Source organism: Convolutriloba macropyga, chromosome 8 (assembly GCF_964194025.1).
Source record: "Convolutriloba macropyga chromosome 8, txConMacr16.3, whole genome shotgun sequence".
Lineage (NCBI taxonomy): Eukaryota > Metazoa > Xenacoelomorpha > Acoela > Convolutidae > Convolutriloba > Convolutriloba macropyga.
Window position 1 is genome coordinate 5064968 of NC_134475.1, and position 72089 is coordinate 5137056.

General features: G+C 33.2%; 3 protein-coding genes across 5 annotated transcripts; 1 reads left to right on the forward strand and 2 right to left on the reverse strand.

Annotated features, from left to right (window-relative positions):
* Positions 1–10445: 10445 nt before the first annotated feature.
* On the reverse strand, positions 10446–18342 carry LOC142343888 (calcineurin B homologous protein 1-like). Its single transcript, XM_075395265.1, has 5 exons — positions 18290–18342; positions 17803–18011; positions 16856–17018; positions 14745–14834; positions 10446–10735 (listed from the first exon to the last, which is right to left on the reverse strand). The coding sequence occupies exons 2-5, from the start codon at positions 17976–17978 to the stop codon at positions 10634–10636; spliced, it is 531 nt and encodes a 176-aa protein (XP_075251380.1). The 5' UTR covers positions 17979–18011; positions 18290–18342; the 3' UTR covers positions 10446–10633.
* Positions 18343–25127: 6785 nt separating this feature from the next.
* Positions 25128–26967, reverse strand: LOC142343889 (putative peptidylglycine alpha-hydroxylating monooxygenase 1). Its single transcript, XM_075395266.1, has 2 exons — positions 26353–26967; positions 25128–26086 (listed from the first exon to the last, which is right to left on the reverse strand). Exons 1-2 carry the CDS (start codon positions 26764–26766, stop codon positions 25271–25273), a joined length of 1230 nt encoding a protein of 409 aa, XP_075251381.1. The 5' UTR covers positions 26767–26967; the 3' UTR covers positions 25128–25270.
* A 22671-nt stretch (positions 26968–49638) lies between these two features.
* Positions 49639–65628, forward strand: LOC142343890 (beta-1,3-galactosyltransferase 5-like). 3 transcript variants are annotated; one of them, XM_075395268.1, is made up of 3 exons: positions 49639–49674; positions 53906–54679; positions 64395–65628. In XM_075395268.1, exons 2-3 carry the CDS (start codon positions 54010–54012, stop codon positions 64928–64930), a joined length of 1206 nt encoding a protein of 401 aa, XP_075251383.1. In that variant the 5' UTR covers positions 49639–49674; positions 53906–54009; the 3' UTR covers positions 64931–65628. The 3 variants fall into 3 exon arrangements, with proteins under 3 accessions (XP_075251383.1, XP_075251384.1, XP_075251382.1); XM_075395269.1 differs by lacking the exon at positions 49639–49674 and adding an exon at positions 49682–49702; XM_075395267.1 differs by lacking the exon at positions 49639–49674 and adding an exon at positions 49691–49835.
* The last annotated feature ends 6461 nt before the right edge of the window (positions 65629–72089 follow it).

The window sequence follows — 72089 nt, forward strand, 5'->3', positions numbered from 1 at the left end:
TATGACAATTAAACGTTCACCATTTCGAAATTGCAAAATTAGTAACTGAGTCGGGAAAATTTTCGGTTTCAGACTCTGCTGGTTAAGAGCTAGGAAAGTTATATTGTTGTTTTGGACAACTTTAGTTTTTATGGTTAAAGGTTTAACATTTTAAACTAAAATGAGGAAATTACAAAGCAAGCTAAAATGTAATAAGGTTCAATTTAATAAAAAGGCAAAAAAGAAAAGGCAGAAAATTAGGAAAGAATGACACAATTCAGTGACGGTTTTGAGTTATAATAATCTTAACTAATCTCAACTTGTCTGCCAGTTATAACTAAAATGCCCCGGAGGCAAGTGGTATTTGAAACACTTTTGAGTGCGAGAAAGGGAAGAAAAAGACAGGCATTATATGCTTTCATAAAAGGGTGAGGCGAGGGGGAAGGGGGGGGGGGGTGAGATAAATCCCGGATTTAGTTTCCAGATAAAATAAGGAATTAGAATTAAAGCTAACTCGACTTATATTGAGTGAGCGCTTGTTATAAGCGGTATATGCTATGCTTGTTCTTACAATGTGTTCACATGTGTTACCAATGACTCCCATCAGGGAAAAGCTGTTGTCCATTTCGTAAAGTGGGGGTAAACTAGACTTGAAATTTCCAGTTAAGAACCCCCTCCGGAGCAGGAGATTAGGCGAACTACATACTTGTAAGCTTAGGAATCGACTTTTGTTTAGAGTTCGAAATATCTTCAATCTTTCTGTTGTTCACGCACGTTTTCTAACTGTAGAAAATCTCGGCCAATGTTTTGACTTGAATTTCGTCCGTCAAAGTTATTTTATAAGGAAACCGTCAATCTTGTCCCAGGGAAATATCCATTTAGGGATTTTTGACAATGTTTCTTTGTTTATTTTGTGAGTAATAGTTTGATTTGTAACCAACTGATTAGCCTGCAAGCTAATCAATAAACATTAATACCATTATTATCATTAATGAACCTCCGTTTAATATTAAGATATTTGTCTTCTAACCCTAGCGGGGCATTAAATCAACATTGGGGGCTACGGATAACCTCATATTGACAAAACTAGTGAAGCTTCTTCGAAGTTGTTGTGGTTAACAGTACAAATCTTCTTCTATAATGTTCTCTTCTAGTAAAATGGCCCACGAAAGGACAGTGGCTTATTTTTAAATTGCGTTAATGTGCTTGAAGTCGCTGAAAACTTCTAGCGTTTTTTTATTTCAAGAATGAAGATTGCGATCCAAGACATGGATAGGATGGAAGATTTAACACAGTAATTAAACACATAAAGCTTGATATGACAAAATTTATTCTGATTAGAAAAGTTTTGTAAGTGCTTCGCATTTCAATCTAAGATTTCAAGAAAGTTTTGTCAGAAGAAAAACTATAGTTGGAGTTCAAAACTGAAGAACAAGCATAGACAAAACTAGCACAAAGGCATCTTCGAAACTATTTTTTTCTTTTCAAAAACTTCAAGCCGATTACAGTCTAGCGACCCTTCCAAATGGAATGTGAACTAGATTAACACAAAATTTAGAGGATGGCTTATTTTTTGGAAAATGGTGACAAAATCTGTCACCATATTCGACATTTGGTGTTTTGTGGAAAACGAGAGTTTAAGACTGTGGACGATGGCGACAAAATTTGTCACAACATTCGACAATTAAGCATGTTTTTGTAAACAAAATTTTTCAATTTAACATTGATTCTGCTAAAGCGGCACTAATCCATTTTCGAAACTAATTATAGTTGCCGCCCAAATCCCATAACTGTATTCCGGATAATGAAATAAATGTTTTCATATTAGCGGTGGAGAAATGCAAAAATTAATCAAATTACTTTCTCACTGACAGTTTCAAAAATGAGTGAACGATCAAAGTTGCTCATTTGACCTCTAAATGAGTTTATACCGTAAACAAACAGAAAAAGCTTTATAAAGTCAGCAAATTGATTCTGGTTAGAAAAGTTTTGTAGGTCCTACAAGAAAAAACTTAAACAGGAATTTTTTTTTAAAAAAAACCCAGACCGCGCTCACAGCTAAGAACATGTCGTGGCAAAACGGTAAATTAATTCATGCAAAATGCAAATTCAATGACTCAGAGGTATACATGACTTCAATTTGCTCACAGTCCTTGAAGAATATTTTTTGTTCCAGAGTTAGGTCGCTGACCAGAGAGAAGTTTAGAATAGACGGATTTAGGTTGCGGAAAGGTGGAGTAGGAGTTCCAGTAAGACAGGAGCTCATAGTGTGAACAAGAACAACGTTTTTAACCAGCCTTCCATCCAACTCAGTCCTTAGTTTGGTCTAATCTGGACCCTGCCCTTTCAGCATTTATAAACTGTTCAAGAATGTAGAAGTTTATATTTTGAACAATTTAAAAAAGATTCCAAATTTTACTTCAATATCTGTTGAAGTAATTTCAATTGAAATATTCAAGTCAGTACTCCAGCACCTTACAAAAGTCAAAATTTTTTTATACAGGAACGCAAGAATTCATTTTACTTTTAGCAGAAAACAGAAACATTTGACCCCCAAATTTCTGTTGTCTTTACTAATGCAACTATTTTTTTTTCAGTTGAAGAAATTCAGTTTTTATGAGTATTGGACAAGTTTAGTTGTGTACATACATTTATGCTCTTGCAAATATGTATGTTTAATAGTTGGACTTGTTATTTATGGAAATATCTGCAAAATTTTTTTGATCATGACAATTTGTCGTTATCTTTTAAATTGGAAACATACTTTCAGATCTGTTATGTTTGTTTTTGTTCTTCGGGAGGTCTTTCAAAATTCTAAAAAATGTGGTGAATGATATGCCTGGTATGCCTCATCAATTTTAGTGAAATCTTTTTAATCCATAATTTTTAACTTAAACTGTTCATGGAGTCCACTTTTCCTGAAAATTTTTTAAGCAAATGAGAAAATGTTCTAAAAATGGTTTGTAGAAACCTACAACTGTTATAATTAAGAACACTGAAATAAATGATAACGCTCTTCTTTTCAAAACGATAAAAACAAGAAAACCCATAAATTCAAAAGCTGTATAACTTCAACACTTTGTCTAAAAAAACTACAATTTTCTTCGGATTGTATGAGATTCATGCAAGCACACGACACATTTTTTTTTCAATTAAAACATTATCAAAAAATTGTTCTCTGTTTTTAGAAGAGCACAAATTTTTTCTGCAGCATAGAAAAAAATATTTTTCAACTACACCAGACAAAAAATACTATCTATATTTTTTTACCTAAATTTAAAGGGATATAATGAAAACTTTCAGGGTATGCAATAGACAATAACAAAAAACAATATTTAATTCAAAAAATAAATTTTATGTCTGACTTTGCTTACAACGTTCTCAGCTGTCTTCGAATTTTCCTCATTTCTCTTTCCAAAGAATCAGTTAACTTGCTACTAAAAACTTACGACCCCTCATAATCTATGAAAATAGAAAATTATTGCTGCTTTGAAAATCTTTGAAAAATTTTGTGACTTAAATTTTTTGCGCGGCATTTGACTACAGACTACTTCCCAATTGATACAAGTGAGGCAAGAGGGATAATCTGCAAAGCGCTAACAACTTTTTGCATTCAATTAGTTATTGATTTCTTTCAAAAAATATTGTTTTACTCTTAAAAAGCCACATAAATACCGTTTATACCCATATAGCATCATGCTGCTAACATGCAAACAAAAGTTCGGAAATAAAGAACAAATCTAAATACATGTTTAAAACTATTTTCAACTGCACATTAAATATTTTAGAACTGTAAACACAGTCGGCAGGAAAGTTCACTTCTTTGCAGGTGACAGTAAACCCTTGTGGCAGCTGGACAAAAAACTTGTCCTGATTGACCAAGTAAGAGAATGAAAACCCTCTTTGCTATGTTTTTTTTAAGTTTTCAGAGAAATCACAACAAGCATTCCATCTGCTACAAAAAATCAAGCTCAAATTAGTGAAAGGATATTATTGGGTATAACAAAGTTTGAGAGCTGGTAAACAGAGACCAGAAACCCAAAGAACTCTTCCTTATACAGACGGCACGTCTAAAATTAGTTGAGAAAGCACCAATCAATAAAATTTTTGCCTAACAAGTGGTTACATGACACGATTTGCAAAATGAAAAATGAAGACTGATAAACTCAAAATAATGAATGTTTAAAAAAATTCAAAAAAATCAGCATCACTATTTTATCATCAGATGATTGATACAGAAGAGAGAAAAAAGTTTTTAATCCAAAAACTAAATACTCTGGATTTTATGTGTCCAATATTTGACAAGGAAAACTTTTTTGGAGGGTGTTTTTTGTTTGACGTGTAAATTTTTCCAAACTATAAAGAAAATCTTTTTCAAAAGTGTTTATTCAACTTTCAACTTCACCTTGGATGTTGTTTCCACAAGCAAATAAATCAAATGAATCATTAGCTTTGATCAAGTTTTCCATAATATTTTCAAAAGTGACAATCTATCGTTTGTATCATTTGCTTCTTTTCTCTTAATTTTTTGACTTTTATCTGCAGTATCAAAAAACATTTTTTACATTTAATTTTGTAATGATTTTGATTTTGTGAAAATTATAGATTTATGTCAGTATTTTCCCCTAAAAAAAATTCTTGAAATTTTTTTTCTAAAGATAGGTTTCGAGAGCTCGACAGTTTAATTGTTAAAACATGTTTATGCACAAACGAATAACAGCGAGGCTTGTATAATGCTGTAGACGCCACACGCTGGAATAGACGCCACATGTTCCAAAAGGCGATACCCAGGTTGCTCACATTAGACGAACTTTGCAAACTTACTAAGATTTATACGGTGCCGTAGTAAACTTACAAAACTTTGTACGGCACCTTTAAAGACAGTAATAAGTTTTCTACGGCACCATAGGAAAGTGATGTAATTACCAATTTCTAAAGTCTAACTTCCTAAAAATTCTTTTATCAAAAACTGTTTTATAGGCTGTATCAAGTTTTGTGAGATTTCTAAGCTATTCTTTTCAGCTATTAATTGTTCGGAAAATACACCCGATTGTTATCGAAAAGAAGGAGGGAAAAACACAGAAATTTTACTGGAAATTTTCATAAAGTTAGTTTTTTAAACTTGACTAGAGAGTTTTCCATGCTATTTCCTTATAAAACTTGATATGAACTTAGTACAGCACCTAACTAATCTTGATACGGCCTTACTACGGGCCCTTAATAATCCTGATACCACCGTAATAGGGTAACTTAGAAATCTTAGTACGGCCTTACTACGGACCGTAGAGAACTTAACAAGATCTTAGTACGGTTTTTGTCCAAGACTTATACGGTGCCGTGCTACGACTTTACCAAATTTTCCAAGTTCGGGCAACCAGGGCAGTCGCTTAGCTTAAGCATGTTGCAAAAAAAACAAAAATGTGTCTTATTTCGATTTTTTGCTAATTATTTTCTGATGATTTTACCTGATACACATTAACTACCATTTTTAAAACCCGGCCGATCCTTGGTCCGATCTTTTATTTTTGTATCTGCCAGAGACTTTTTACCGTTTTTTTAATTTAAAATCGTTATTCCTCTATTTCAAGAATTTTTTTAAGTACCTAGTGATGATATATGTACGCAAAAGATATCAATCGGCCAAAATTGGTTCAACAAAAAGCAGTTTCGGTATAAAAAAGTAGAGTCTCAAATAAATTTTGAGGATTTGAACAAAAAGTATATCTACGAAAACTGATGATATTGTGGAGAACTTTTTGCTGTTGAGGGAGTGGGATAACTCGGTGACGGGTTTTCAGAATGAAAGAAATGGGCTAACACGAAGGCTAAGGAAAGGAAATTTCAGCCGCTAATTTGTAAATAATTTTTATCGATTGTGTTTAATTGTACTGAAACTTTTACTTTGAAAAGATTTCAATTATTCAACCGAAACTTTTTAATGATTTGTCAGAATGAAAAAAAATATTGTTTTTTTTTCAGTTTCGCGTAGTGGTAATATAACGGAAATAACCTTTTTCTAAGTTTTAAATAACAAAGAAATAACCTAATATTCGCGTTCAATCATAAATTTACTCAAAACAGGAGGTTGCAAAATATTTGCACAGAAAGTGAGACAAAATCAAAACCTTTAATAGTTATTAAAATAGGATTGAAAAACAATAAATAGATAATAAAAACCGGCTTTTTATAGTAGCCCGACTCTATAAAAGTGTCCAAGATTGTATTGCAGTGTTATTGCTTTTTGATTAAACTAGACATTTTTATTTGATTTCCGCAATTCACAACACGTGACAATTGTGTTCGGCGGGACACTTTGATTAGTTCACACTGGCAGGAAATGGCCCTTCCGTTCTCAAGTGAAGGCTCAATTTACAGCAGCGTCACAAGTCACTGAAGGGATTTAAACGGAGGTGTTTCAAATTTGTCAAATAAAGAAAAGGCGACGATTTTTGGCATATCATCTGTCTCTGATATCAGAAGGTTTGGATATTTTCCGTTTGCGCTTTTGATCAATTTTGATGAACTTTGTCGAAAAATAACTATATTAATGTTCAAAAATTTTCATAAAATGGGGGAATATATACGCCAGACAGGCCTTTTTCTTCAGTAAAGTTTTAACTTCTTGGACATATTGGCTTCCGTCTGGGACCTCAACCTGGGTTACACATCATAGAGGAAAAATAAGAAAAAATATCATTTTGTAGCCCTTAGAAGCTAGTTTTGTATTTTTAGGAAAAAAGGAAACGTGTAGGGAGCGGCGCGGGGGGGGGGGGGGGGGGGGTAGAGAGGTGAGGGGGGTAGGTTTGTGGGGGTACTTAATCATATTAACAACACAATTGCTAGAAAAAAATATAAAAATATTATTAAAATATCTATACATATAATTATAACCGATTATGCATATTTGTTTGGGATAAAATACAGAGAAAATTTCCTTATAAAACACAAGTAATCAAAAGACATAAAACTGAAAAAATATATATCCCAAGAGCTCTTTCACTCTTATTCTTCGTACTCATTCTAGGCTTTCATTTTACAAGGTCAATAAATGTTCTAAAAAAACACAAAAAAATATTTTACATGGGAATCTTATAGTAAAATAGACGCTAAGTTTTTATTTAAAAAAGGAACGAAAAGCATTCAAACTTTTCTTTTTCATTGAAATATTGCACGATTGTTTAAGACCATAAAGTACCATATAGTTTATTTTTCTAGCTCAGTAGCCAAAAAGTGGTTCCAAATGAAATACTCTGATACTCCATATGTACAAGCATTCTATGAAGACACCAAATGAAATTTAAATTCTTCGTCTATCTCTTTGGAGGCTTCTGTGGCCTCTCAAACATTTTTTTAGATAATATGTACAGTCTCTATATTAAAAAAGATTTGATTGAACGGAGAAGTATCGACAAAAATAGTATAACATTTTGAATTAGAGAAAAGAGAACAAAACTTATAAAAAGAAAAGAACAATAAATTGTAAATGTTTTTTGGCGCTATAAAAACTTCAAACCAACGCCTTTACTCCACAAAAATTACGAAAAAAGTAGATTTGGGACAAGAACAACTTAAAAAATAATTTTTGTGAGAACACAAAGAAAAATTACATTTTAGTTCATTTCTATATTCTGTTGATTATTCTTGATACTTCACGTGACCATAAAATTAAGGTTTCTCCTGGTTTTCAAGTGACTACCAATTTCAGTCAACCGAAATGTCAAATACATGAAGAGGTTGCCATTATCTATTTGCTTTAAACGAACGAAACTCAATTAAAGGAATATCATTTAGGAAAATAAAAAATATGGTTTTTCATTAAAAATTTTTGCAGGTCCATATTCTATACATGGAAAATTTACTCACAGTTTTTCAGAGTTATTTTGAAAAAGCTTAACACACTGATTTCGAAAGCAAAATCAAAAACGGGCATAAAAAGCACAAATCGGCTGGAAAGGCAATCCCTTGAAGAAAAAAGCAAAATAGTAATTTTTCTTTTACAAAGTCTTGAAATCAGAAGCAAACTGATATTGATGTTTCTTTAATATTTCTGTAATTTATATTTTTTGAAAACTCAAAAGGTGGCATAGTATTTGCTAAATGCAAGCCCTCCTGGTTAATAAGAGCCTTTAATGGATATGAATAGTTAAGTTGATCACATATTTTAGCAACATAAATATAGAAAAGCCTGATCAGAGAATTATGCACTGGAATCTTATCTTTGGCAAAACTGCGTCGACCAGTTGACACAAAACTCACTGACGTATCAAATTACAGAACTCAACTGCCTGAGATTTAAAAAATGAACAGGAAAGGCTAGTTATTCTCTGAGGAAAATGTCAAAAACCATAATTTTATCCTTTTTTTCAATTCGTCATCTAAATTTTGATAAATTGTTTGTTTTGGTCAGTTTAAATTGTACAAAATTGTGGATACCAAAGCAAACCAATAGTAATTAAATTGAAAAAAACTTCTTGCCATGGAGAGAGAACTTGCGATAATCATCAAATCTTTCTATGACGATTTTTGAAAATTGGTAAATTTTTTGAGACAATCGTCAATGACAAAAAGAAACTGACGATGCATTTAGTTTAACAGCTGTAAAACGTATACCAAGTTATTTTAAAGTTTTTATTAGGTTTATTAACTATTGATTTTTCAATAGAGAAAGTAATCAAGGCTGCCACCGAAATATTGCTTTAGTTTGAGGTCTACAAAACTGACAATCAAAAGAGTTTTTTCCTCTCAAAACAAAACCGTTTTGAAATACATTGTTTCGCAATTTTTGAAACAATTTTTTCGTCGACCTAAACTGACTTGATAATTAGCTCTAGAATCTTTTAATCAGAGGCATGAGACTAGAGTTCGAAAACTTATTTAATCAAAAAAAAATTATCATTCCATTTCTTATTTTTTACTTGGACCTCTTTATTGTGTCTTTATAATGAAATTCTTATTGTAGGCAAGCGAACTCTACTGTAAGCAATATAATTGCTATATAATCGTCTAGCAAGATTTTTCTAGGCTAATATTCTTCTTTGCAACGCAACATTTTATCATGCGAGACAAAATTTTATCGGACAAGATTTTGCGCGATAAAAATTTTCTCTCTAGTGTGACAACGGAGGCATCTGGTACTCACAGCAAAATCCTTTTGGTGATTTTTTCTCTCTCAAATTTGGTAAGATTATGGAGTGTTAGATTTTGTTTCGGTGAATTTTCTTGAACAAATTTTTCCTCAATGCTTTCACATCAATTTAAAGTGGGTAAATTGGTTTACATTTAATTGTAGTGTTGGATGAAATTGTGTAATTTCTATTTCGGTACCAAATCAAACTCCTTGATCTGCTCTTGTTTCCCAATAATCTTATAATTTTCAGGCAGAAGAGAGCGGTAAATAAAAAATTCATCGCCAAAAATTACAAGTCTTACATAAATTCACGGCTTTCACGGCATTCATCGCTAAAACATGCGGGCACTTTGCGGTGTGTACCAGGAGAGGCACGTGCTAAAAACTGTAACTTTGAACACCAAGTCATAATGTTGATTATATAGATGTAATTCAATGGTTAGGAAATGGATGACTTTTTCACGGTAGCAAAAGAAGATTTGTGAAGCAAATCTCAAGAAAGTTTTAACTGTTGAAAGGAACAACAGTGAGCAAAGGGTAGCCCAGGCAGATCGTGCCAAAGTAACTATAACTCAAGGGTCTTTTTTGAAACACCACCAACACTGGCGTCAGTGAAGCAAGCTGATTAGTTTGCTTCTCTGACGCCCGGCCGCAGCACCACCAACACTACACATTCAAAATTAACTGAAGGCGAAACGCCGCACAGTTTTTTTTCTAGTGACCCCCCCCTAACCAAACACCGCACAGTTTTTTTTAATGTGTAGTGTTGGTGGTGCTGCGGCCGGGCGTCAGAGAAGCAAACTAATCAGCTTGCTTCACTGACGCCAGTGTTGGTGGTGTTTCAAAAAAGACCCTTGAGTTATAGTTACTTTGGCACGATATGCCTGGGCTACCCTTCGCCCACTGTTGTTTCTTTTCAACAGTTAAAACTTTCTTGAGATTTGCTTCACAAATCTTCTTTTGCTACCGTGAAAAAGTCATCCATTTCCTAACCATTGAATTACATCTATATAATCAACATTATGACTTGGTGTTCAAAGTTACAGTTTTTAGCACGTGCCTCTCCTGGTACACGGTGAATATGTATTTCAGCGCTTACCGCAATTAATACATAATTTTTTTTCGACAAAACCTTGACCCGGGTTTCGGAGGTAAATATAAAAAATCATATTAGCCATCTATCCTCTACTATAGTGTAATTTGAGAATAAAAACTGACATCAGTGGTTATTATTTCTTAGAGCTTAAATTTTGCAATTGAGCCAAATATTTAATCCAATATGTATATAACAGTTTTGAGAATCAATTTCATCTCCCTGAACAAAATTTTTGCTTTCGGGGCTCGGGATGAACAAATTAATGCAGCAAAATAAATAATAATGGTAATAATAAGAAGTGAGAATACCGATACATTTTATGCACACCAATTTATAGGAGTAAGAGTATCATATACAGATGGTCGTGATTTACGTTGCTGTAGTTCCCAGAAACAGTTTCAAAAGTTGCCTCTTTTTTGTTTGTTTGTTTTTCAATCCAGAAATTTGATGCTGAGTTTTTGCTCAACGTCCACTCTCTCCATAATCTTCACATATTCCTCAAAACTCAATTCTCCATCTGCGTTTTCATCCACCTAAACAGGGCAAAATATAAATCAATAGATTTACTGCATCACAGTTACTCTTCAATACCTTTGAAGTATCGTAAAACTGAAATGAATGCGATTGCAGCGGGATATTACTTGCTCTTATTTTTTCTTTCTTAGAAACCGTTGCCTGCTTGGCCTCCAAAATTTTTTGGCGTGTTGTGAGCAACCATTTTACCTACAAAACTCAGTAATTTGAGAGAAGCATTCATTGCAATAACTTAGAGTTGACAACATTGCACTACTATTTGAAGTGCAATATGAAAACAGATCATGCATGTTGTACGGGAAAAACTGGAAAATGTTGTTCCAAATAACGACACAGTGGTTACCCCTCTCTGACTAAACTGGATTAGTTTGAAAAATTTCAACCTTTAGGTTAATTTTACGTAATTCTGTCGTATGGAAGATATTTCTAAAAGCTGTATAAAAGCAAACATCTTTGTCGCCGTTAAACGAAATTTAAAAATTCAAACGTTTTTGCATTCGTATTTCAAATTTGAATCTGAACAATAAAGGCCTCTAGAAAATACAGAAAAAACTTCCATGATGAAAATCGAATTTAATGGTAACCCAAAAAAAATTTCAATAAGTGAAAGACATTTATTGGCTACCAAATCGTTTCTTTTTCTTAAAAAAATTATGCTTATTTTTTTTGTAAAGATCGACAGATTGTGATGATTTTTAAACTATCAGTAGTTCCTTATAGACATTCTACTAATTCGAGCAAAATTTTTTAAGTTAGAAAACTTAATTATTTTACATATCTTAAAACATTTTAAAAAATGCAGCTTGGCCAGTGTTTTGAATAAAGATTGTCGCTTTTTAAAGCTGTTGGGTGACTAAATCTTTGTGTCCCCTTTTGTTAACATACCAAAAATACCCTTGCAATGAAAACTTTTGCATCGTGCTACAATAAGCGAAGAAAAACTAGCGCGTTGTATTTGTAAGCGCGTTGTAAGCGCGTTGTTTTTATTCTTTTCGTAACCCTTTTCTAAGGTTGATTTCTAAAATTCTGAGGCGTTTCTAAAATTTTGAGGTGTTGATTTAAATCTGAGATCACTTTTATGGGAAAAAATGATCGATTGCTCGCAAATAATGCAATGGCTTATATTCGTGTGCGGCACAAACAATTCGCTTTTGACCAAAAAAACTGTGTCCATTCTATGAATTGGGCAAAATAGTAAAGAACCCTGAGCAAAAATTATTAAAGATACCAATACGGTGGACTAAATTTCCGCTTTGCAGCTCTAAAAAGCTGTTGGACATAAAACATATGAATAAGAAATAATAAAAAACGATCAATAATTTACGCCAGCTAAAACTCTGCTTGAGGAGTTATTAAAGTAAAACTAAAAAATCTATTAGTAGAAACAGTAGCATTTGTAGAAGAAATTAATCACTGGATCTAAATAGGAGGAAGGAAAATGATACTAAACATTTTTTAAAAAAACTTTTTTATCGTAGTTTGGGCCAAAACTCTGACTGATTATCAGTTATTTCTTGATTATCACTGACAATTTCAGCGCGACTGGCATTTTCATTCATGCACAAAAAATATGCAAGGAAAATGGAAAAAATTGCAAGATTCTTGCTAAAAGAATTCAATTCTTGCTAGGATGCTGCAGGAAAAATGGAAGACCTACATACTACTTTGCATGATTTTTGTAGGATTTTGAATTTTTTGATCGCTTGGTCAGCCTGAAGTTTTTCGCTATTTTTCATGATGTGGTCAAACCCCACGTTTCATCATTACTCTCGTCGGGGTAACCAGGGCCGAGGTTTTTGGGTAAACTTTTGTAAGAAATGCGGTGAATGCGGTAATTTTTTGTAAGAAAGGCGGTGATTGCAGTGAATGCGTTGAAAAAAATATTTCACCGCATTTCACCACCTCATTTCTAAAATTAATTTACATATTTTATTATTTTACATATCTTAAAACATTTTATAAATTGCAGCTTGGCCAGTGTTTTGAATAAAGATTGTCGCTTTTTAAAGCTGTTGGGTGACTAAATCTTTGTGTCCCCTTTTGTTAACATACCAAAAATACCCTTGCAATGAAAACTTTTGCATCGTGCTACAATAAGCGAAGAAAAACTAGCGCGTTGTATTTGTAAGCGCGTTGTAAGCGCGTTGTTTTTATTCTTTTCGCAACCCTTTTCTAAGGTTGATTTCTAAAATTCTGAGGCGTTTCTAAAATTTTGAGGTGTTGATTTAAATCTGGGATCACTTTTATGGGAAAAAATGATCGATTGCTCGCAAATAATGCAATGGCTTATATTCGTGTGCGGCACAAACAATTCGCTTTTGACCAAAAAAACTGTGTCCATTCTATGAATTGGGCAAAATAGTAAAGAACCCTGAGCAAAAATTATTAATGATACCAATACGGTGGACTAAATTTTCGCTTTGCAGCTCTAAAAAGCTGTTGGACATAAAACATATGAATAAGAAATAATAAAAAACGATCAATAATTTATGCCAGCTAAAACTCTGCTTGAGGAGTTATTAAAGTAAAACTAAAAAATCTATTAGTAGAAACAGTAGCATTTGTAGAAGAAATTAATCACTGTCTCTAAATAGGAGGAATGAAAATCATACTAAGCATTTTTTTAAAAAAAAACTTTTTTATCGTAGTTTGGGACAAAACTCTGACTGATTATCAGTTATTTCTGTTTATCACTGACAATTTCAGCGCGACTGGCCTTTTCATTCATGCACAAAAAATATGCAAGGAAAATGGAAAAAATTGCAAGATTCTTGCTAAAAGAATTCAATTCTTGCTAGGATGCTGCAGGAAAAATGGAAGACCTACATACTACTTTGCATGATTTTTGTAGGATTTTGAATTCTTTGATCACTTGGTCAGCCTGAAGTTTTTCGCTATTTTTCATGATGTGGTCAAACCCCACGTTTCATCATTACTCTCGTCGGGGTAACCAGGGCCGAGGTTTTTGGGTAAACTTTGTAAGAAATGCGGTGAATGCGGTAATTTTTTGTAAGAAAGGCGGTGATTGCAGTGAATGCGTTGAAAAAAATATTTCACCGCATTTCACCACCTCGTTTTTTAAAAAAATTCACCGCATCCAATTTGTGGCAAATTATTGTAAGTAATGAGGTGAATGCGGTAAAAAAAGTAATTCACCGCATTTCACCGCATATCTTACAAAAATTTTACCATATATCTTACGCATTTGTTTTCTAGCGTTTATTGATTCTGATTTAAATTCGCAAGAAATGTCATTGATGTACGTGACAGATGACGCAGTGGAATAAGAAGTTGAAGACAAGCAGGAGGTGAGAGGTTCGAACCCGTTTACGTAAATTTCGTTTTTTGTAAGAATACCGAAAACGCGGTGAAAATAAATAATTCACCGCGATTCACCGCATTCACTGCAAAAAGATGAAAGAAATGAGCGGTGATTTTTTTTCACCGGATTTCTTACGAAAATTCACCGCCAGACCTCGACCCGGGACAGAAACTCACTTCAAGCAGTGTGCGTTTCTAATAGAACGATTAACTGAATTGAACTATTATCTCAATGTACCAAATACTTAATAAGGGTATCAGGACAACTAAACCAACGTCATTATACCCAACCTGCCATTTTACCCACTGCTAACTTTAGTTTACCCTATTGTTAGAATTAATAAAACAACTTGATTTCAAACTATCACAACGGAATAGGAGATTATATATGGCTATATAATTAAATGGACCGTGGGACTTGGTATGAAGCTATCACAACGAAACATCGGATATTTGAACGAAAAGATAATTGAACAAAACATCGTATAATTGAACAAAAAGATCAACGAGCATAGGGTAAGCTGACATTGGGTTAAAAGGCATCGGGAAAAATGGCGGGTTGGGTAAAATGGCATTGGGCGAAATGTCATTGGGTAAATGGCAGGTTGGGTAAGATGGAATTGGGTAAATTGTCATGTAACCCTTAATAAGATAAGTTGCAGAGGTCACCTATTATAAACTTCTAACCTCTAGAATAGCCCGCTGGGCAATGCATTGGAGTTGTTCGTCTGGGACCTCATTTCCGACCATCATCATCAACACAGCTAGGATCTCTTCCTGGTAAGTCAGTACAGGTGTGAACATGCCACAGAATTATACATTTGCATATACTCTCTGGGAAAACAACCCACAGAACCACACAAATTAATTTTTGCAACCCACCTTGGACACGCTACAGTGTTATTTTGTTCTGAATTGTCAAAAGAGGGGTTTTCCAATTAAAGTTACTTTGTTTTTGATCATCTTTACAATTATTTTTTATTTTTCATTGCCCATGTTCATTGCAGTTATCTACTATATTTTTGGATTTATTCTGTTTCTAGATCTGGAAAAAAAGGGGTCATAAAAATCGTGCTCATTTTTTGCTCGTTCTACTTTTTTATACCTATCTTATTGCGCATTAACAATTAAATTTGGGATCATCAATGGCACGGATGGTGGTGATGGGATGGGGGAGGGGTGTGATGAGGAGGTTTATCTATTTTTCAATCGTATTCCATCTCATATCACCCTGTTTAGCCCGTTCAATGGTCTTGATTGTTCTAAGATATAGTAATTTTTGGCAGAGTTCTGGACTAAAATCATAATTTTTCGGCGAATGCAAAGTAAGCCGATAGGCAAGCAAGTCGACAGAAAAGCAAGCCGAAAGTTATGTAATCTATCAGAAATAATGCATTGAAAGCCGTTACAATCAATACTGCGCGTAGTATTATAGTGCATAATGTATTCCAATGCACCAAAGAAACAAAAATGCGTCAATTTTTAGACAGTAGGTACGGGCCTAGCAGACCGCTGTCCATGGCCATGCCTCTCATCCGCTGTTGGATGTAATCCGGAAATAGCGAGCCGGTTATCGCGGCGAAGCCTCGATGCACGCGAAGCGTGCCCAACGGCCCGCCAGGGGCAACTTAAAATACGGGTATCCGAAAATTTGTCGGCTTACTTGACCTCATTTTCAAAATTCGGCTTGCTTGCCTATCGGCTTGCTTGACTGCCACCTAATTTTTCAAATAAGGCATGTTAAATTTTGTCAATCTATTGTTTTTGATTTCAGAAAATGTGTTGTTTTTGCTGAATGGGTTTTTAATCAAGAACAGGATAACAGAACTCTTCAATTGGTCAAGATAGATTAAAAATAGCTCTATTTGGTTCCAAAAACGTCAAACATTATTTGGGTAACACGCTCTAATCGTTTTTAAGGATTTCTCAAGTGTCATCGACGACCTGCTCCTAACTAAAAGTGACGTGTTGTTAATCAGTTCAAAACTATGTGTGAAAGTAAAACTGTAATTTTTTTTGCGGAAACAAGCAAAAATTTGAGTCTTTTTCACTTGATTTATCGCGTGTTTTACATGAAAAATCTTAGGGTTTTGACCGAGAAAATCGTGCAAATTAGCTAACAGTTTTATTGGGCATCTTATCAGCTCTAAGAGTTAAAAAATGAAAAAATATCATAATGAAAATTGAAAAATGGGCTCTTTTCTGTTATTGCCCCAGCCTTATATAGCCAGTCTATTTGCACCCCCCAAATATGTACTTTTTGGTCCTTAGAGATCCCTTATTTCAGTCATAATAAATTGCCGGTACCGGTAGGCGAATGGATGAATTTTTGTTTCCGGTTGTCAAAAAAATTAGTGCCATAAAGCTATTCCTGTCAAAGAAAAGCGCAAAAATATTAAAAACACGGATTATTCTTTGTGTGATTACATTATAAGCAAAGTTTAATTACCGTACATGTCTTAATTTCAAAACTTCGCGGCATAATTAAATTAAAAATGCCGTTTGCATATAATTGTATATATAAGTGTATGAAATGCAACCAATATGCTATAACATGCTATAAGTGGGGGTGCAAATGGACGTGGGGGGCAATAACAGAAAAGAGCCGAAAAATGGATAAAATGGTATTTGGAGAGTTAAATCTACATTTTCTAGCAAAAACAATAATGTTAGTTTTGGCCTGCGTGGAGCCAACTAGCACAAAATTATCAAAGATGTTTCAGTTCAAATTTCATTTCAGCTGTTATCGGCGCGTTGTCTACTTAACAAATTTCTTTGTCCACAGACACGGGAGTTACCTTAGAGATAGCGCCATCACCATTGAGATCGTACATCCTGAAAGCGAAGGCCAGTTTATTCCTTCTGCTGTTCGGGGTGGACTCCTCCAAGGAGGCGGGCAAGTTGTTCCCACAGCCTTTGTCCTTCACAGGGCGGAAGATCACTATCGCACGCAGGAAACTCCTGCAATGTTCACTCGATATTCACACACTTTTCATAGAAATTGCGTAAAAAATACTGAATGTGTATATTGGTCGGTATATAATGTTATGGGGTCTAAGCAGGCGCAACGACTGTGAACCCGGGGGGAGGTTTCACCCCTAATTAGCGGGGATTAGGGTGTAATCCGTTTTCCACTCTTATTTATCCGGGAAAACAGTGTAAGAGTGTAATTTTAAAATTGACAATGGAAGAGTGTAAAAATAATTTAAAGGTGTAATTTTAAGAGTGTAATAATAATTTAAAGGTGTAATGCGAAGAGTGTAAAAGAAAATTGAAAGTGTAGTTATTATTTAAAATTACGCTCTTATTATTTAAAGTTACACTCTTATAATTACACTCATTCACCGCTAATTAAGCGGAGAAATAGGGGGTAATTTTTTAATTTTTACTCTTTACACTCTTTTCCCCGTTATTTTCGGGGAAAATCCTCCCCTCGAGAAACTGGAAAAATACGAGATTCGAACCAGCATCTAATATTTGCAAGCCTAGTGTGCCAAGCATTACGCCAACTAGTTCTACTCTCTCGAACAGGCGGGCATATTTTAGAATCCATTCTCACCAATCATACGTTGAAATAGTGAGCTTCTGGTCAACAACTGTTGAACAAGTGAGCTATATCAAGATTATTTTATGCACAATTTATATAAAATTGTTCTCTCGCACCTTCTAACCTATAACAATTGGATTGGCAACCGTTTCTTTCCCAGAAAAAGAAATAGTTCTCTGAATGGCTACCTTTTCCTACCTGAAGGTAAGCTGCTCCCCCATTCTGTGACTATCTTCCGGTGATTGCTGAAAGAACAAATCTATAATTCTGTCACCAACAGGGTTCAAGACCAGCTCAGGTATTGCCAGAAAGTCAGATCGGTCCAGGTAGCCTTTGAATCCCCTGTCCAGAGCATCAAAACGGGTTTTTAGCATCTAGATTGGGATATTTCCAGCTGTAGTCCCAACCTAAGGACCCAAAAGATGTTTTAACTGCCTTAACAGAGAGCCATACTTTTTCGGTTAAGTCAATGTCGAAAAACCAATATTTTTGCGAAGAGATATAAATTTTGTATCATCAGAAAGCCCTTGAATCCATTGCTCAACAGATTTTTTCAATTTTTTTCTCGACAAAATGGGGCTCGCATTTTTTTAAAACTTTTTTAGTTCGTTTTTTTTTTGCTTTTTCACGCTTCGTAAATGAATTTGTAGATAATTTTATGCACGCTCTAATTGGTTATACTTACTATATTGATATGATGGCTATGCTAATGATGAGAAACACTCTTTCAAGTGGTAGATTAAGCTGCTTTTAAAACCAGAATGTGATTTCAAAAAGTAAAAAAAAAATAGTCATTCAGTTCTTTCTCCAAAAATCATATTATACACTAACAGTCGTTATGTTCGATCGCAAGAACTAAAGTAACGCTAGAATGAATAATTACCTAAAATAATTTTAGATAAATTGAGATGTTTCTCGGCACCAATTTGTTTTCCGCGTTATTTCTAGGCGTCTTTACTTAACTATTTCATTGATTATAATTTTATTAATAATTCATTTTTTTTAGTTTATCTGTATTTTTGGTGGTGGCCGACAGGGTGTTTAGCCGACAACCAAAAAATGGGAGAGGCCGGGTTGAGCGCCACTTGAATGAACACCAAAGATAATGGTCCACCGAACTACTGATTTATGGACCAATGAGACTTCTTTGACCAATAAAGATAGAACTGTCGGCTATATTTCTCATTTTTTCCTTGTCGGCTAAACGCCCTGTCGGCCAATTTTCCTAGCCTCATTTTTGGTTTTCTTTATTTTGTACAGAGAAGTTCTTGATACAATTGGCTGTAAACAACATTTCATGAAATATTGCAAATTAAACTTTACATAACATTAACCTAACTCAGAAAAAGAGACCTTATTAAAACTTTTAATATCCACTTTTTTGTAATTTGCTAACTTACAGTTGATTTTGCGTTGAAATTATTATCATCAGTGCAAAGAAAACAAGCACACAATCTTATGACAACAATAATTGCTATCTTTTTCGAATCTAAACCGTCACGGAACGGGATCGAAAGAAAACTTATTTTTTAAATATTATCTCATCTGGGGTCTGAGGACTTAGTCAAACACCTTAAAAAGTTCAGGTCAATTTACCTGAACTGTGAATCGGAAGATCAGGTGGAATTCAGGTGTAGTTCAGGTGGGAACAATTTGCCTGAACGATTCAAGGAAATTCAGGTGTTTTTTTCAGGTAATTTTACCTGAACTTTTATTTAGAGTGAACTCGATCGGACGGATATATTTTTGCCCATTACGGTTATCTTGCAAGATACTTGCAAGAAAGATGGCTATAATGCAACACTCTAGTATGATGATGTTACAGTCTTGCAAGAAGCTTGCAAGATAACAGCCAGTTTTCGACTGTTGGGGGGTATGCAAAACTGGAAATGATCCCTGGATTTTTGGCACCGAGAAGCCAGTGTCACGAATATACACTCGCATTTCCTCAGATGATATTTGAGAGTACGATATTCCCATTTTTCAATTAAATTCTTATATTTTCCGAATTCAAAATAGGTTGTATGAGTGCTTAACATGTAACAAGACTGGTTTTGATTATTTTCAGTAATAAACAAAGATGCACGTTTAACAAAACACAAAGGACTTAGAGTCGTAAACATTTATGTTATATACTAACGTTTAACAACGCTGAGATAAGTTAATTACGTTATAACTAAAACTAGCAATCCTGGCAATTAAGACAGAATTTCGTTTTTTTTTTCTGAAGAGTAATCGATGGAGTATTTAATTAAAGATACGTCTGAAGAAATTTAGATCCCCGGTACGTCCGCGAAAATCTGGAACTCAAGACGTTAACCTGCTTAAAAGGAGGTTAACGGAGGTTTCAAAAACTTTTAAAAAGGAGGTTTCAAAAACTTTTGAAAGTCGCACTGGCAGAGAGGGGTTCGGAATAATTAATTGTTCTCGACCAAAGTTTGAAGTAATTGTTTTAGTTGCCTTTTTATGCAAAATTTTAACTGGATTGTTCAGTTCTGGAATTTTCTTTTGATCGATCGAGCAATTAGACTTTTCATCAAACAAAACTAAATAAACTGGTAAATCCTGAGACCACTAATTTGTTGTGTAGCTCTCTTAGAGGCTGAATAGTTGGGTCTTCCCCATTATAGCCCCCCCCCCCCCACGAAATTATAACCCCCATTATGGTATAATTACCATTTGGGGTGGGAGGGGGGGGGGGAGGGCTATAGGTTATCTGACCTCAGGGGGGGGGGGGCTATAATGGGAAAGACCCGAATAGTCTCTAAGACTACGAATCAGCAAAATTTGCTGTTGAAGATTCAGTACTCTCCAGGTGTTAATGACCATTTCAGGAATGTTTGCCCTCTCACTATATCACCCCTTCCCATACCCAAGAGCGGATGCCCCCCCCCCAAAAAAAAATTTAAAACTAGCTGCAAAATAAGCCAGATATTTTCCTGTTGTTTGGTAGCCATTCGGTTGAATCAAAACCGTTATGATTCATCAATGCCGAAAATAAACTGCGCGTCAATACGTCCAAAAATTTGTAAAATTTGCAAATTCTATAGAGGAAAATTGAAAAGCAGAAGCAAAATTCCTGCCAAGTAAGTTTTTTGAAATACTTCTTAGACAATTCTCTAACAAAATCTTCATCGTCCATATAGAACTCGAACATATATTTGCATGAAAATCAAAATATTTTTTTCCCACAAAATAATCTTTATTAGCGCTATAAGGTAATTAGCAGATGATTACTGTCGTTTTTAAGCATAAAAGTGACAAACCAAGAAATAAACGGTTTGGAGTTTTTTGCATATTTTAGGAAGACGTCGCAACCTAGAATACTAAAATATTAAATATTACCATAAAATGCACCCTTGTTTGAAAACCTGCTCAGATCACAAGATGCTACTAAACTATAAGAAAAGGCGTGTAGTGTGTTAGTTGCGCATAAAAATCAACTTCAATGTAAATATTACTCGAGGAACATTACAAATGGAATTGCAATGAAACATTTTTAAATTACTTAACAGACAAATTTTGACATAATGCAGTTTACAAACAATTTTCTTGGTTTTTTGCACAATAAATTCATTTTGTGAAATTAGATTAAACTCTACATAATTTGTAAGGAATTTATAAGGCGATTTATAAAATTTTGGTGCAAAAATAATCAGTTTACCTTGAATGAATAGTACATAGAATAAAATGATGTCTCTCTCAGTAAGAAATTAGTAACGGCAGCGATGTTGCAGAAAGGAAAAACTTCGTACTAATTTTCCAGCTTATCACTATCCACACCAAGGGCGACTTAACGATGAAAAAATATTTGCAGTCGTTAAAAGGAATCTGGTTGAAATTTTTGCCAACTTGTTGTCATTTGTTCTATTTTATGCAGAACAAATAACAACAAGAAGGCATAAAATTGAACCAGACGATGAGATACGTCATTTGAGCAATTCAGCCATTAAGCATACAGACACTATATAACGATTAAAAGTCCTAACGATGACTTCGACCTTCGCCGAACCAGGAAACATTTTGCACAATTTGGCAATGACATAATATTTCTAAGAACATTGTGAAAACAATTACGGGACCTCTAAATAGCGCAATCTTCCAACGTTCTAAAAAAGAAGCACAAAAAAAACCAAAAATAAAAAATTAATTAATTTTTGTACTATGACAAACAGAAAGTAAAAATAAAACAAATAGTTATGAACAATAGCATTCTAATAAAATTCCAGAAGTGCAATTGCTGACTGATTCCGCGTGGAATGGAATTAAAGTGAAGCAAAGAAAGCTCAGTTCATTCTTTCTGAGAATCGGTATAAAATTGGCTATTTATGAAACCTAAAGACCTTAAACGGATTAAGTATTAAAGTTTGCAACTGTAGAAGGGCAAAATGGAAACAATTATTCGAGCATTTTTTAAAAGGAAATTGTGTTGAAATTATTTTCTTAATTGAAGTGCTTGTTCACTTGATTCGAGACTTAGAAAAAAGACCTGGAAAATTAGTAAGCAACAAAAAAACCTCAAAGATTAATAAAAAAAGAAGAGAGAGCATCACAATTGTTCCGAGGGTATGAGAAATTTTTCCAGCAAGATTTATTGCTTCAAAAGACAGTTTCTAAAAAGAGCAAAAATTGAGTTTGATATCAAAAAAGTGCAATTGAAAATTTGCTTTCTAACTAGTTTCAACTGGTTGTAGATTTTCCGCAAAGTACTTTCAAGATCCCGTGAAAAAAATCCGCGAAAAAACATAAAAATAACTATAGCGAAAGATACTCATTTTTGTCTTGTACCTTTGAGTTCATTCATTTTCTTGTTTGATATAACAAATTAAGTGAAAACCACCAAACATCTTTTTGTTCACTGTTAATTTAAAACTCTTTTAAAAATAAATTGCTATTTCAATAACCAGATAATTGAAACAGCTGAATGCGGATTTGGTTTTACAGACTAGCCTCAATAGTTCTTTTTTTTTTTAAAAAAAAGCTAAATAATGAAACCAGAAATAACGTTTACCAACTATTGCGAATACCTTGTTACAATCTTATTTCCAAAATTTTTTTTCGCACAGTCGAAAAACTTATATTACTGATCCATGATCAATTCAGTATAGGATGAAATTTAAGTACAGCACTGAAAAATCAGGTCAAATGTGACTGAGCGGCATCGGAAAAAGGGCTATTAATTGACCCTAAAAAACTTTAGCGGATCACTGATTTGCAATCGTACCAGGGCAAAAACAGGAACAATTATCTGAGCCTTTTTTTAATAGAAACACGTGTTGAATTTTTTTTCCATATTTGAGGTGCTCGTTTATTTTTGAGAGGAATTAAAAAACCGAAAGAAGTCAAACACAAGAGAACCTTATAGACCTTTTCCCAACCTTTTGAGCAAAGTTAACAAAACGGTCCTCCCGAAAGTGCGACTGTAACTTTCCCCACAAAATTTCCAGCTTTAAAAGTCATTTTTTAAACTGAAAAAAAATAAATTGGGACAAGCAAAATAAAAGATACCAGAGATAAATCAGCGCGTCATTTGAATTTCCAAATTATTAAGATGTGTGCGAGGATCTTACAAAATGCTCTCTTTACGGTTTCAATAGCTCAAAACAACTCACGTGTTTGAAGATTAAATCATTTAATAACTGGTAACATTCGGAAATCAATTTTTCGCTGTGATTGATATCAAGGAGGTGCATTTAAGAATTTGTTTCCTATCTAGTTGCAAAGAGTCGTAGATTTTCATCAAGGTACCGGAAAACACTTTCTAGAGCCTGACAATTTTTCGTATCAAAAAGATCGAAACAAAAAGTAATTATAGCAAATACAGTCGAGTTAATCAAATTCCATTCATTTAATTTTAGTGATACATTTCATAACTATCGTGAAAATTATTTGTGAGCTGACAGCAAATTATAACTTCTTGAACTTAAAAATTTTAATAATTACTTTAAGATCATTTGAGTTAAGTATTTGGCACATTGACATACACAGGACAATATCGGAGTAAAACTAAATCTTACATACGATGTCGATGTTTGTCGATAAGCTCTCAAATTTCAAAGGATTTTTAGCATTTAAGTAACCACCTAAATCATTTGCTGCTCTGACCTTTTTGACCAAGCTTAGACAACATTAGTTTTGAAGCAGCAAATTAAACATCCTATCTATTATGATCATTGCTGCTGCTCGTATACTTTTTCTTGAGAAACTATTTATGTGAGTGTGTTTTTTGGGGTATTCACATAAACAGCGTTTCGTATATAATCTCAATTTTAATAAACAATTTTATTCAAATGACAAAAATACAAAAAAATTGCTAGATTGCCGGAAACGAGTCGAAGAGTTGTCGATTATAATCTCTAGACTAACCGTACAAAAACCTAAAATATCAAAACGTTAATTGCCTAATATAACTGTTGTAGAAAAAAGTGTTGTAGAAAATGCAGACACAGCTCTTAATTTAGGTGGAGTTGACTGGTGGGAGTTAATGGGTCCTGGGGGTTTGGTGTTGGCCTGGCGGGGGGGGGGGGGTGGGGCAGTTAGGTGGAGTACAGGAGAAAAAAAATTCAAAATAGTTTTGGCCTTTCAATTTTAACATCAGTTCCTAATTACAAAAAATCAGAAGCTGAGGTAGTGTTAAATTACAAAATTCGAAAACAGAAGTCAACGTTCCAAGACATTTTGACGTCAAAATTCAATTAATGGACACACATGCTTAAAGTAAGAAAAGCATAGCTGTTGAATACCGGAAGCGAAAAGTCCTTTAATATTATAAATTATAAACTAATCTTATTTGAATCAGAACGATCAAAGACAAAAGAAATAACAAAAATGCCAAAGCTAATGCCGAATAAAAGGTGGACGCAATTTTTAGTTTAGTGGTGTTGGTACGTGGGGGTACATAAGAAGGTTTGGTTAATTGGCAAGGGGTTGGCTGGGTTCGGGGTAATTTTTGGTGGTTTTGGGGATATCTTGGGGGGCGGGGGTAGATATGAAGGGGAAGGGGCAGGGACGGGATTGGAGGTGGGGGTTAGGTAGATGGAGTGTAGCTGGGATAAGGAGGAACAACCGTTATGGGAAGAAAACTTTTGAAAATGACTTTTTGACCCTGAATATTACAGCAGTTCCCAATTACTATACATTAGAAACTAAGCTACCGCTAAAGTCCAATGTGCAAAGACAGGTGCCAACGTTCTTAAACAGAAGTCAATGTTTGATATTAAGGAAGCCAAAGTTGATGAACCAAAGTTGATAGCCAAAATGATGAAACAACTTGCTTCAGCTTAAGAACCTGTAGAATCTCAATACACCTCTTCGAGACGTAAAAATCTGTAGAATATCAGTTCTCCTCTTCGAGACGTAAAAAACAGCTGTAGAAAATGAAAAGTGACAAAATAGTTAATTTAGCTAATTTAGATTTTGTTTTGGTAGAATGCTAGCACTCAAATCCGCGGTTCTGGTTCTAAGAAAGCAGATTCCAGTCCTCTAAGCTCAACTTTCTGTGCCATTTTAGGTCGTTAATACCGTTAAACTTTTTTAAAATACTCAATTTTATAAACTATTAACAGCAAGCAGGAGTTTGTACATGAAGTCACCCAATTTATTAATAACACGTGAAATTAAATTTTAGTCTCTGACGCCATTTTATGACAAATGTACTAAATATTCATCAGATTTCAGCATTTATGGAAAGAATTGTTACCCACTCGGGCACAGGACCAATGTACCACGACATTTCTTCCCAGTAGACTTTAGTTGACCCGGGTATACATTTATCTCGTACCCTTCTCTCATCTTTGTCGTCATTATCGGAGGGTACTATATAGTACATAACATAGTATATACACATCTCTTCGCCTTTGCTCGTACCCATCGTTATGTTCTCGGCTGTCGGGTTGTCGTACGTGCATCGGGCAGCTATCGTGTCTCGGTACGTAACTACAATATCTTCCTCGGTTTCGTGAAATATATCGTTGTATTCGATCTCTTTTATTCGGCTGATCATGCTCCACTCTTTATCTTCGGCTTCGTTCGGCATTCGTTTCGAGAATCGCGGATTCCTCGACGTTCTACGTCTGGTCAGGCGACGTCTGGACGGTTGTCCGAGTCCTCGCCGGATTCCGTCCTCGAGAGGGTTGCTGTCAATAGTGTTCACGTCGTGGATAACGAAGCCGGTTCCCAGAATCGCGTTGTGATGCGCGTGGGTCCGGAACCCAAAAATTGCGATTTCCTGGCCTTCAGGAACGACGCCAGGTTTGCATACGGCATCGGCGGTGTCTCTTCCATAGGGAGATTTATTGTTAGGAAGGATGTACCCATCTCTGACCATCATCAAGGTACCCCCGAGTAGGGGGGTAGGGGTTGTCTGGTATCCATACATGATGCCAGAATTGTCTTTGACTGTTGGGTCATTGAAGACGTCCCTTTGACCTGCTTTATAGTGTACTTGCAGAACCAGATACTTGAACACGGTTCCGGCACCAACCTGTCAACAAAAATACGAGTGGGTAATCGACAGCGAAGTTCTTTGACTTTTGATTAGAACCAAAAACTCTAGAGGAAAATGGGGTGGTTAAAAATCTTCCGTTATTGACCACCAAGTTAGACACACATCCCCAAACAATATGCAGCCCGCTAAGTTGGGTTTGGGTGTTGTATGTCGTAAACGGCAAAGATCCCGAACATTTTAAATTTATAAACTCACCTGGTTGTAATTTGCCGAGTTTCTAAAAAACAGGGTTTTAAACGTACCGGGAATGAAACATCATCCGGCAACTGGAAACTGGGCTGTTCTCCGGTCTCGACGTACAAAGCCATCTCCCCTTTGCCCTCTTTACACCACTCTGTTGTCACATTCACTGGCCCCTCCCCCTCCGCCTGGGTCAAACTACAGTCCCACCATTCCTCCCCGTATATGTGCAACTCTTCACACGCGTAGATCATGAAATGATGAGCATTATACAAGTTGATGACGTCAAATGTCCTTATATAGTAAGTTTTGTCCTCTCGCAATTTTTCAGCTGTACAAAAGATTTCAATATCTTCGGGCGGGTTTAAATCGGGTAGCATCACCCGCCCATAACTCAGTTCTTCATCCCCAAAAACCAAGTTTGAAATGCTAATTGTAATCGCAAACAAAACTACTAAAAGATTAGCTAAGTTCATTTTTAAACTTTTTTATAAGGAGGTCCAGCAAGTTCGCTTGACTCAAATTGGCTTCTAAATAGTTACGCTTGAAGATAGTAATGTTGACCTTTCTTTAATCAAGAACTTGTTAAAATGAGAAAATATTAAGTTCAATTTTCGATCAATTTGAGAAAAAAAACAAAAGCTATGACCAATTACAAGCGATCATTTTCTTCGTATCGGCTGTATCGATCAATAAATTAAGTAAAATTTACATTATTCGAGTTAAAAATTAACTTTTTAACTTTGTGAATCATATGAAGGGTGAACTAATTGGTCGTTTTAAAAAGAAGTTCATTGTTGACAGTGCTCCAAAATTGATATAATTTTCAATTCAATATTAATTTGGTTTTACTTGAAAGACAAATCGCTGGCTATATTACGTGATTACATTTTTGTGAATTAGTTACTAACTCTCGTTCTTAATTTTTCATCTACGAACTTCTAATAAAAGCTATACATTGGAATAGAAAGTCATTCGTTTTTTAGCTCGGCAAATTATTTTTTTTTTCAGAAAGTTATCAATAAAGCAGAAAAACTAGCAATGTTTATACCAATTTAATAAAGTTCGCTGACTCTTTTTTTCAGTTCACGTACTTAATTGCCCTTTACAAGCCAAAAGCCAGAACAGGTCAATAAGCCATGTTAGTTTAAATAAAACCAAATTAGATAACTTTAAATTCATGGTGGAAAAAGAAAATTTGAAAATTTTGTTACACCAAGAAATAGCTATTAATAACCAGCCAAACATTACTTAAATGTGCGTATTAACAATTTTTTAAAACTGTTAAATTACAACTCATAAGTTTAGGGTTAAAAGTCACCCATCACAGTAATAGGTACCTATCAATAGCTTTTCATAACACCGTGTTTTAGTGATTAAAATGAAACTGGAAATAATAGTTCAGGTTTACGAATAAAAGAAGTTGGAGGTCATAATAACTTAAAATGTTGAGAAAATTGACAAAAAATAGTTTAACAGTCTTAAAAAATGCCAAGTTTGATGGAGTTAAACAATGTTCTATTGAAAAAGTGTTCGAGTTAGAAAACTAAACGCAGTCTTTTGTTAAAAATTGTTATTAAATTTTCGCACAGGGTCCACTGGCAATTTCATTCAGCAGAGAATAAACAAGTTATCAGAACAAAAAGTTATCAAAGTGAGAATAACATCATTGATTTGATATGAATGAATTATTTTATCCAGAAGTTGATGATTAGATTGTTTGATGTGACCAGACAACCAAAAAATTAGCGATCTGAATCTGGGTGCTTTATTTTGAAATAAAAATATTTGTGGACAATTTACCGATTCATATCTGAAACAAAAAAAATTTACTTGAAAAACAATGGTTCTCATTTTGGATATTTTTTCATAGCGACTTTTGTTCCAACGCACTTTAGTGGGGAGAAATTATATACTCAAATGGTTTTTTGTTGAACCAATTTAGACTATTGATATATTCATCGTAGAGGGTTATGAGTGGTACCATTAGAAAACCCATCCCGCGTAGAATATAAAATTAAAAGGACTTTTTTAATTATTTTTTTTCCACGGCGTCATCGAGGTTCATATTTTGTGAACATTTGACTGATTTTCACCGTTTTTGTTCATATAGATATTTTTTGAGAATTGTGCCAAAGGGTCTCGTTGAAAGGTGTGTTTTGCCAAAATTTTTACTAAACTTTCAAACACTCAATTTTTTCATCAAAAATAGAATGAAATATGCTGCTTTAGTTCACTTTGTAAAGTTGCCGGATTAACAAAAACCACTTACACAATCTTCTTTAACTCGAAAAAGGCTTGTTGTACTTGCCCATCCTGTTAGAGTGTTCTTGAATTAAAAATTTGAAAGTTTTTTGATACTTTAACCAGAATTATCCAATGTATTTATCCCAAATGCATAATATAGTTTTGATATTTTTTTAGGGACCAAATCTATAATATTCGGAAAAATCACTTATTCCTAATGGACAAACAGAATTAGCAAGGCTAATTTTGGTCTTTTCGTTGATTTTTAGAGTCTAAATATAACTCGGATTCCTATAAGTCGCTGCATTTTTTTAAAATAATTTCGCATTTCCTGCTTTTTATGATAACTTCAAAACAAAAAGTTGAAGTCAAAGCTAATTACTAATTACAAGTCCAGTTGGTTTCCTAGGGAGTCTCATGGAAACCTATCCCGATTTTTAGTCGAAAGCTTATTGTCATTTTGACTTGTAAATTATGGTTTCCAATATAAACGTTTGATTATTGAGCGTTGCATTTTGCTTTTGTTCCTTCAGTCATTTTGGAGCTTAAGGTCAGCAGAGAGAGATCGCATTGTCTTTCTAATAGACTGAATTTCAAAATTTATTGCGGTTTTACATTAGAAGTAATTTTATTTGTCTTTAATTCTAAGATATTTGACATTTTTTTTTGAGTTTTTGGGACAATTTCAATCATTGAGGTGTTTTTTTGTCTTTTCAATGTTTTTACGGGTCAGAGGCTCATTTTTTCACTTAAAGGGAAGGCAAAATTGCAAATATTAATTGTTTTCAGTGAACAGATTAATGGTTTTGACGGCTCCTTGTCTCTATTTATCGTTCTTTTTGTAATCCTCTGAAAAGTTCTCAATACTTGCAGATTGCTCCGGCTTCATATCAGGAAACAATTGAACCTATTTTCTGATTTCAGTTGACTGCTAAAGTTTTTTTTATGACTGTGAAATCAATTGTTTCTGAAAAATATTGACCCATTTTGTAACTTTGAATTTTGCTGTTTTCTTGACTACTTGTTACCTAGTCTCATAAATTACAGGTCATATATCATATATTACAGGAGTTGCAAGAAAAAACCAATTGAACAAATCTAATTGTTATTGCATTACTTATTGTTTTCACGGCTTCGGCACCGGGTATCATAAAAAAGATCTTTATTTTTGAACTTTGTTTGTATTTGTTTGTATTAACGACATGGTCTATTTGGTTACAGTCTTCAATGGTTTCCACAGAGTAATAAATGAATTTAATTAAAGAATTCAGTTGATAGCTAAAGTTTTTATGACTTTGAAATTAGTTGCTTTCGAAAAATAAGATTATTTTTTTTAGAGTTTCTTCTTTTTTGTCCAACTGTTACCTAGTCTCATTAGTCTCAGCGTTCATATACTTCATTATTGGTATTCAAAGAGGGCGCTGTTGATCATATCTTACATTTTCCCGGAAAGCATTAAGGTTTTAACAGCTTCGACATGGTTTTCTGGCAAAAGTTAAGTAAACGTTTGTTTTTTGTCTGTATTTGTCGTTTGTTTTTGTACACTTACAACATTTTCGGGATTATGACTGCTCTGAATGGCCTCATATTTGTGTATGAAATAATTTTAACCTATATAAGGATTTCACTTGATTTTTGATTATTTTTATTATTTGAAGTTAATGGTTTTCAAAAAAATAAACGTATTATTTCAATCTGCCTTTTTTGTTCATTTTGTCTACTTGTTTCCGAGTCTCACTTTGAATTGGTACCATGAATGAATTTTCACCTATAAAAAGGTTTCAGTTGATATCCAATGATTTTTATTATTTGAGATTATTTGTTTTCAAAAAATATAAACGTGTCATTTAATCTGCTGTTTTTGTTCTTTTTGTCTACTTGATACTGAGTCTCACTTTGAAATGAAACCATGAAAAAATTTTAAACTATATAAAGATTTCAGATGATAACCAACGTTTTTTTTATTTGAGGTTATTTGTTTTCAAAAATATAAACGTATAATTAAATCTGCCGTTTTCGTTCTTTTTGTCTAGTTCTTACCGTTACCATGTTTTTCGTGTGAACTATAAATTAAATTCGCTAGAAGTGAGTAAAAGGTGCTCTCCAAGCGCATTTCAATTTTTTGAGCTATTTTTACTATGTAAAAACACCTCAAAAAATTTTCATGCACTTGGTCGAGCCCCTTCCACCCACTACTCTATACACCTACTACTTGTTTATACCCCCATTTTATTCACTACTATATATAAGCTTGTTTTATCCACTACTACATATTACCTTTATATTCACTCAAAATCTATCATTTCTTGTCTCACTTAGTGCAAATCACTAGTGTCGAGTTAAGCTGGTTATTATCTGTTATCAGACGGATAGTTTGGGTTCTATCCCCACTGATTCCAGTGGACGTCCCCAGATACTAGTATAAAACTAGTGAGACCGTGTAAAAAAAGCACGTAAAACCAACTTGCGAAAATTGGTGTAACCACTTCGTGGATAACTTGATTAAAAAACCAGCTTAACACTTTTATAAACTTTGAATTTTGCTAATACTTATACAATATTAAGATCCTTGTTTTTATTTACTACTTGGCCAAGTCATATTTAAGCTAAAACCCAAAGTAATAGCAAAATTAAAAATTTTATTAAAAAAATAAAGCAAATTTCAAAATAAGAGCGAAATCCCTCTTTTAAGAGCAAATCACTCTTTAAGAGCGAAATCGCCCCTTTTGGAGTAATGCTCCAGTACAAAATCACTATTTATCGCGCTTAAAAAGTGATTTCCCTCTTTTTTAGATAAATTTTAAAATTATCTAAACTTTTTAATGAATTTTTTTTTATTTTAAATTACCTATACTCTTCAATAAATTTATATTTTCTTTTACTTTTTCTATATTTATCCCATTTTCAATAAAAAATGAGACAAAATTATAATATTTACATGAACAAATTTCTTTATTTTGTGTAATAATAGTGATAATAGGATTGGTGTAACCACTCCGTGGATTGGGGGTCAGATCAGTGTAAGGACCTTCGGTCTTGGTTCCCCAACTGCTTCGCAGATTTCTAGTAATTCCTTTAGGTATATCCACATCTGGATGTTGTCTTTTTACATGAGCATTCATTCCATCATGTCTCACAATAGAAGAGCAATATAGATAAATAACTTTAGTAGAAGTACAATTTTTACATGTATACTTAATTTTATCAAAATCTGTTAATGGTTTTACATAATTACATCTATTACAACATCTAGTTATAACTTTGGGATTAGGATACGGATTAGGATTAGGTTTAGGATAAGGATTTTGATTAGAATTAGGATTAGGGTTAGGGTTTGGATCGGTGTAACCGCCTGGGTTAAGGCTAGAGCTTGGATCGGTGTAACCGTTTGGATTAGGATTAGGATTAAGATCAGGATCAACACTAGGACAATATTCAGATTCATTTTAAAAGAACAATTAGTTTTAACACAAAATCCACTTAGTGTTTTATCGCCGCACATACATCTACCAACTTTATCTTCATGACATATTGAACAATGCAAAGTTAAATTAAAAGGGAGTCCACATTTATAACTGCACTCTAAACATTTTATAACCATTTATAAAGAGGGGAATTTAGCCAAAATTTCAATTAAATCTCTAGTATTACCTTAACACATGATATATTCAGCTAAATATTTCTTTCCTGTAATATTGAGCATATTGGTTTTATATATTTTATCTAAAATCGTGTCAAGTTCTAATTCTGTTTCATCTCTAACAAAATTTATAACCCCATCTCTAAATTCTTCATTGTTTTCGTATAGATTATCTAAGTACGCTCATCCTTTTTTATTTAAAGTCCCATTCTCTTCATCTATATATTCTTCATGTAATTCTTCTCCATATCCATAGTTAACCAATGTACTTACTCTACTCAACATTGTGCTTGCTCCCATTGCTACAGTTCCAGCATTTTTTGATATCAAATTAGGGTAAGTATAACCAAATATAAATAATCCAGAGCTTATAATTCCACCAAAAGTTGATGAACTTTTTATACCCTTTCCCATAATCTTTTCTTTAGTTAGAACATCATTTTATATTTTAATATTATTTAAATTAAGAAATTTATTAAAGTAGAATTGATAATTATCATGATTAATAGTATTTCTATCTGTAGCATTTATCAGGAGTGGTTTCATATATGCTATAAGTTTATTTATATCTTCTCTTTCTAAATCATCTTTTAAACTAAGAGCTTTTAAATCAATGAAACCAACTCTTGAGTCTTATATCATAGTTCTATTCTTATCAATATTAATAAAAGTATTCTCTTTCCTGTTATATTTAATCATACCATAATGAAGTTCAACTGACATTCCGTCTGTACAATTATAATAGTTACTATCTAATTCACTAAATATTTTATTGAAGTTATGTTCACATTTAAATATTTCATTAAAAGTTTTAAATAGATCAGCTCCAATACAATTTGTTAAATAAATAGTATCACTACTCATTCTTGCTGTATTAATTATTTGAGCTGGTTTATGACACATTACAATCAATTGAATTTTATAATGTCTTCCTTCTGTGAAATAATAAGCTAAATTCTTATTTAACTTATCGGCCATATCATCAAGAACAAATGCGCTATCTTTGAATTTAGACTTATTTTTTGATGTGATCATATTTATATCACATTTATTAAATTCAATATAAAAGTCGCCAGTCTCAGGATCTATCCAATCTCTATCATCTGTACATACAATGATTATATATTTTTAGCTTGTTGTTGGTCTTGATCTTGGTCCAAGTATAACTTTAAATCTTGTCTAAAAAAATATGTTTTGCTTGTGCCAGTTCCACCATAAACAATAGTATGTAATGGTGACTTTTCATATTCAAATCTAACTAAACTTCTATTCATAAATCCACCAAAGCTTTCTTCAAGATTTGTATATTTACTCGGTATCGAATTATAAAATATAAAACAAATTGCAATTACGATAATAAAAATAAAAAGTATACCTCCTTTATCCATTTTTATATATAAAATTTATATATAAAAAATGCTCATCTAACTTTTGAGGAATTCTATAAAAAATTTAATATTGATAATAATGCAATGAGTGATATCAGAATACAAGATATATGTAAAGATATAAGTCTAACACCAATTGAAATTGTAATTAGAGATGAGAATCCAGATAATATTAATGACAAAAACTTCAACATTATTGTAAATCTACATCCAACTGATGGTACACATTGGGTTTTAGTTATAAGAAGAGAAGGTGGTCCTGTGTATTACTTTGATAGTTTTGGTGTTGAGAACTCACCATTATTTTTAGAAGAATATGTTGATCTAGGCTCTAATGAAAGAATACAACAATGTGATGAATCTTATTATTGGGCTTATTGTTTATATATGATCTATCTTATTGATAGAGGATTTAAAATTAACAATGCTTTGAATATTCTAGTTAATCAATGTAAATATCCGGGAATATATAATGACTGTTTTTGTTTAGGCTGTAGTAAAGATCTATGAAGTAGCTTTGCTAATAATGATAATTTTAATGATAATGTTAAAGATAATGATAATGTAAATGATAATGTTAATGATAATGATAATGATAAAGATAATGATAGTGTTAATGATAATGTTAATGATAATGATAATGATCTACGAAGTATATTTGCTAATAATGTTAAACATAATGATAATGTTAATGATAATTTCATATATCTATCTGATGAAAAACATCAAAGGGGTAAACCTAACAACAGAGAATGTCTTAGTAACAATATCTCCGTTAATATAAATGAAGATCTACAATCATGGCTAAATGATGATAATATAATTACTGAAGCCACACTCCCAGAGAACTTTAGATGTATAATATCTGGTCCCAGTGAATGTGGTAAGATATTCTTATTAAAAAAGCTAATTCTGGCCAATTTATATTTTGATAAGCTATACATCATTGGACTGGTGATCAATATAAAGATATAAGTTAAACGTCTGTCGAGTTTGTTAAATATATAAAAGATTTACCATCTCCTGATAAACTACCCAAAGATTTAAAGAAACTAATGATATTCGATGATGTTAGAGCCAAAGAGCCAGTTATTAATGAATACCTTTGTAGGGGTAGACATAATAATTGCAATATGATATATCTTAATCAAAATCTATTCACAATTGATAGACAGAGTGTTAGAGAGAATTGTAATCTGTTTATTTTTTTGAACAAAGAGGTAAAGTCAGCGTATCAATATATCAAGATTTCTTTAATAATGTTGAACTTAGTTATAACGATTTTGCTAATATATATAAAAAGGTATGGAAAGAGCCTTATAATTATATTGTCATTGATATAACTAAAAAATAAAATATTAATGGTAAACTAAGAATTAATGGGGATCGGAGAGTTTTGTAGTTTAGTTTAAGTTTAAGTTTATATCTACACCAGATGTAAAGTAAAACTTAAAACATCACCATTAAAGTCTATAGGTCTTCCATGCTCCTCTTTAATATGAAACTCTATTTATTCTATTCTATTTTTAGTTACATTTTGATGCAAGATATTAGATGGTATAATATTTATCAAGTAACCTGGTGGTTCTGTTAGAGTAAAAGTATATAGTATGTCTGTGTTATTCCCATTATCTTTAACACCAGATATCACATTACAATGAATGTTAATAGCACTAGAACCCAAAATATCAAAAATCTTTTGAGATGTAAATTGACCTTGTTTACAAACTGCATTCCTAAATCCTAGTAGTGAGGCTTTTGAGTTTTCTACATCAAACTTATTGCACATTGTTTTATTTCCATTAAACATTTCATTGTATTCTTATCGGGTTCTATTATAACATTACCATTAGTTTCTTCTTTTAATGATTCTGCTATTCAGTTAATTCATATGCACCTGGTGTAATTGCTTTGTTGTGGTGCTTCGCCCATCCGTGAAGCAGTTCCACCCATGTTTCACCATCACTATATAAGAATTGATTATTCCTTCTGTTCACATTAAACACCGAATTATAAACTGATAATCTAATTAAACCTAATTTTGTTGTATTAACTATAGGTTCACGAAAGTTAAAATTTTCTGTTGGTTTTATCATTCTATGGTTAAGTGTATGCTCTTCTTTAGTTTTAGTTAGCGTTTCATGTATTTTTTGTAGTTCATATAGAATTAAATTGTCTGTCATTTTTTATCTTATAAAAATGGATTTTAATTTGGATACAACTTATGATTATAATAATGATATACACAAAAGTAAGATTATAAAGTATAAACCAAATAATCTAGCAACAATGAATACGGTTAATACTAACGTTAATATCATACTCAATAGAGAAGAGAATCATTTAAATTTGAGTGACTCATATCTAGAGATAGAATTTGTTGTATCAGATGATGCTGGTGGTGTATTTGCTAATGATGCAAATATTAGATTAGTTAATTATGATATGATGGCATTGTTTAGTTCAGTTAAACTTGAGACTAGTGGTGGTAGGACTATTGAATATATAGATCATTGCCATCCTAATCTATTGATGTATAAGTCATTAACTAGTACTGATGATGAATATGAGAGTGCTTTTGTTAGAAATCAAGGTAATAGAGATAGTCAACTTAAAGGCGACCATATTGCTTCAGAACGAAGTCATATGTATATGATGATTAAGATGATTGATCTATTTGGTTTCGTAAATGATTTAGAAAAGATTATATATGGTTTAGGATTTAAACTAATATTGAAAAGAAATAATAATGATAGAGCTCTATATAGAATTAATGCTAATCCTGGTGCAGTTGGTAATGATGGTAATATAAATATTAGAGATATATCATGGTGTGTGCCTAGTATTGATCCTAGTAATGACAAAAGAATTATTGTGCAAAAGGGTTTAAGTAAAAAGAATAATGTAGACTTTAGTTATTATGAAAGAAAGACATTTTTATAAGAATGTACCCAATGCTACTAACTTCCTGTTTGATCTAGGTATGGAAAGTGGGATGGAAAGACCACAATATATAATAGTTGGTTTCGAAAATAATAATGTTAATGAAAAAACTCATGATGCAAGTACATTTCATATGATGAATGTTACTGGATGTTAATGTAAGATTGGTAGTGAGTTTTATCCCGAGGATAGAATGAATATTAATTATGGTACTAAAAATTATAATGAGGCTTTTAAAGAAATTGTTAGCTTTAATGAAAATTATAATGGGCTACCACATAATATAAAACCATATATAAACCATAGAATATTCAAAAGTAATAATAGAATACACGTATTTGATATTAGATATCAAAGTTATCATATAGGACCACAACCAATACAACATAGTTTTAAATTTAGTGCTGCAGTTGCAGATATTATATGTCATGCATTAGTATTAACTAGAAAGGTTATTTTTGTGAATAGTGATGAAAATAAGATGGTTGACATAGTATCATAATTATAATTATGACTATGGCCCTAGTCATTATTACTATTTCTTACTTGTCTTAACAAAACTTCTAGCATAAATAACATTCAATTTATTTTTATTTTCTAGAGATAAGCGTCCAGCTTCAAGCTTAATCTTAGCCTTGGGCCTAATCTTAGGTTTAGGCTTAGGCTTAATAACAACAAAGGCATTATACTTTGTAACTTCCATTTTTTTAATATATAGAAATGAGTGTTTTAAATAAGTTCAAAACTAATTCATATTGCGTAGGAGGTAGACATTATAGTGGTACTTATAACATAAGTGGAGCCATTACTTCAAAAGGTACTAAAATGTTAAAGGGTAATTGTGTTAAATGTAAGAGAAATAAGTCAATGACTGTCAGTGATGCAACAATAGAGGCAGAGGGATTGAAAGATTTATTTAAAAGTGTTGGACGAGCTACAGTTAACTTCGGAAAGAAAGTTGCTAATAATACTGTAAGAGCAATAAAAATAGCAAGTAAAATAGGAAGTGCAGCTGCATCTAGAAACCCTAGGGCTGCTTTATCAGCCACACCTGATTTAATTAAATTTGCAACTACTGGTGAAGGTATAAAGGTAGTACAAAAAGGAAGAGGTTTATACTTAGGTACATAGAAAAGATAATTAATTATATTAGAGTTTAAATATAACTATGGGTATGGGTATAACTAAGACTAAGACTAGCTCTAATATTATCTATATATATTAATACTAATTTTATTATTACTAAAAACATTGTTAATACTAAGCACTAATAGCTTCAATCTAAAAAAACACTTAACTTATTTTTCTTATCAACGGAGTTGCGGCTTCGCCGATACTTCTTAAAATCTTCAAATACCTTGATTAATTCATTATATTCATCATTATCTATTTTATTATCATTCCTTGATTTAGTATATAGTTTATTAAACTTGTCGCTAAACTGTTTACTTAAAAAATACATTTGTGAATACTTCATAATTTTATTTCTTATTTCACTATTAATTGTTTTTGATAATGAACCACAAATAGTTGCTGTAGCAAAAGCTGTTGGTATAGAATAAGGTAATACTATACCTGTTAATGCAACCGACGTTGTTGTTGCCGTTGTTGCTATTGATGATAATACTATTTCTGTTATCTCAGCTACGTTAATATAATTTTTGTATCTACTTAACTTCTTATTATAGTTATTAGTTTCAGTTTCATAATAATTTATAATATCTTTTATAATGTTAATATTATTGTTAAATTTCTTATTAGCTTGGATTTTTTCGTTTATCAATCTATCTGATACAGATGATAGATCTGGATATAGTAATCTCTCACTCGGTGCTAATGGCTGACTCATTTTCAGCAGTAAAAAAACTCTCAATATCTTTCATTATATCATCTTGTTTAAACTCATAATGATTCTCTAGTCTTTCTTGATCATTTTTGTTTAGTAGCCTACCTTATAATAATATGGCCATTATATATTTTAAAACTATCTTCATCATTAATATATGGTTTTCTCTTAAACCCCTCCATCTATCAACACATGCATCACCCAATTGAATATTAGTAATTGACTGATTAAACTTATTTTTATCAAACTCTACTTTATGTTCATTATATTTAGAAATGGTATCAGCTGAAACTTTGTTACAAATATGAACAAAATTAGTTTCAATTTCAGACAATTTACTAGCCATTGTAGATATACTAGATGAGTTAAGAGAAGCTAGTTCAACTGTATCACCATCAATTCATACTGTATCATCTTCATTAATTTTAGATGATGGCAAACCAATAATGTTTGCATTTAGTCGGTCAATTGTAAGTTCTTCAAGTTTACCTTTTCTTAGTTCGGTTATGTTTTTACTTGAAATATCTATTTTATTATTAGAAGATAATAAGTTATTGTCACAATAAAATTTGTTAACAACATCATTTTCATCTGTTGGAGGATGAACATTTGTAATTTTATAGGTATCTTTCATGTCAATATTATCATTAACTTCTAGGAATAAACCATGAGCCTTACTTAGTGTTAAGTTGTTTGTTGATGTTGATGTTGATCCGAGAAGCGGGTTCCCCAATTGATGTTTAGCCTGATTGAATCTATTTCTTGTCATCTTTGTATTTATTTACAGTAAGAATTATGTCTAATGATTCTAAAACTTTAATATTAGATTCAAAGTCAAACTCGGTTTTTAATAATTCCTGTTCATAATACTTACTTTCTATTATCTCTCCATTCATATCTTCTATCTTATAAGTTTGTGGTTGTGTTTTTAAATCTCATTAACTTTAAACAACTCTCTATTCCAATTAGAAGTGTATCCCTTAGAGAAGATATTACGTTTATCTGCATTTCTAACATAATCGCCAACTTTAAGTTAGGTTTAATATTCCTAAAAATGAAAGAGTATTTAACCTTAACGGTATTATTAAAAGCATCAACAGGTGTCATATTAATTGTTGAATGAATTTTATTGTTATATGTTATGACTGCATCATTTTATATATTTACCCAATTACCATCACCATTGATGAACATTGGTTTATTAATTATGTGTAATAATGTTCTATCAAATCTCTCTATAAACACACCCTTTAAATCACTATAAGTAGAATGTAGTTTTGTTTCATATTCATTAAGTAAAGATTTAAATGTTTTATTGTAAAACTCACTACCTCTATCTACCCATAAATTTCTGGTTTTATACTTTCAGAGCCACCCTGTGGACCTTCTGATAGGATTGTTTTAAAAGCATTAGTTTTAGACAGACCAGATTTATTCTTTAATGGAAAAGCCCATGCAGATTTTGTGAATATATCTATAACAGTCAACATAAACTTATAATTATTATTGTATTTACTTAGAGATGACTTATCAATTAAATCAGTTGACCATGTTTCATCTTAATATAATGGTAATATTCTTTCTCTTCTAAACTTGTTATTTGAGGACTGAATACTTTAGCTAATAAATGTTGTTGTTGTTTTTCCATCATTATTTATTTACCATAGTTAAAAACAAAATTATCTAGCTGCTCTTTATTAATAATGATCATAGATAATAGTTGCTTAGATATATCTAGCATTTCATCATATAATCCATCATGACCAGCTTTTGTTTCTAGTATTAATAATTCTAATCTTTCTACTAAACTATTGGGGTCAGTCTTAGTAAGACCACTAGCTTTAATTTCTTCTTCTTCTTCATTAGTATCATAAACAGTGGATTCACTACTAAAGGAATCTCTTCTCGGTGATGCGATACTAATTGGTAATCTTCGATCTTTTACTTTTAGTATCCCCTCTTTGTTCATAACCAATATTCCTAAGAAATCGTTTTATTTTGTTTTCATCACCGTTTATGTCTTTTTCTGTCACATTTTTATTAGTGATAAACATAAGGAAACATTAGTGAAATCATAGTTCTTATTTCGTAGTTTTATACCATTCGGTGTTAAACGAGTGGGCACATTATTAGTTGTAAACTCATTTTCATTTGCATCGAATGGGACTAATCGTAATTGAAAATTCGTTTGTTTTCTCATATCTGCTAGAATATCAAGCATCTCGTTACTTAGTTTAAACAACTTGCCCTCTCGACCTGGTAATGTGATAGGATCTCTGACAGAGAACCCCTCTTGTTGAATGGGAGAGAACTCTAAAGCTTTCAATGCATTTGTGTTGTCTTCTATCCGTAAACCGGATTCACCGATCTGGGAACCAGCTTCTTGGATCTGCACAGCAGTTTCATCAATCCGAGAAACGGTTTCACCGATTGCTTCCATTGTTTGTGTTTGGTGGGCTTGTAGTATTTCACTATTAGTATTTAAAGTTTTAGTTACAGGATCAAATAACTCTTCTATTTCACTATAATATTCTTGCTGTTTTAATTTATTTTCTAATCTATTTCTTCTGTTTAGTTTTTGAAGGTTATTTATTTCTAGGAGTTTATCTAGCCCAGTCATTTTATAACAATAAATATCACAATTCATTATATAATCTAATAGCGGCTTCAATAAACTTTCTATCTTCCTTAATTGTTAATTATTTTATATTGTTTATCAGGGAAGCGGTTTCACCGATAAGTGCTGGGTTTACCATAGTCCGTCGGTTTCGCGCAGACGAAGTCTGTTGGCTGATTTTATTTAATAAATCTCTTTTGAATAAATACATGTTCTCATCTAGGGGATAACTTTTTATATCATTTACATAAAATCTTTTATCATCAAATTTACTTAACAGTCTTTTACTTATCTTAATTGTGGTCATACAACTTCCTACTTTTTGAATCCTACTTTCCTCTACTGTCCTTTCCTTATTATCCATTAGAGCATTATAATATTCCTCGTGCTTTCCATTACTTTTTTTCTTTATTCCTTTCTCTTTTGCGGCATAGTTCTTTATACTATATGTTTTGCGTTTTAATACAATAAATTCTTCTATTATTTTACTCCCCAGCTCATGTTTAAACTTGCCAGGGACTTTATTATTTGTTTTTATAGGGGGGTTTAGATTAGACATGTACATGTGCCCGTTGTCATTATTACCTCTACTATAACTTAAAATAAAACTATTGGTGCCCATATAGTGAAGGTTGATGTCTTCTAGCGATGGTTTCAATACATCATACTAAAATTTTTACATATGGAGTTTACTCAACTCCAGTACAGTAGAGCCTAGATATATGGGTTCTTCATATTGTATTTTTTTAGAGAATTCTATTAGAGTATAGTTTTCATATCTAATTACATCTTTACATGTTGGTTTACTAACAGCTTTAGGTATTTCATAATCATTAGTTAGGATTTTGGCTTCCAGATACTTTAATGGATTCTCACAACTTTTACCAAACAATGAGTTATTCATTAAATTAAACATCTTCTCAGGCTCAGTTTTAGCTTCTGCTCTCATTTTAGTATTAAGTTCAACATAGTCTCTAATTATATAATCTTGTTTAAATTTAATTATTCTATGGACTTTAGTAACCTTTATACCCATCTTAACAACAAACTTTAACATCCGATAGTGTATTGGGTATTCATATTTATTATTCTGATCTAATATTATTTTCTTGCATTTCAATGAAGTTGGGGGTCTTTGTTTGTATCCCAGTTCATTATTCTCTACTTCTCTTCCATGGGGTAATAGTTGGAAGTGGCTAGTTCTCTCGTTACATTCATTAGTATATTCTAAATCACAGATAAGCCAATAGCCCTAATCACTATCATCTGAAGTATTTAATACTTTTTCTAGAATTGCGTTTGAGTACTCAAAAACTTTATATGGTAGCTTTTGCATAAGTGCATAACCGTATAAGTTATTAGCATCGATGAACCATATAGACCTTTGACTCTGACTTTGATTACTAGTATACCTTTCACCCATAACACCACATATGCCACCTCTCATTGCACTAATGAAGGCTTTTAGTATTTGCTCATCTTGTATTGTGTCTAATTCAACGTTGCTTAGTTTTAGGAAACAATCGAAGTTGTAGCCTGGTAGACTAATATAATGTAGAGGATTGATTTATTTGTATTCATGTTTAATTTAACAAATAGATTGAAGCAGTGTCCTAATATGAATCTGTCAATTTCCATATATTCCAATGTTAATTCTTTACCTGTTTTATTGATAATAGAATTATTAAAATCATCTACTTCATCTTGAGTTGGTAACTTAGTTGTTAGTGATGATCTAAAGTCTTGAATTGGTTGCTTGCCTAGTTTGTTATTACAGCTAATCTCATCTTTAAAGTATTCATAAGGATGTAATGTTTTATTTTTAACATTATAAACTTTTGCCGTTTTATCAAGAGACATTGTCAAGAAACTGTAACTATCTACAAACTTTAATACACCCACTCTAAACATTCTAGCTTTGCCATTAGTACTAGGCAAGATATCAATTATTCTCCTGCTATTATTCTGTTTAAATATCTCATTAAATAATAGATTGAAGTCATAGCCTTTTCCATTATGAAATATTACTGGAATGAAGTTTTGATGTTTATAGTTTAAGTTACAAATATTACATGCTGGGCCTCTATATCTACCTGTTTGTTGACAGTGATCTCTAACTTTATTAACACAGTTTTTATTACAAATGTGATATATATCATTAGCATCGTGATACAATTTATCTTCTTCTGTGAATAGCATTGCTTTGTTTATCTTAATGCAATGTTTTGTTTCTCTTTCTAATAAATCTCTAAGATAATCTTTGATGCAGTCTGGACCAAAGTATGATCTGCGTACGGGCGAAGTACGTGGCAAACGAAGCAGGTTCCCTGATTGGTGTAACAGCTTCGCTGATTGACCTTTGGTCATGCTCTGCCATTGGTGTCTGCTATGCCAACTATAGCCAATAGCAATAGGTGCATGTTCAGATATCTTATATGAATTGCTACCAATCTTTTCATCTGGTCATTTCATGTAGCATTTAATATCACTAAATGTAATATTATTCACTTCTTGTTGTTTATGATGATATTTGAATTTAATTTGTTTTAACTTAGGGCAAACAATCTATGGTTTGATTTGGACACAGCTTTCATGAGTTTCATATTTATATTGAGAGTGAAATCAATAGGTACAATTATCACAAAACCAGAACTTTGCATGTTTGGTATTGGGTCTTTCTAGTAATATTTCTACAATTTTAATTAGAGCACAATGTTCATTCCAGATTAGAATCCTAAGATTTTGTCTATCTTCTACAAAGTTAGAACATTTCTCTAAGCATTCTACTTTCGCTATGTTAATATCTTGAGTAGGCCTGTAAAACCAAATATTGATATTAATATTATTTTGGATTTTTGTTATATAATCATATGCAGTTTCATTATATTCCCAGTCATCGATTAGATTATTAATATACTTATTTTCTCTAGTTGCATCTTGGGTCACAGAATATAATGCGGCTGTAATGCATAATCTTAAGCAATTAAATTTATTGCTTTTAATATTTAAAATAGACTTTGTTTTAGTTCTTAGATTTGGTGGTAGTTCGATATATGATCCTAATTATGGTTTAGTTCTTTCTATTTTAGCTGAATATCAGTTTTTCCAAGAAACTCATAATCATAGCCATAACCCTCATATGTTTCTCTAGTATTATCTAGCCATTGGTTTAGATCCAGTCGATGATCTTTAGTCATATATTCATCAGTTCTAAAGTTTATAAGAGTTGTTTTAGTCTGTTCTTCTCCTCTCTTCTCATATAAGCAATTGGCCGTAACTTTATATTTATATGATTTAAATGGTTTAAACCCATCTAATATGTATTTTATAGGCTCATTAATATCATTAATATAACTACCCGGCTTAGTATTATATAGCTGTCTTTGATTAAAGCTTGATTTAATAGTATAATTATCTGCGGGGCTTGAATCAGTGCAACTGCTTCGCAGATTGGTTGAGATAACAATTTCTCTCATGTGTTTATTCATGTGAGTTTGTAGACCTATCTGATTTTTAAACTTATCGCCGCAAACCCAGCATGTCTCAGATTTAGCTATATCTATGCCAGTTTCAGTTTCAGTTTTAATAATATCCTTTTTTTAATAATATCAGTTTTAGTCTTAGCTTCAGCTTTAGCCCTAGTTTTAATAATATAATCATCTTCATCCGAATTATTTACGCTCTCCAAAATTTCTTCTTCTTCAGACTCAAACAATTCCTCCAATAGCTCCTTATGTTTGAGATCGTATGATTGATGCCTGTATAAACCCTTCTTTGATTCAAAGGAATAATTAGAGACGTCGCAGAAGTTTATGACACTAGTACTAGTTGATTGAGACATGATGTATTTATTTAGGGAAAATTTTGGAATATATAACTTTTCGAAAATGAAAATGAAGTGTGATAAGTGTAAAAACACGTCATTGAAAGAATGTTGTAATAATTGTAAAGAATTAGAATATTAAATTGAGCCTCAGTTGAATTAATTACAGGTCCCATATTTTGAAAGTGCTGCTAACATTAGTATGTATTGCAGTTTTATGCTACATCTAAAAGTTTTATGACTTCGACACAACGAGTTTCCATTAAAAATTTGTGATATTTTAAATATTCGCCAATAATTGATTTTAATCTATTGTCTTAACCTATTTTTAACAAAAAAAACAGTTCCAATGGCACAGTCCTACAAGTAAAAGAGACCCAGTAAAAAAAGAGAAGCAGAGTTTTGGGTGAATAGCTCACGGTTTTAGTTGCTGTCGTGGAACAGTCGTCCCGTTAATTTCGATTGAGTTGTCATTTCGTTCTTTTTACAGCCTAATGACTCAATCTGAATATTTAAGTTTCCAACTTTAAGCTCCTATTTAAGCTTCCTAAAGAAGTGGAGATGATCCCATCTTATGCTTTCAGTTGATACCTATCGGCTCTTATAACTTTGATTACTTCTTTTAATGTGCGTCAGACTATAGTGCGTCCATTGTCCAGACCATTTCCCAGACAATAAATTCTGATGAAACCCGAGTGCGACCATTGTCCAGACGACTTCCCAGACGCTGCCCTCTGATTAGACCGCAGTGCGACCATTGTCCAGACCAAGGTGCGACACCAGCGTTGCTCAGGCCCTGTAATTAGGGTCGCACCAAGCATCGTTGCGCGAGCTAAATAATCTGTTCAGAGTGGTCTCGAGTAGCACAAGTTAAGCAGTAGAACCCTGCAAGGTACATAAAAACTGTGCATTGTTTTTTTTTGATTTTCGAGTTCAGAGTAAATTTCGTTAAAAAAAAGATTTCGAAATTTTGTTAACTCGAGTAGCGAACTTGTGGAACGTAGTTTATCTCATGGTAAGGTTTTATGCCTCTAAACTCAGAGCCTTGGTGGTGTAATAAGGAAATAGAACTGAAATATTTCTGTAGTACAAGAACAATCCCATAAATCTCATTATTGGAAATTTATAGGAGTTTGACTTCCATCTACAAATTGAAAATCTGCTGTACAGTACCAAAGAAAAAAAGCTTTGTAGTACATTACCAATCAGCTCATAAAGTACAAAACTTTCCATTAAGAGTTGCATTGTGATATAGTACAAAAAATGGTTTAGTAATTTAAATCCGATATTTTAGCAAAAAATCGAACTTTGCTATATTCAAGGACTGACTTTTACAACCAGTTTTCTTTTTTCCTATCCTAATAAATTGTACGTAAGTAACGTACTTACAAACTTTATCGTTGCAGAGGTGGTGCCGTCCATGAAAATTTCAGTCAGTGTCTTTAACTTTTAAACTGGAAATTGAAAAGTGGAATCTATTTTCCACTGCGGCATACAGTTAACGAAAACGCATGTAGCAAAATTGCCAAACAGAGATTTCATTGAATTCGTGAGTGCATATTGCGCTTTCATGGACATGAACCAAAAATCACTTTTCAGAGAAGCCGCATTTTCCTAAAATTGAATCGGTTTGCAATATTATTAGATTCCACAATATGAAACCAAAAATATAACTGACTAACAACGGAAGCTTAATTCATAAAACGCCAAAGAATGCAAGCTTAGGACTTTTTGCTTTGGAATAAAAAAGACAATTTTTTCTGCAATTAAGCAGGAAAATTAATTATTATTCTGTTCTTCTTGTTTGGAAAACAGATCAATATCCCCGTAAAACGGTCAATTAAAAAGCTCAGACGAATTCTGAATTTGAAAGTTATGTAAACGTGAAAAACATTTCCATTAATTGTAATTGAATATGTATACTAGAAAGCAAAATCTAGTATTTCTTACTCTCTTCGCGAAAATACTTCCAAAAACTACTTCCGCCAATTTTAACTAATAATCAGAAATCTTTGGAAGGCCATTTAATTGTCGTATGGAAACGCCTTACTCCTAATTCGTAAATGAGCCCAAACTAAAACGTTTTGCACGTCTTGTTACTTTTTTCAATTGGTTTTAGGTTTTTCACTCTATAACCTTTTTTCTGATGAGAGAAAAATTTTCCAACTAATTCTATGTTTTAACTGCGTGTTTGAGTGATTTAAAATAAAGTTCTATCTTTTATCAGAACAGTTTTTTCAGATTTTCAGAAGTTGAAAACGTCAAAAAGTTAAGACGTCAGCTGTTAGTAGTTTACTTAGATTTTTCCCAAGTGTGACAAACTATCCAGAAAAAATTTCATAACTACTTAAACTACAATCTTTGACGAGGACTTAACTAATTATAGGACATAGATTTTGTAAGGCAGCTGGCTTCTCAGCCGCAACATATAGGGTGGGGCTAGAAAATGAATCAAAATTCAAACTAAAGTTTTTCTTCAGGGCTCCCCAATTTCTAATAAGAGTAAAATTACATCTATTTCGCAGAGGAATGTCGGCAAAGAATTTAAGGTGCAGAAAAATGGATGCTTATTGACAAAATAGTATCATGATCCCTTCTTTTGTCTACAAAAGTTGTGCATCTAACGGGAAAACTGATCACAACCTAAAAGTAGTGACAAATTTTGCACGGCAGTTTGACAAGCCCTTTTCTAAAATAATCTGGATTCAATCCCTCTGGAAAAAGTGAAAAGTATATTACTGGGCCCAAATTCTTTTCCAAAAAGTGATCCCTACAGCAGCTCGTTTTCTCTCAATTCAAACAATCTTTCATATCGTTATTACAAGCAAGAAGACTAATTTTACCTTCAAGACTTTAACTAGTGCGGTCTCTATTGATACGCTTTAATTGAATGGTTGATCGTCTTTAAGAACTCATTCACTACACCTCAGAGGTATACCTAAATTGTCAAGGTAATTTTTTACCAAGCTTATAACTCTATTCAGCTATGTGTTCTAACATCTGAGTCTGAGAAAATTGCGGAATCAATAAATATTTGAAAGTTATGCTTCTCAAGGTAGATCTTTTGAATGACCAGAATGCTAATCCAGACACTGATTAACTATTTCATGGGAAAATTCAACGAACAATTCTGAAATTAGTATAAAAACAATCAACTTCAATTTTCAATTAATCGAAGACATTATGATGTGTGGCTTCTTCGTGAACTGATCTGAACGAGAAAATTGCTACCACTTGAAAATTGGAAAAATATTTGGTGGAAAAATGGAAAAATTGATTCATCAATATTATAGTTGAATAAAAGGGGCATATGAAAATATTAGTGTTGCAGTTCACATTTGAAGTTATTTAAGACAGACAATGAATTGCAGTACTAGCAAAAAGGGCACATCGTTGATTATCTTTTTCTATACCAGAATACCCACGCAAGGTGGTACATGGCCTCCGTGATGACTCTGCACATTTTCCATCGTCACCCGTTTAACCATCTGTGACTAAAGACTTCACCCCTGCCGCTATGTTGGATACAACTTGCATCATCAAAACAGATAATCAATAGATCAAGCAGAGATCGAATCAAAACTTCAAGATTGAATAAACGATCCTCAGTCAAATCTCACATAATCCAATTTTTCTATAATATTTGAAAAGTTAAAATCAACGAGAAAATAAGTTTGTATGTACATATATGTATATACGGTATATCAAGGAGGCCATGAACCACCATGCGTGGGTATTCTGGAATAGAAAAAGATAATCAGCGATGTGCCGTTTTACTACTACTGCAACTCATTGTTGGTCTTAAATAACTGCAAATGTGAACTGCAACACTAATATTTTCATATGCCCCTTTTATACAACTATAATTTTGGTGAATTAATTTTCCCATTTTTCCACCAAATATTTTTCCAATTCTCAAGTGCTAGCAATTTTTTCATTCAGATCAGTTCACGAAGAGGCCACACATCATAATGTCTTCGATTAATTGAAAAGTGAAGTTGATTACTTTATACTAAATTCAGAATTGTTCGTTGAATTTTCCCATGGAATAGTTAATCAGTGTCTGGATTAGCATTCTGGTCATTCAAAAGATCTACTTTGAGAAGCATAACTTGCAAATATTTATTGATTCCGCAATTTTCTCAGACTCAGATGTTAGAAGACATAGCTGAATTTAGTTATAAGCTTGGTAAAAATTTACCTTGACTATTTAGGTATACCTCTGAGGTGTAGTGAATGATTTCTTAAAGACGATCAATCAATCAATTAAAGCGTATCATTTGGTTTGATATTGAAGGTAAAATTAGTCTTCTTGCTTGTAATACTGATATGAAGGATTGTTTGAATTAAGAGAAAACGAGCTGATGTAGGGATCAATTATTGAAAAACAATTGGGCCCAGTAACATACTTTTCACTTTTTCCAGAGGGACTAAATCCAGAATATTTCAGCTTAAAAGGGCTTGTCAAACTGCATATAAATAGCATATGAGCACAAGTACCTGCAACTTCACCATGAAGCCCTGACCTACTCAGGCGACCCAAACTCCTGACCTACTCAGACTAGTGAGGGGAGGGAAATCTCAGATATTTTCTGGTCGCCAGTTTACGTACTTTCAAGACATTAAAATATCGTGAAAGGATTTATCCAATCTTAAATATAGTTTAGATACAAAGGTGGAAATATGGTATTTCGAACAAGCAAAGTAACATATTGGCTATTTTCATACTTCTTGACATTTGAAAGCATCCTTGACATTCTCAGCATCCAAAGTTGATTTTCAAGAATGATCGCGAGTAAATTTACTCAGATTAGTCTGGGCAAACTCTTTGCATGTTTTGTGCAGTATTTCACGATTGAACGGAATTAAAATCCAATATTGTTCATTTGGCTATTTATTTCTTGAAACGTATTTATGATAGTTTTGAAATCTTTCAGTTTTTTCCTACCCTCACTTTCGGTATGATGAACAATAAAATTTAGTCCCGTGCCCCCTGCTTGACTTCAACTGACAGAAAATTAGCTTTTGTTTTCGATTGTCGGTAAGCGAATTGAGCGGTCAGCATACACAATAACGTTCAGAAAAAAACCGAAGCGTGAATGAATTTATGTCGTTGTTGTTTACAAAATGTCTTGTTTTAGAGGGAAAATAAAATCATTTGTGCAGTTTTTGGTGTTGGATTCTAAACTAGGTCACCCATATTGCAAAATGTTGCGACGACCAATTAATAGTTATAACGCAATTTTTATACTACTGAAATCTTACTTCTCATCTGCTTTCGCTTCTAAGTTTACTTGAATTGCAACTTTTTGGTGCATATTATTTATCATTCTCCATTCTGAGAGTTCATCAGTTATTACTTCCCCAGGATCGAAGGGTCAACAGCTGTAAGCGGATATTTTTGTAAGAAATCCACTGAATGTGCGGAAATTATGTTAAATTTGTGCTGGTTACGCTGAAAATTGAAAAATAGGTGCTGAATCTGCTGAAACAAAATATTTCAGCCCATTTCTGAAATAAAATCAGCATTTGATTAAGCAACTCTCTTAGATATATTTAGCGCTAGTGAAAATTTCAATTTCAGCGCCTTTCGACATAATTTCAATGTCTCTCTTGCAAAACTTCAGCAGCTTCTCGGCAACTTTCTTACATATATTCAATACTTGTTAAAAGTTCAAAATCACCGGATTGAGTGCCTTTCCTACATAATTTTAAGAGCAATTTTGTTGCCCACTATTGCTTATATTTAAGCTACCTGGTTTCATTCAAGCAAGTGTTTTGGGTATATACTCCAGATGCGATAACTGTTTTATCTTAAGAGTTGACAAATTCCTTAAGTCTTTTTGGCAGACTTCCGACTGTTTTTAAGTTCAACTGCTCTAGTGCAATGCTGTTTAATCTTGCTCCGGTGCTGCTTCTGTATGTACAGAAGTAGAAAAAATTGCAAATAAATTTTCCAAAGTGTTCCAGGTAAGCGTTGAAAATGCTTACGACGAGTGCTGAAATTGTGTAAGATAAGTGCTGAAATTACTAGAAATTTTTTAAGAAATGCGTTGACAGCCCCTGAAACTTTTTCAGCTGATTAATCTGACATAATCATCCGCTAAGGTGCTGAAAGGTGCTGAATCGTTGTAAGAAAGATGCTGAAAATTCAGCAGAATAAGAAGATTATTATGTATGATTGATCCGCTGAAATATGTTCTTTTCAGCTGTTGCCAGCGCATTTCTTGCATAAGTTTCGACTAAATCCTCGACCCGAGCCCTAATTGATTGAATCATTTGTCTATTCAACATCTTTGCTTTAAACCGCCTCTATTTACTTTTACGAACTGAATTTTTTAACTGGACAGTGTAAAAGCGTGGATTATCATTTTGATTCTTTCAGATTGCAAAAATTTTTCCAACTTTCACAATTACTGCTCCAGAAAGTTGCTTCAATTATAAAGAGAATCTAAAAATTTAGCTGCACGGGTCGATGTTTCGGTGGCAAAGTTATTTAAAAAGTTGTACGAATTGCGGTGAAAGGTTGTATGACTGGCCATTTTTAGTGGTAACCTTTAAACGTTTTCATAGCTGATAATGACATTTTTCATGACAACTCACCGTAAATTTTACAACAACTTTTTCAAAAGTTTGCCGTGTCAAACAAAAATAAAGCTTGATAGAGAATTAAAAAAATGGCTTTATTTGCAACTTTTCCTATATATAGGTTTTGTTTTTTCCACCACTCTTAAAAATTCAATTGTTTTCATTTAAATGAAATTAAATGAAAATCTGACTTCTAGGACAAGCGAGGGATTTTTCGGCAAAAAAGTTTTATGAGAATAGTTTGGTAAACTTGTTAAAAAGCACTACGTTCAAAACCAACTCAGACTAAGAGCTTGATAGCCCGGATTCTGCTATTCAAAAAACGAATAATAATGCGGTTACAGATTTCACTTCAATATAGTTTTAAAATTGTAACCCAAATCAGCAAAGTGTTCGTAGAACCCTTGTATTAACATAGAAAACTGAAAAAGTTACATTCTCAGTCAAATTTGACGAGATAATTCATATCTCCCTTTGCTGTATAAGTTCGTTCTCGACATTTCGGTTAGTTGTGAACCCAACCCCCTTAAAAAGCAGGTGCCATTCCGCTTCATATGGTAGAGCAAAAGATCATCATCAATCACAGATTAGACTATATGCTCAAAAGGTTTTCAAAAGATCAAAAACTACTTTTGTCAATCGTATTAAGGTCTATTGGTCGAAAAAGCAATCAAAACAACATTGCTTTTAATACCTACCAGACAAAGTGCAGCCCAAATTGTGGTCACACTTTTATGACAAATACCGTCTAACCACTTTTCTGCCAAACCTTTTCAACGTCTTCATTACTAAAAAAAAACAGATTTTTCGTGTTCATTGCAGCCTCCTAGGCTCATTAGACGTTCCAAGTGACAGGTCATTTAATTTTCGATCAAACTTACATCGTTTGCGTAGCTCAAAAGGTTCTCTCAGTTTGCAGGGAGTGTTTTGCAAAGTGAAAGTGGACATGACTGATTTTTTGAATTAGTAACAAAATTAGCTGACGAGTTATTAAAATATTAGAACCTGGTGCTAAACAGTTGGCTATGGAACACTTCGATCAGAATAAGTTTGTGCATAACAAAGTTGTTAAATAGGACCACCGTTTATTTGAAATTATTTTAAAAGTTTGACCATAGTTTTTTAGGAACGACAGTAGTTTGACAGTAGTTCTCCTTTCTCTTTGAAAAGATATATCAAATAATTTTACAACTAATGTTGGTGCCAGTTCAGACATTCATGCTCTTACTCATCAAACAAAACCAAAGTAAAGGTCATAGTTTTGTTATACAAAGGTTGTTCAATTGCCTCTGTGGTACCAAATCGAGTTTTCTGTTTTAATTGGAAAAATTGTCTTCCAAAAATGCAAAAATTTTGTTATTTATTTGACTGAATGAGTGTCAAATGACAAAAACCTACTTTTCCAATTAAAAACAAGGTGTTTTTTCTCACTTTTGATATGGTCAAAGTGAATTTTCTGTTTCAGGTGTTGTAATATTCAGTGTTTGAATTAGTTTACGAGAAATAGATTTTAAAACGGTTTCAACCACTCAAGGTGGCAAGCATTACTGACACTTCCAGGTGGCTCTTTACATAGGCCAAAAAACGGAATTTTAGGGTGCTTCGCGTGTTTCCCTTTTCGCGGTCTCTTAATTTTTGCAGAGTTAGCTGTCAGATGAAAAGAAAATTAGTGTATTTCGACATATGTGCAGTTAAATCTTAAATCATGAATTGGAGTTGATTTTATCAAAATCTTTTGTAATATCACCAGCCATTTTAAAATCTTAAAAATATTTTCGTAATCAGATTTTGTAATTTTTTTCCAGTCATTTCATCAAAAATGTATGTTAAACAACTGGATTTTCAATAGGTATATAAATGCCGAAAATCAGGCCGGAGTTGTCTTTAAAATGTCGCTTTGTGATTGCTTTCAACAACTAAAGCTGCTTCTTCACATTTGCTGAGATTTAAAAACCCTGACGTCTAAATGTCCAAACATTTTCTATGCTTCTAAATAACTGCATATGATCCAATTTGGCGGTTTTTTGCGTTGACTGCAGATGTTCTATTTAAAAACGTTGTTCTCGTTATCTAAAAAGTCAAGCTCTATCCGCTGGGATTTATTCTCACATACAAAGTATTCTTATCTAACCCAGTAAAAATTTACGTTTTCAAATTTTCTCATGAAAATCTCGTTATTAGAACAGTTGTCACAAACCACAAATTTTCTGATGTAAAAACGTAGTTTGATAAATTAAATTATAGTATATTTAACAAAATTTGCCTCGAAAGAAATTGGTAAATATTCTATAAGGTGCAAATGATAGTCTTATCTTTGCAAACAACGATATCAAAATAAGTTTACCACAAGTTTTCTGATGCAAAAACGTAGTTTGATAAATTAAATTATAGTATATTTAACAAAATTTGCCTTGAAAGAAATTGGTAAATATTCTATAAGGTGCAAATGATAGTCTTATCTTTGCAAACAACGACATCAAAATAAGTATGGCTATATGTAATTTTTGATACGTTTCACCAAAGTTGGCTAATAAGATAATCACCCTTTGATTTGTTATATCTTGAACTCTTATATCTTATCATTAAATTCAACTTCTCATCAAATTACGTCACCTCAATTCTTTAAAATGCATATAATGGCAGTTAAACTCCTTAAATGGTCAACTTTTTTTCTCTTCTCGTTCTGTGTTCTATACGTGGTTCCAAAATTACCAACTTATCGCCAGTTAGCCAAGAGGAATTTTAACAAAACATTACTTCACCCTGAGGCATTGTATCACAAATTACCTTCAGAAAACGACTTGTATGTCTCAAACTTATCCTCTAATTTGACATCTTGTGGCGACTACTTAACCAGAGATAATTTACGAGTTCTGGTCATTTTAAGTCGTGTGACCAGTCGATCACTTCGAGATGATGTACGTTCGACTTACCTTTCGATATTAAACAACATCAATTCCAATGAAATTTTAGTCGGTAAATGGAAAGTGTTTTTCCTTCTGGGAAAGCCAAAAACAAGCACCCAGACCTCACAGATAGAAAAAGAAAACAAGCAAAACCAAGATTTGATAGTGGCGAACGTGGAAGATGATTACTTTGGACTGCCTTTAAAAATGCTGGTAGGACTGAAAATCATTGCACGGTTTTGTTCAAATGCCAAATATTTTATCAAAAGCGATGATGATGTTTATTTACGATTGCTAAAGGTTGACAGAATTATTGACGCAATGCAACTGAGAGTCAACTTTAAACAATTGAACGGTCACTCTCGGCGACACAATTTTTCATCTTTGGGAGGTAAAATTTGGGCGTCACAAATAGCTCTTTTCTGTAATGTAAAATCATAGTGTAACAGCTGCTCTCTTATCAATGACAAGGAAAACTGAACAACGCTTCATTCGTTTCAGCGGTTTCAAATCTGTCCGGATACTACGCTTGTGCGGTAAGATCGTGTGATCTGCACTACCCGCTAAACTGTAGACTATCGTTGCATTACTTGGTACTCAATGATTCCCAAAATTAATCTTAGAGCTTTGCTGTTAAACAAGGTGGTTTCGCCCTGAGTATTAAAGTAATTGCAAGTTGAAATAGTTAAAATCTGCTTAAGTTTTTGTTAGTAACTCAAACCAAACAAATTTAGGGATTTATGTTCCAGTTGTACAAACTGCAGCCCTTTAGCATAGTTATAATAATGCAAAGCTTCAGTTTTCTAATACTATCATTCTATAAAACGTTATAATAATTGTAAAGGTAACTAAACACTATTTTTTTTAATTTTAATGTCAGCTGTCTCTCTCTCTCTTTCAATTGGTTTTAATAACGCCTTTATTGTACAAAAAAAGCTTGGCTAAAACTGACACTGTACTTCGTATAAAAATTCTAATTAGAAAAAATGCTTATCACAGAAGATGGAGACTGTCAAAGTTAATTTTTTTTTTAACAAGTTAATATTAATTTTGACTTCCTTGAACTTGTTGAAAAGAAAAATAGCTTTAATTTTTTTCAAATTTGTTCTTCTGAAGAAAAAAATTACCAAGCAAATCAAAACTGTACGAAGTAAAAACTAAGTTTCTTGCAGGTTTTCACGGAGTCCACTCCAGTTCCCTTCTGGTGATTTACAGAAACAAGACTCAGTAGCAAGTAAATATCAGCTCGAGATTGAGTTGTTTTTTATTACTCACTGCATGTCAGTTTTACTAATATCTGCATTGCGAGTTTCAACTAATTTGTGGTAGTTTACTAAGCTCTATGTATACTGCTAGGCACGTGGTTTTTTTTCAAAAACGCACCTTTGGTTTGCTGTAGATAAAGATGTGTCAAGAGTGAACAGCTACTCATAATTTTCTATTCACTGTAAATTCGATGTCATTTTTATCAAAAAATAAAATATCAATTAAAATAATCAAATATTGTCGCCCTACATCCGTGACGTCAACATGTTCTTAGATTTTTGAAAGATTTATCCTCAATCAGTTAATTCAGTACCTTTACAAAATGGTTTTTTAAACGGGAAAATGGGTTTTTAAAACTAAGTTCAGTAAAAAAAGCTGTACTCACTTTTATTGAAACACTAAAAGGAAACTAAAGAAATATAGAATTAAGAAAATAGAAGCCAAGTTATTAGATCGTGAAAACTTCTGAAATCAATATTTTACTAAAATTTTTGAAAATGATAAAAGTTGTATTTTTTCGTTCACAACGATTTTACTTCTAAAGTCTTCGCTTAGTAATAGAATGAAATGCGTGAAACATGATAACGTGTTTTCAGCGAGCTGGAGCAATAATCCAGCTTTTCACAAAAGTACAGTTCTCGGATCTCTAACTTTTTTCATACGTTAATTACTTCTTCGAACAAGTTAAAGACATTTTTCACTTTTTCAGTTTGAGGATGCTGCGAGCATGTCTAATTTGTATCTGTCAGAAAATATTCCAGATAAAGTTGGAAGAATTTTGGAGAAAAAAGATGACTATTTGAATAAAACAGTGGACTCTTAAAGCAGAGAAAAAAAACTTTCTATTTTTTTACAATTAGGTAAGGCTGTAACCAGAAATGTATAAAGAACCTAACTTATAAAAGCACATCCAAGCTGTTTGTTATACAACTTGGTGCAAAATTCAGGTTTGAAAAACACCAGAGTTTTAATTTAGGACTTTGGTTTTAGGAATTCGAGTTTTGGTCTTCAAATCGATAGTTCTTTTTACAATGATCATTGAGTGGAACTTTCCCGCAGTCTTTAACAGCTAGAACTATGTTTGGTTCTCAATGATTGGTTCTGGCCAAAAATGTGGCTTATTAAAATACAAACGTATATATGGTCTAAGGGAGCACCTGAAAACTTCGGAAGAATTGCTAGCTGCTTAAATTTTAAGCAGAACCTAATAACAAACAGCTTTTGTGTAAAAAGAAGGGCAACAAGGATAGAGTAACAAATCTCCGATATTAAAAAACAGTGAAAAGTGTAACAGGTTGTTCTCACAATTTAGAATTTTCAACTCTATAATTTAAACAAACTATGAAAGTTGTTTCTCGGTCAATATAAAAAAACATCGCAGACTACATATTGATTTTTTAATATCTAGAAGCAGACACAAAAAACCTCTGTGTGATCACTACATTTAGTAAATGATAAATAACCCATGATGATTTGTAATTTCATTTTTAGCAAGTAAACATTTAACGTAACCGTTATGCATCTTTTAATTTATATGTTTCATCCATCCAGAACAATAATGCAAGTCTTACAAGATGCATTCAGGGGTAGATATTCGTCAAAAATATAAAAACTGAAGTGGGATCTTTTCCGTTTGTGTGCAACCACCCACCCCCCCCCCCCCGCAAGACGTTATCCATCCCCCAGTTATAGAACAAGTGTCATTACACAGTAAATCATTATGTGAAAATATGGTACGTGCGTCTGGTGGTGCAAATAATAGGCACCCGCTAAGCTGGGGGAGGGGGCACAAAAAGGTCACCGTTGTGTATAGTTATGAGAAATGAAGTTTTAGTGCCTATCAAATATAGACCTCACAGTCAATAACCAAAATCTTGTGATAATCCCAAGAGTTCGCATTGATTAACGGTCATCTAACGTTTATCAATAGTTTATTCTACTAAGGAAACTATCTAAAAAGTCAGCTTCAATTAGCGACTCATCGATATCACTATCAGAATAGAGAGTGAACCCGAATAAAATAGGACAAAAAAAGACGATTAAAAGACTTACAAGGCGCAAAGTTATTTAATTTACACGCAGCAGATATTTTATAAAAACTTTTGCTTCAAATACAATTGAGTCAATAATTTAAAGTACTCGATCATGGGGTTACACTAAAAACAACTTTTTAAAAGGTTTTTAAAACTAAGTTCAGTAAAAAAAAGCTGTACTCACTTTTATTGAAACAATAAAACGAAACTAAAGAAATATAGAATTAAGAAAAGAGAAGCCAAGTTATTAGATCGTGAAAACTTCTGAAATCAATATTTTACTAAAATTTTTGAAAATGATAAAAGTTGTATTTTTTCGTTCACAACGATTTTACTTCTAAAGTCTTCGCTTAGTAATAGAATGAAATGCGTGAAACATGATAACGTGTTTTCAGCGAGCTGGATCAATAATCCAGCTTTTCACAAAAGTACAGTTCTCAGATCTCTAACTTTTTTAATACGTTAATTACTTCTTCAAACAAGTTAAAGACATTTTTCACTTTTTTCAGTTTGAGGATGCTGCGAGCATGTCTAATTTGTATCTGTCAGAAATTATTCCAGATAAAGTTGGAAGAATTTTGGAGAAAAAAGATGACTATTTGAATAAAACAGTGGACTCTTAAAGCAGAGAAAAGAAACTTTCTATTTTTTTTACAATTAGGTAAGGCTGTAACCAGAATTGTATCCAGAACCTAACTTATAAAAGCACATCCAAGCTGTCCTTATTTGTTATACAGTTGGTGCAAAAGTCAGGTTTGAAAAACACCAGAGTTTTATTTTAGGACTTTGGTTTTAGGAATTCGAGTTTTGGTCTTCAAATCGATAGTTCTTTTACAATGATCATTGAGTGGAAATTTCCCGCAGTCTTTAACAGCTAGAACTATGTTTGGTTCTCAATGATTGGTTCTGGCCAAAAATGTGGCTTATTAAAATACAAACGTATATATGGTCTAAGGGAGCACCTGAAAACTTCGGAAGAATTGCTAGCTGCTTAAATTTTAAGCAGAACCTAATAACAAACAGCTTTTGTGTAAAAAGAAGGGCAACAAGGATAGAGTAACAAATCTCCGATATTAAAAAACAGTGAAAAGTGTAACAGGTTGTTCTCACAATTTAGAATTTTCAACTCTATAATTTAAACAAACTATGAAAGTTGTTTCTCGGTCAATATAAAAAAACATCGCAGACTACATATTGATTTTTTAATATCTAGAAGCAGACACAAAAAACCTCTGTGTGATCACTACATTTAGTAAATGATAAATAACCCATGATGATTTGTAATTTCATTTTTAGCAAGTAAACATTTAACGTAACCGTTATGCATCTTTTAATTTATATGTTTCATCCATCCAGAACAATAATGCAAGTCTTACAAGATGCATTCAGGGGTAGATATTCGTCAAAAATATAAAAACTGAAGTGAGATCTTTTCCGTTTGTGCGCAACCACCCAACCCCCCCAAGACGTTATCCATCCCCCAGTTACAGAACAAGTGTCACTACACAGTAAATCATTATGTGAAAATATGGCACGTGCGTCTGGTGGTGCAAATAATAGGCACCCGCTAAGCTGGGGGAGGGGACACAAAAAGATCACCGTAGTGTATAGTTATGAGAAATGAAGCTTTAGTGCCTATCAAATATAAACCTCACAGTCAATAACCAAAATCTTGTGATAATCCCAAGAGTTCGCATTGATTAACGGTCATCTAACGTTTATCAATAGTTTATTCTACTAGGGAAACTATCTAAAAAGTCAGCTTCAATTAGCGACTCTTCGATATCACTATCAGAATAGAGAGTGAACCTGAATAAGAGAGGACAGAAAAAGACGATTAAAAGACCTACAAGGCACAACGTTATTTAATTTACACGCAGCAGATATTTTATAAAAACTTTTGCTTCAAATACAATTGAGTCAATAATTTAAAGTACTCGATCATGGGGTTACACTAAAAACAACTTTTTTGGCTGACTATTTTCTCGAGAATAGCCACACCTTTTGCAAAAGGGGGGCAATTGTTGAAAACATCCCTTATTAGAATGGGGTTTTTATGGGGTTTTTTAGTTATTGTTTAAGTCCCTTGCTGTTTCACAGGCTAAGCTTTCTCAAGTTGTGCGATCTTGTCTCTTCAAGTGCCAGAATTTTTGGATTGCTATTGTTCTGTCTGATAATTGTTCTTCGTGTAGCTCCGATACATAGGATGAGTTTCAAGGCTTTCATCTATTAAGGGTTTCTTGGCTCGTTTTTTCTCTAGGAGGCCATATATCACATTGTGGCTATATCACCTTGTCTAAAACGTTTTTAAATGACTCAGTTCAGCTACCGATTAAAGCAAAATGGAGGCACAATGTACAATTCATCAAAATTTATGAATGACTGTTATAATCTATCTGCAATATTGATCTATGGACTAAAATTTCTATTATCGATTAAAATCCACTAAAATCTGCCAATCAGATAGCAAATGCTATATGATTGGAAGGTTTTAGTGGGAAGTTCCGTGTCGTCGAGGCTGATGTGTAGCTCAGCATCGAATACTTGGCGTTTCAGTCACTCTGGATTTGAAGACGACGAACGTATTTCAGGCATTGTATTCGGCTTTGGATCTAGGGTACTATCTTTGTAATTTTTTAGAGGTTGGTAAAAATATTTGGGAATTAGACTAAGTAGTGTAGCTAAATCGATCTTGTCGTTAACGGGTAACGCAGATTTCGCGCACATCTGTCAACAACCGTTGAAAGATTTCACCGTGGCACAGCAACAAGGGGGGAAGCACATGATTAAAGAAAATTAGAATCACGGCAGAACAAAACGAAATGTTTTTGCCAAACACGAATATCATTCATTAAAATGTTTGCGAGCAATTACTTCAATATGTCATTTTGAGAAATGTTTCAAATTTTTGCTTTAAATCTATGCAAACTATGAAAGTTGTTTCTCGGTCAATACAAAAAAAACATCGCAGACTACATATTGATTTTTTGGATCTTTTCCGTTTGTGCCCCCCCAGCTTAGTGGGTGGATATTATTTGCAACCCCCAGACGCACGTGCAATATTTTAACATAATGATTTACTATGTAATGACACGTGCTCTGTCACTGGGGGAGCATAACGTACTTGGGGGGCACAAACGGAAAAGATCCGATTTTTTAATATCTAGAAGCAGACACAAAAAAACCTCTGTGTGATCACTACTTTTAATAAATGATAAATAACCCATGATGATTTGTTATTTCATTTTTAGCAAGTAAACATTTAACGTAACTGTTATGCATCTTTTAATTTATATGTTTCATCCATCCAGAACAATAATGCAAGTCTTACAAGATGCATTCAGGGGTAGATATTCGTCAAAAATATAAAAATTGAAGTTGGATCTTTTCCGTTTGTGCGCAACCACCCACCCCCCCAAGACGTTATCCATCCCCCAGTTACAGAACAAGTGTCACTACACAGTAAATCATTATGTGAAAATATGGCACGTGCGTCTGGTGGTGCAAATAATAGGCACCCGCTAAGCTGGGGGAGGGGGCACAAAAAGATCACCGTAGTGTATAGTTATGAGAAATGAAGTTTTAGTGCCTATCAAATATAAACCTCACAGTCAATAACCAAAATCTTGTGATAATCCCAAGAGTTCGCATTGATTAACGGTCATCTAACGTTTATCAATAGTTTATTCTACTAGGGAAACTATCTAAAAAGTCAGCTTCAATTAGCGACTCTTCGATATCACTATCAGAATAGAGAGTGAACCTGAATAAGAGAGGACAGAAAAAGACGATTAAAAGACCTACAAGGCACAACGTTATTTAATTTACACGCAGCAGATATTTTATAAAAACTTTTGCTTCAAATACAATTGAGTCAATAATTTAAAGTACTCGATCATGAGGTTACACTCAAAACAACTTTTTCGGCTGACTATTTTCTCGAGAATAGCCACACCTTTTGCAAAAGGGGGGCAATTGTTGAAAACATCCCTTATTAGAATGGGGTTTTTATGGGGTTTTTTAGTTATTGTTTAAGTCCCTTGCTGTTTCACAGGCTAAACTTTCTCAAGTTGTGCGATCTTGTCTCTTCAAGTGCCAGAATTTTTGGTTTGCTATTGTTCTGTCTGATAATTGTTCTTCGTGTAGCTCCGATACATAGGATGAGTTTCAAGGCTTTCATCTATTAAGGGTTTCTTGGCTCGTTTTTTCTCTAGGAGGCCATATATCACATTTTGGCTGTATCACCTTGTCTAAAATGTTTTTAAATGACTCAGTTCAGTTACCGATTAAAGCAAATTGGAGGCACTACGTACAATTCTTCAAAATATATGAATGACTGTTATAATCTATCTGCAATATTGATCTATTGACTAAAATTTCTATTATCGATTAAAATCCACTAAAAACTGCCAATCAGATAGCAAATGCTATATGATTGAAGGTTTTAGTGGAAAGTATCGTGTCGTCGAGGCTGAGGTATAGCTCAGCATCCAATACTTGGTGTTTCAGTGACTCTGGATTTGAAGACGACGAACGTATTCCAAGCATTATATTCGGCTTTGGATCTAGGGTACTATCTTTGTAATTTTTTAGAGGTTGGTAAAAATATTTGGGAATTAGACTAAGTAGTGTAGCTAAATCGATCTTGTCGTTAACGGGTAACGCAGATTTCGCGCACATCTGTCAACAAGCGCTGAAAGATTTCACCGTGGCACAGCAACAAGGGGGGAAGCACATGCTTAAAGAAAATTAGAATCACGGCAGAACAAAACGAAATGTTTTTGCCAAACACGAATATCATTCATTAAAATGTTTGCAAGAAATTACTTCAATATGTCATTTTGAGAAATGTTTCAAATTTTTGCTTTAAATCTTTGTAATTGTTTTGTAATAGAATTCATTTAGTTCAAATTGATTGATGCCATATCTCTTTGACAGTCAAGTGGGGGTTCATTTCAATGGGTTTTTTGTCCCTGGGGGTTTCTTTTCGCGAGTTTTTCCTATCTTATTTTGTGTTTCTTTTCCGTGCGTTTTTTCCTATCTAATGTTGGTTGTTTTTTTTTCTGTTGGTTTTTTTCCGAAACGGTCAGGGAATCTTTACTGTTTGATTGTGTAGAGTCATAGTTTTTCAGCAGACGGGAATTTAACCTGTTAAATCTCCAATCACAGACTGAGAAGACTAAATCCTCTTTTGTATAGCATATGCTTGTATATTTTTGTTCCCGGACTAAACGGCAAGTCGATATCAGAACTAGGCAACTCACATTGCAAGTCTTATATCAGTACTGATTCAGAGCCATAATAACGTCACTTTTTACACTTCTCAGTATAAATGCAAGTCTTGGCCAAAACGTGCAAGTCTAGATGCAAGTCTTGGACAAGATGTGCAAGTCTAAATCCAAGTCTCGGCCAAGACGTGCAAGTTTAAATGCAAGTCTTTGACAGGACGTGGAAGTCTAATTGAAAGTCTTGGCAAAGACTTGGCACGTCTAAAAGCCGACAAAAACGTCAAAAATAGCCAAAAAAACGTCAAAAAATAGCCGAAAAAACGTGATAAATGGCCAAAAATAGGTCCAAAAACGCCAAAAAACTAAAACACTGACGACAACACTAGCACTAACTGAGTGAAACATAGGTTCACGGGCCAGTTTGAATTGGGGCACATCTATAGGCGATTCCTGTTCCGGCAGGTTTGTGATTCGAGTATTTTGTACAAGAACAGGGTCAACTGCCACTTGCTGTCGAGCAACAGGACCTCGGGCCAACATGGGGACCCTCACAGTTGCACCCCTTTTAACAATTTTACCTCGGTTGGAAACTTTTGACATTTGGTTTATCTGAAAAGTACGACAATTTGGTAATTTCGGCTATTTTTGGGGTTTGAACGGCTGAAAAATGGCTGAGAAAGGCCCAGAACACCTGAAATACCCAGAATTTGTGCTGAATAGACCCCCGGGTTGCTAATATACAGTTTGGTACGCCCCTGGCATTGTTTCATAGCACCCCGGGAAAGTGGCCAAAAATTAACACAAAAATCGTGGCACGTTGCAAAATTTTTTGGGATTCAAAATTTTCACTCGAAATTTCTAGAAAAGTTGGTTTTGACTTGGGAATCAACTCGCAAGTGTTACACAAGTCTTGGCAAGGACTTGTCAGATTTGTATTTAGACCTTCCCAGTACTGGGAAACGACATAAGACTTGGATTTAGACTTCAAAAGTACTGATATAGACTTGGAGTTCTGTCCGGGTTAGTCGTATACTACACCCCTGCGTTGTCTAAACCATTGACTACGGCAACATTTAAATCCTGTCGTAATAATTGAAGCTTATCTTCAGTGTTTTCCAGAGTCGATTGGTCCTATAGAGTTATGTAAGTCTACTTCGCGAGTAGCCCTTCATCTATAGACTTTAAGTCAATAAAAAGAGTCTGCCTCATTTTAATCATAAGCTAGGAAACAGAGGGTCGGGTTAGTGTCATCTATCGGAAAGAGTCTAACAAGAAAACAATGAGTAAAAGACATCATTATTAAACACAGGAAGCTCGCAAACAAACTAGAATCAATAAATTTACCCACGAGTCGGGTTACAGTGTACAAGTAATTCACCACACTGTGAATGCAGTTTGAAAAGAAAAGTTGAAAGCAATTTTTTTTAAACATTTTTAACATTTTTCGCATTCGCTGCAAGAAGACTTCTGGTAAAATTAGTTTTTATTTTCACAGCTATCCACAACAAACCTTAAATTATTGCAAAACAAAATAAGTTATTTTGACGCAGAAAAGATGTGTTTTGATATTGGAATCTAGAAACAGATGTGCCCTTGTATACTGGAGCACCCTGCGAGGAATACCCAGTACTACGCTCTGGTAAATTCAAAGTTTCCAGAAGAGAATTCCCCTACCGAAAATTCCCTTTCTACTGTGCGGGCAGTCTTTATATCATCTCGATGTCTGCAGTTCATAACATGGTCAATGATTGTCCTTATCATTGCGTTGGACACGGAACCCTGTTTTATCAGAACAATCTACACTCAAATTGTTTCCATAAATTCGAAGACGGCTATCTTGGATCGTGTGTTCATTTACAGGAATCCGTTGTCATGACTTCTATCGATTCTGACTTGGGATATTTTGTCACAGTTCCCTCCAAAAAGTACCCTCAGCTTGAAGACTTGAAAGATTGGGACAATTACATTGGTTTGCACACAGCAGAAAATCTGAAACTTCAAGAGGGTTTTGGTGCAATTCGCAAACTACAGCAAATTTGGAGAAAAAATGTGACACAAATGAAGCATATTCACAGAACATATCAATTGATTTCAGCGAACTATCAGACAAATTGAACAGAGCAATCAATGAAGACTAAAAGTTTTATAATTTCGTTTCATTGCTTCTTTGCTCAGTGTTGGTTCTGATATGTCGACATTTTTTGTAAATATTTTATGTTTCATTCAGTTTTTTCCTGCTGATCACAACAATTTGTGCGTCGGCATCACTTTCAAATCACTTCATCTTTTTATAATCTCAATATCTTCTAGCTAAAACATCTTTGATGTGTACGATTTATTGAAAACGTATAAACAACACTTACAAGATATGTGCGCAAAAAATGCCTTATTCAATATTTTCTAATTTAATAAATAATTTTATTTCTTTATTTATTATAAGTTTATTTATTTAACTTATTGCAATGTTTAACATAACCTTGATGTATGATTGTTTTTTTCACATTGCATATATCGAAAACGTTCCACAGCTCTGATATATAATTGTTACTTAATAATTTAATTAATAATAATATAAATTCTGTCGTATTAACACTGTTCAGCTTTTTTCTTCGCCTTAGAGTATCTTGTACTGACTTTTTTTTTAACATTGATTTATGCTGCTACCGTACAAGTTTGTTAATGGTTGGTACAATCAAATATTTTAAATTTTTTTTACCTCTTTCCTAACCTAATTAATCTGCAAAATAAATTCATTATCATGATTAGCCAAGCGATAATTATCAGCCGATATTAATTTAGTCTTGTTGCGACAATTGTTTTAAACTAGAACTTTAATAGGCTTTCATAAACAATACGCACTAACAATACACAATTTATAAACAGTTTATACTCTCATAGAAAATTGTATTGAAATTTTCAAAGCAATTTTAGCCCCACAAAACCCAGCATAAGACTTTGTCGACAATTGTAGCAAAAAAATTATAAGCAGAAAGAATTGAGTGTCAGCTGGGATTGCGGATCTAAGAAAACGTTAATTCAATGTTGTGAAATAGTTTGACCTACCACTTGATGGGGAAGGAAGCAATATAAATTGGCAATGAAAACATTCATTTAGATGCTCTTCTTTCTCCACCCCCAGTTGCTTTGCGTACTGAAAAGCCTTCTTTGAAAAATCATTCTAACGCAATTCTATCGCTCAAACAGAGAAAGCTAGACCAATAAATAACCCGACAGCAGCCATCAATTTCCATTGACAAAAGGTTTTGTCGTAAATTATTGGAGCGAGCCTCCGATCATAAACCCCAAAATAACTCAACGAACAGGCAACTACTGAATTTATTAAAAGAAAATTTAATTGAAATTTAAATTAATAGAAATTAATTCAAACAATAATTTAATAATTTTTGAGGAAAATTGTTTGAAAAGGGGGAGTTGCTGAATTCATCAACTTGTCACTAACGAACATTGAAATGCGATGAAGTTGGGATATATTTTTACGACGATATCAGGATACATATATAGTCTTATTAGGAAAAAAATCAATCCATATAAAAATTTTCAGCACTGGAAAAATTCAAGGAAAATTGTCAAGGACAAAATTTGCGGACAGTCCAAAAAGAACCCCCCCCCCCCCCCCCCCCCCCCCAAATTAAGCATCGGATCCTGCAAAAAACAAATAACGAAATGAGCTTCAAAAACGCGTCATCACTTCAGTTATTGTTTCAATATACCCAGGCTGAGGTCCTCGTTCAAAATTGACCATGATCACACCGTTCCAGACCATAATTGCATATACTCAGACTCATCGAGACTATGATCACCTATGATCACACTTTAGTTCGTGCAAAAATGTTGTCACGTTCATGTCCGTGTTCGAAATTAGCAATGATCAGACTTCACCTCGTTCAAAAATTTGGCAAATTTTGGTCTCGTTCAAGATCTGTGGATGTGTTTTTGCCTTGACAAAATGTTTGGGTGTTTTTGCATCAACCGAAAAACTGAGTGCGTTTTTGCCTCTTTCAAAATTATCTAACACCGGACTCTACGACGTTCAAACTTTAAGCGCCTTCTTGAAATACGTCTTGCGAGGAAAGCAACAAAAGTTCGTAAGAATTGCGGGTTTTAGCGTTAAATGCGGTGAAAACAGTCACTGCTAAATTCACCGCAAATCTTCAAGATTTCTCAAGTCTTAAAATTACTCAGAAGAATCGCGGTGATTGCGGAGAAAAAACTTACAACTTACTTTTACATAATTGAAGATTAATTTTAAGTATTTAAAAGTATGTCTCTATATCTGTAAAGTTATGTCCTTTATCAAATTTCTAGACTCTTGAAAATACTGTCTTCGGTCAAAATGTTCCACGAAAAAACCGTGCTCAATCCAAATGGGCTATGAAAAAAATTTGTATTGATTTGGTGAAAACCCTGACAGTATATAGACTCAAGATAGGTCAACTAAGGCAGCGTATTAACAACAAAACATTGCTAGATAAAGTATTGGCCATTAATTAATGTCTCGACCGAATATTGACAAAAAAGAAACCCTATCAGTGTCAAGATAAGTTTCTTCACATTTCAATGCACGGTCTCTTCATGCGTTTTCTTTGAAAAAAGTGCGCTTTCATTTTTCAATATTACAATTTAATGAATAGCGCAATGTTAATTTCAAACGATGTAATTCTTCTTCAGTTGTTTCTTGTTTTGAAAACTCAAACTATGTGTATCAATTCAAGAAAATAGTATCTTTTCTCAAATCTTGTCGCTTGAGTTATGTTTTGCGCAACTAAACAGCTTATTATGCATAAAACATATAAAATCTAGACCAATTTGTCTCCACGTTTTGACTCCTGAATCTAATTACACCACCAAGTATTTTTAATTCGAGAATTGGTCTTCATTCATAATTTCAGCAAACTTCCTTTTTGTTCTTTGTCAAAGTTGTCAAAAGATCACGCTTGTTGCCGAGGTGAAAGGATCTTCCCTTGTGATCAAAAACCCCTGCATTGTTTAGGAAGAACTGCGGTGAAATAAAAAGTCCACAAAAAAATTTGCATTAAAATTAATGATTTTTTTAAAATTAAGTATAAAAAGTAAATTAATTTGAGTTTTTTTTCAGAACAGAGTAGACTTCATCGATAATACATAAAATGTTTATAATAAAACATACTGACTGTTTTGCAAAAGATGTTGAAGATGTTTGTTCCTGTCCTGGCTGTTAAAAAAACAACAGTTGATAAAAACAATTAATACAATTTCTTTCGAACAAAATTCTCTTATGAACGCGTCTGCAGATTTTGTGTAATTTGCAAGTTCTGGCTCACTACAGTCTTTGGACGTCTCCAGATGATAATTGCCAAAAAAATTGAGTTTTGTTTTAATTTGGAGTTTAGCCGAGTAAATTAGAAATCAAGGGTTGAACTTTAAACTAACTCAAGACTATGTCTCTCTAAATTGCTAGTTTCTCGTCCAATTTTCCACCAAATAGAATGATCAAAAGGATTCTTAAACGTTTGAAGCTCCTCTGAGGTGTTTAAAAAACTTCTTCAATTAAATTGGATCTGTTAAATAGATATTGATTCGTAAATGTGAAAAATTATTGTTTCATCGAATACTGTTCTCTCCTTCGTCTAGGAATTTTTAGACCTGAACCTATGAAGTTATATTTACCAATAATCGAGATATTTAAAGATTGAAGATTTTAGAACAAAATGTCCGATGTGAAAAGCGTTTGATGAGATTTACTTTAGAAACAATTAAAACACGTAGCGAAAAGTCAAGTTTACGTTAAGCGAATTGTTTAATCGTTAAACTGAAAGTATGGTAGAAATGAAAAAAAAACTTTGGATGGACCTCGGAACAGGTGACTAAAGTGATTTGAAGTTGAACTATGTAAAGCATCTGATAAGTTGCAACAAATTATTTGGTTGACCACTTAAAAAATTGTGGCTTGTATCTTGGTTTTTTGTTTTTTCTTTGCTTCTTCAAATTGGCATTGAAATAGATTATTTGCGCATTCTTTTCGGGTCAGAATTGTGATTGTTTGAGGTAGTTTAATCTCAATCAGTTTCTTGTTTTGTTCGAAGATGATTCTAGTGCAAATAAAGAAAATTGTATCTTTTCTCAAATTTTGTTGCTTCAGTGGTGTTTTGGCGCAACTGAGCAGTTTTTCTCGCAACAAATTTGAAAATTCTATAAAGTGTTTAAGTTCTTGAAGCTCACCACACCGATGGTTGCAGCTAATTCAATTTTTTTCATGACCTCAACAAACATCTTTGGTTGTTTTTCTTTGATAAAAAAGGTTTAAAACCTCACAAGCTTAATGGCGAGATGGAAAGCCCTTCCAAACCCATCATAAAGGCTTGCGCTCTGGGGTGAAGTTGATCACCTATTAAAATTGGTATTAATTTGGGAGCCCATAAGAATTGCTATCAGCAAGTTGAAGAATTTTAAAACCAAAAAGTAAACTTCATCAGGACAGAATCGATTTCGTCGCCTCAAACGAAAAGCTCGCAAAAGTATATATGTTTTGCAAAACATTTTGAAGAGTTTTCTTTTGCGGCTAGATGTTAATATTGCTGTGGTAAACAATTACAAAGGCTGTTATCGGCCAAAACCAATCTTATGACCTCTTCTACAATTTTTTCAATATAATTTAATAGTAATCACCTCTCAACTGAATTGTTCGGTTCGCTATGAGCCTTGAACAGCACTCCTGAGATATGCAGAAGATCTTGGACGATGATTTACTACGGACTTTTGCTGAGGTAATTGGAAAATTTTCAACAGATCAATGTCTCACTTTGAAGATTATGGCCCACTAAGTTGCTATTTACAGTTCCAATTTTTATCAAAAAGAATGATCAAAAAAGTTTTTAATTGTTCCAAGTTGTTTTGCCGAGCCTCAATTTTTAAATTGAAATTAATTTGTTGAATAGATATTTATGCCTATGTAGGGAAGATCTCGGCGTTCTATCGAATTTTGTACTATGAGTAAGGTTTTGTTCAAATGTATGCTCAGCCTGAAAATTGTATTTTGTAAATATATCGAAAACTGATTAGCTTTATTCATAAATATTTTTCTACCGTACTCAAAAATCTAGCATTTAAAGTGCACGCGAAGTTTAATTGCTAAGTGTACGCGGCAAATACTGTTGCGCAACTGAACAGTATTTTCCGCGTGCACTTAGCAATTTCCAGACAACTTTCATAATAACTATATCATTATTGAAATTAAATCAACAATTTTTCTTTCTAATGATTTCGACAATTTTCTTGGGTTGTTGGGTTCTCAAACATGATAATCTTAATTGTTTCCCACCTCATCATGAAGGTTTGCCTGCATCATAACCTCGGAAATTGTCAAAGATTTTGCCCAGCATTACGATTGTAGGCCAAGTTTACTCCGTTTTGCCGCTTTTTCTTTGAGAAACTGGCCCATGTTTTCACTCAAAAAATGGAGTACGCTTGAGTTTTTCGTAATTATCTTGCGATGTATCCTACTAAATCTGACAAACAGTCGCATTTTGTTGGCACTGAAATCTTTTTTTTCTTCCGTTTGGATCATCCAATGAACCCGCCCGGTACAGAAGTTTTTGAAGTCTTGTCATATGTAATCTTACAATCACTTTTGTTTAGCAACAGACTTAATTTCTGAATAAGCGCAATTTAAGTGATGCAAAAATCAAGAAGTCAAGCTTGGAAGTCGTTCAGGCAATAAGCAATGCTTAAGTGACTATGCTTGAAGTCACTGAGAACTTCTGGCGTTTATCGAGAACCGCGCAACGGTTCGAGATATTAAGTCAGAATTTCGAAGTGAGTTCTGAAGAGTCACTTAACCGTGCTTAAAACGCGAAACGCGCACGTTTTAAAAAGACGAAAGTCAACAGAAGTGATCTTCTGGCTCAGCAGCAACTTCTGGCATTTTAGCTTCTGGCACTGCAGACTTTCGGCATTTCAAAATGTGGACGTGAGTGTTTTAATATCGAAAGAGTGTTCGAGAACAAAACCGTCGTACAAAAACTTTTAATAAAAAAGACACACGTTTACAATAATTGCTCAATTTTTGTCGCATGCAAGTTAAAATGGTAGCAGAAGTCAGTAAGAACATTGCTTTTAGAATTGGGCGAATAAACCCAAAGAAAAAGTTCCTAAAACCAAAAAAGTCTCACTCACATTTGGTGGTAGTTGGTTCGAGCCCTATCAGAGCAGCAAAACTCTTGATGGGGTTTGTCAAACAAAAAAAAACGAAAATGGACCGTAACCTATGATTAGTTACGGAACCAGATGCAAGGAAAGTGAAAAATTATTGCATGATTGACTGTTACAATTATCAAGTAGATTATAGCGTTACTTTGGAAACTCAAAATTCAAGACAAAATGCAGATTATAAATACTGAGCAGAATGAACCCCAACCCAACAAAGTTAAAAAAACCGCAAACTTTACCAAAAATCAGTTCAATTCATGTGCTACGCCTAATTCCTGATTATTTGGCGCATCATTTGTTTCGTAACCTGCCAACCAGCTGTCATCGCCAAAGAATTGGCACAGCAGCTTTTTAAAAGATATTTTGTAAAAGGAAGATCAGTCTGACCTTGCATCTTTTCCTATTTTAATACATTGTGCGTGTGAAGCATACTTTCGAATTTCGCGGACGAAAAGGCGGTGCACTAAGTGGAAATTCCAGTCAGTGTTTTCCACTTTTCAACTGGAAGTTGAAAAGTGAAAACTGCTTTTCACCGTGAAATGTGTCTGACGGAGGTGCATTCCACAAAGAATTGTTCGGCAGAATAATTGCAGTATAATCACTCTTTTTAGTAATCTTAAAACATTAAATAGTGAAATTGGACAGCCAAAGGATTAAAATTTTGTGAGATGCCCTTACAGCCGAAAGTAAGTACTGTTCACAAATATTTGATCCCATTTTTCATTTCAAGGCTCTCAATTGCTTTGTGGAAACCACTTCCACAAAATTTAAGCGCTTTCCGCATTGAGCGGAGTCAGAATCTGATATAATCAGCCACTTTCTTGGAAAATAGATTTTTTTTCAGTTCCGGTAGACGCTCGTAATGCCTTCAGCAGGGTAAACAAACTTTGATTTCCATGCGCAAGGCGCTCTGAACTATATATAGTAAATTTTAATCCAGCGTTCAATTTCCTTTTACTTTTTGTTTTAATAGTTACATTAATAGAGCTATCTGACAACAAACAGGAAGAGCTAAAGAGGACAGGAATAAGTATGCACACAAAATTCACAGTCTCTTTGATAGTACAAC

Excerpts from the sequence above, each read along its gene's own strand:
- LOC142343888 (XM_075395265.1), bottom strand. The coding sequence starts at position 17,978 with ATGCTAAAAACCCGTTTTGATGCTCTGGACAGGGGATTCAAAGGCTAC. Across the intron at positions 14,835-16,855 it reads GTGATGGCGCTATCTCTAAG|GAAGAGATCCTAGCTGTGTT; the intron begins GTAACTCCCGTG and ends CTGACTTACCAG. Across the intron at positions 10,736-14,744 it reads CCCAGCGGGCTATTCTAGAG|GTGGATGAAAACGCAGATGG; the intron begins GTTAGAAGTTTA and ends TGCCCTGTTTAG.
- LOC142343889 (XM_075395266.1), bottom strand. The coding sequence starts at position 26,766 with ATGAACTTAGCTAATCTTTTAGTAGTTTTGTTTGCGATTACAATTAGC. Across the intron at positions 26,087-26,352 it reads CGGATGATGTTTCATTCCCG|GTTGGTGCCGGAACCGTGTT; the intron begins GTACGTTTAAAA and ends TTTTGTTGACAG.
- LOC142343890 (XM_075395268.1), top strand. The coding sequence starts at position 54,010 with ATGCATATAATGGCAGTTAAACTCCTTAAATGGTCAACTTTTTTTCTC. Across the intron at positions 54,680-64,394 it reads CAATTTTTCATCTTTGGGAG|AAACAGATGTGCCCTTGTAT; the intron begins GTAAAATTTGGG and ends ATTGGAATCTAG.